This window comes from Triticum urartu, chromosome 4, assembly GCF_003073215.2.
Source record: "Triticum urartu cultivar G1812 chromosome 4, Tu2.1, whole genome shotgun sequence".
In the NCBI taxonomy this organism is placed as follows: domain Eukaryota; kingdom Viridiplantae; phylum Streptophyta; class Magnoliopsida; order Poales; family Poaceae; genus Triticum; species Triticum urartu.
The window spans coordinates 5,688,482-5,760,570 of record NC_053025.1 but is presented as its reverse complement, the minus strand read 5'-3'; positions in this window follow the sequence as shown (position 1 = coordinate 5,760,570).

The following is a 72,089-nucleotide window of genomic DNA, read 5'->3' as shown; positions in this document are numbered from 1 at the left end:
AGTGATTCGTGCATCGGAAACCTTCCTCGTTTCCCCTATGGTGATGGTATCAATAAACCCATCCACATCGTCACGATGTGGTTCTCTATTTTGCCCTCAAAAGGGATCAAACAAACCCGACAAAAATCATAAAGTGACATCTTCTTAACCACATCATATAAATGAAACTCCACTGAAGGAGGTGATTCCCTAGGATAATAGTAGAAGTTTTGCAGAAAAGTATTGGTGAGTAAGAGATACTGTTCGCGTTGGTCGCGGAGGAAACCGGTGAGGCCTGCATTCTTAGCCAACTCATAAAAATCCTCATAAATCCCGGTGGCTCTCAAGAAATCATCGGAGGGCCATTCACACGGCCTAACCTCCGCGATGTGAGGTAAATTATATTTGGGCTTCATTGCTTCTTCATTTTGCTTTTCCTTCGATCTTCGACTCGATGAGCCCCTCAAAAATCTCTTCATTATTCTCTGAAAAATTCTGAAATTTTTAGTAACTTCAAAATAAAAGTAAACCAAACTCAGTAATATTGATAGCAACTACTCATACAAGTGCCTAGAGCCTATATCATGCATCAAAACTACTTTTGACCATATAAATTTGACATGCAAGCTCAAGAACAGGGTCACCTAAGCAGCAAAAATATGCAATGAATAAAGCACTAGAACAAAAACTAATTGGACCAATGGAGGAGTCACATACCAAGGAACAATCTCCCAAGCAGTTTTGTGAGAGGTGCTTTGAGCAAGGAGATCGAAAATGGCAGCAAAATGAGCTTGGACTCGGGTTTGAGCTGGATATTCGTGTTTGTGGGAGGAAGAAGGAGTGTCTGGGAGAAAGTATAAGTGGAGGAGGGCCACCGTGGGCCCACGAGGCACGGGGCGTGCCCAGGGGGTAGGGCGCGCCCCTTACCCTCATGGCCAGGTGCCAGCTCCTCCTGTTGTGTTCTCAGTGCCAAATATTCTCAAATATTCCAGAAAGAATCATATTTAAATTTCAGGGCATTTGGAGAACTTTTATTTTCGGGGTATTTTTATATTGCACGGATAATTCAGATAACAGACAGAAAATACTATTTTTATTTTATTTAAAATAAATAACAGAAAGTAAAAGTAGGGTACAGAAGGTTGTGCCTTCACTTTCATCCATCTCATGCTCATCAAAAGGAATCCACTAACAAGGTTGATCAAGTCTTGTTAACGAACTCATTCCGAATAACATGAAACCGGAGAAATTTCGAATAACACTATGTTACCTCAACGGCGATATGCACATCCCCAATAACAAGAATATCATATTTCTTCTTGGCAGTAGGAAGAGGAAATTCAAAACCTCCAAATTTAATTGATGGAATTTTTCCAATAGAGTTGATACTATGAACTTGAGGTTGTTTCCTCGGAAAATGTACCGTATGCTCATAACCATTAACATGAAAAGTGAGATTGCCTTTAGTGCAATCAATAACAGCCCCTGCAGTATTCAAAAAGGGTCTTCCAACAATAATAGACATACTATCTTCCTCGGGAATATCAAGAATAACAAAGTCCGTTAAAATAGTAACGTTTGCATCCAGAACAGGCACATCCTCACAAATGCCGACAGGTATAGCAGTTCATTTATCAGCCATTTGCAAAGATATTTCAGTAGGTGTCAACTTATTCAAATCAAGTCTACGATATAAAGAGAAAGGCATAACACTAACACCGACTCCAAGATCACATAAAGCAGTTTTAACATAATATCTTTTAGTGGAGCATGGTATAGTGGGTACTCCTGGATCTCCAAGTTTCTTTGGTATTCCACCCTTAAAAGTATAATTAGCAAGCATGGTGGAAATTTCAGCTTCCGGTATCTTTCTTTTATTAGTAACAATATCTTTCATGTACTTAGCATAAGGATTCATTTTAAGCATATTAGTTAATCGCATACACAAAAAGATAGGTCTAATCATTTCAGCAAAGTGCTCAAAATCCTCATCATCCTTTTTCTTGGATGGTTTGGGAGGAAAAGGCATGGGTTTCTGAACCCAAGGCTCTCTTTCCTTATTGTGTTTCCTAGCAACAAAGTCTTTCTTATCATAACGTTGATTCTTTGATTGTGGGTTATCAAGATCAACAACAGGTTCAATTTCTACATCATTATCATTACTAGGTTGAGAATCATCATGAACATTATCGTTAACATTATCACTAGTTTCAGGTTCATTACCAGATTGTGTTTCAGCATCAGAAATAGAAATATCATTTGTATTCTCAGGTGTTTCAGCAATAGGTTCACTAGAAGCATGCATACTCCTATCATTTTTCTTTTTCTTCCTATTAGAAGGACTAGGTGCATCTACATTATTTCTCTGAGAATCTTGCTCAATTCTCTTAGGGTGGCCTTCAGGATACAAAGATTCCTGAGTCATTCTACCAGTTCTAGTAGCCACTCTAACAGCATAATCATTATTCTTACTATTCAATTCATTAAGCAAATCATTTTGAGATTTAAGTACTTGTTCTACTTCAGTGGTAACCATAGAAGCATGTTTACTAATAAGTTTAAGTTCACCTTTAACATTAGCCATATAATCACCCAAGTGTTCAATCATATTTGAATTGTATTTCAATTGTCTACCAAATAAGCATTAAAATCTTCTTGCTTAGCCATAAATTTATCAAACTCATCTAAGCATGGGCTAGCAAACTTAGTAAATGGGACTTCAGGTTTATCATATCTATAGATAGAATTTACCTTTACTACCTGTGTCGGGTTATCAAGACCATGAGTTTCTTCAATAGGTGAAGTATTAAGATCATATGTTTCTTCAATAGGCAGTAAATTAAGACCATGTATTTCTTCAATAGGAGGTAAATTCTTAACATCTTCAGCTTTAATACCTTTTTCTTTCATAGATTTCTTTGCCTCTTGCATATCTTCAGGACTGAGAAATAGAACACCTCTCTTCTTCGGAGTTGGTTTAGGAATAGGCTCAGGAACTGGCTCAGGAAGTGTCCAATTATTTTCATTTGTCAACATATTATTCAATAGAATTTCAGCTTCATCCGGTGTTCTCTCCCTGAAAACAGAACCATCACAACTATCCAGGTAATCTCTTGAAGCATCGGTTAGTCCATTATAAAAGATATCAAGTATTTCATTTTTATTAAGAGGATGATCAGGAAAAGCATTAAGTAACTTGAGAAGCCTCCCCCAAGCTTGTGGGAGACTCTCTTCTTCAAGTTGCACAAAATTATATATATCCCTTAAAGCAGCTTGTTTCTTATGAGCAGGGAAATATTTAGCAGAGAAGTAATAAATCATATCCTGGGGACTACGCACACAACCAGGATCAAGAGAATTAAACCATATCTTAGCGTCACCCTTTAATGAGAACGGAAATATTTTAAGGATATAAAAGTAGCGAGTTCTCTCATCATTAGTGAACAGGGTGGCTATATCATTTAATTTAGTAAGATGTGCCACAACAGTTTCAGATCCATAGCCATGAAAAGGATCATATTCAACCAAAGTAATTATATCAGGATCAACAGAGAATTCATAATCCTTATCAGTAACAAAGATAGGTGAAGTAGCAAAAGCAGGGTCAGGTTTCATCCTAGCATTTATAGATTGCTTATTCCATTTAGCAAATAACCTCTTAAGTTCATAACGATCTTTGCAAGCTAAAATAGCTAAAGAAGCTTCTTTATCAAAAACATAACCCTTAGGAATAATGGGCAAGTCTTCATCATCACTTTCATCAATATTATCAGATTCAATATTTTCATTCTCTCTAACCCTAGCAAGTTGTTCATCAAGAAATTCACCAAGTGGCACAGTAGTATCAAGCATAGAAGTAGTTTCATCATAAGTATCATGCATAGCAGAAGTGGCATCATCAATAACATGTGACATATCAGAACGAATAGCAGAAGCAGGTTTAGGTGTCGCAAGCTTACTCAAAACAGAAGGTGAATCAAGTGCAGAGCTAGATGGCAGTTCCTTACCTCCCCTCGTAGTTGAGGGATAAATCTTGGTTTTTGGATCTCTCAAGTTCTTCATAATGATAAGCAGATATAAATCCCAAGTGACTCAAAGAATAGAGCAATGCTCCTCGGCAACGGCGCCAGAAAATAGTCTTGATAACCCACAAGTATAGGGGATCGCAACAGTTTTCGAGGGTAGAGTATTCAAACCAAATATATTGATTCGACACAAGGGGAGCCAAAGAATATTCTCAAGTATTAGCAGTTGAGTTTTCAATTCAACCACACCTGGAAACTTAATATCTGCAGCAAAGTATTTAGTAGCAAAGTAATATGATAGTAGTGGTAACGGTAGCAAAAGTAATGTTTTTGGTATTTTGTAGTGATGATAGCAATAGCAACGGAAAACTAAATAAGCGAAGAACAATATATGGAAAGCTCGTAGGCAATGGATCAGTGATGGAGAATTATGCCGGATGTGGTTCATCATGTAACAGCCATAACCTAGGGTGACACAGAACTAGCTCCAATTCATCAATGTAATGTAGGCATGTATTCCGAATATAGTCATACGTGCTTATGGAAAAGAACTTGCATGACATCTTTTGTCCTACCCTCCCGTGGCAGCGGGGTCCTAGTGGAAACTAAGGGATATTAAGGCCTCCTTTTAATAGAGTACCGGACCAAAGCATTAACACATAGTGAATACATGAACACTCCTCAAACTGCGGTCATCATCGGTAAGTATCTCGATTATTGTCACTTCAGGGTTAATGGATCATAACACATAATAGGTGACTATAGACTTGCAAGATAGGATCAAGAACTCTCATATATTGATGAAAACATAATAGGTTCAGCTCTAAAATCATGGCACTCGGGCCCTAGTGACAAGCATTAAGCATAGCAAAGTCAAAGCAACATCAATCTCAGAACATAGAGGATACTAGGGATCAAACCCTAACAAAACTAACTCGATTACATGATAAATCTCATCCAACCCATCACCGTCCAGCAAGCCTACGATGGAGTTACTCACGCATGGTGGTGAGCATCATGAAATTGGTGATGGAGGAAGGTTGATGATGACGACGGCGGCGGATTCCCCTCTCCGGAGCCCCGAACAGACTCCAGATCAGCCCTCCCGAGAGGTTTTAGGGCTTGGCGGCGGCTTTGTATCGTAAAACGTGATGAATCCTTCTCTCTGATTTTTTTCACCCCGAAAGCAAATATATAGAGTTGGAGTTGAGGTCGGAGGAGCTCCAGGGGTCCCACGAGGTAGGGGGGCGCGCCCTATGGGGGCAGGCGCGCCCGCCACCCTCGTGGATAGGTGGTGGGCCCCCTGGTCATCATCCTTTGAAAGGATTTTTTATTATTTCTAAATAGATGTTCCGTGAAGTTTCAGGTCATTCCGAGAACTTTTGTTTCTGCACATAAATAACACCATATCAATTCTGCTGAAAACAGCGTCAATCCGGGTTAGTTCCATTCAAATCATGTAAGTTAGAGTGCAAAACAAGGGCAAACGTGTTTGGAAAAGTAGATATGACAGAGACGTATCAGGGAGTATAAACTTTACCATTCTGTTTGGGAACCGCCTATAATGTGTGTAGCATGGAAGATATCGAGAACTCTTGGTTGTTATGTTGACAATGAAAGTATACCGCTCAAAATATTATTCATATCTATTTCAAAACCGAGCTCTGGCACCTCTACAAATCCATGCTTCCCTCTGCGAAGGGCTTATCCATTTACTTTTATGTTGAGTCATCATCCTCTTATTAAAAAGCACCAGTTGGAAAGCACCATTGTCATTTGCATTCATTACTGTTAGTTTACATTGAGTATGACTTGTCTGGATCTCTTTTACCATGAATTACAATGTCTAGTCAGTCCTTGATCTATAAAGGTGCTCTGCATTTATGTTTTGCTGTCTCAGAAAGGGCTAGCGAGATACCATCTTGTTATATCATACCATGATTGTTTTGAGAAAGTGTTGTCATCCGAGATTTATTATTATTGCTCGCTAGTTGATTATGCCATTGATATGAGTAAACATGAGACCTAAATGTTATTGTGAATATGGTTAGTTCATAATCTTTGCTGATAACTTGAATGCTGGCTTTACATATTTATAACAACAAGAGCAAATAGAGTTTGTAAAAGTTTTTCTTTATCACTTTCAGTTTATCAACTGAATTGCTTGAGGACAAGCAAAGGTTTAAGCTTGGGGAGTTGATACGTCTCCGTCATATCTACTTTTCCAAACACTTTTTCCCTTGTATTGGACTCTAACATGCATGATTTGAATGGAATTAACCCGGACTGATGTTGTTTTTAGCAGAATTGCCATGGTGTTATTTTTGCGCAGAAATAGAAGTTCTCGGAATGACCTGAAAATCAATGGAGAATTATTTTGGAATATATAAAAAATACTGGAAGGAAGATCCCGTCAGGGGGCCTCCACCTGTCCATGAGGGTGGGGGCAAGCCCTACCCCCCTTAGCACGCCCCCTGCCTCGTGGGCCCCTTGACGCTCCGGTGACCTCAACCCTGACTCCATATATTCCCTTTCGGGGACAAAAAACCCAGAGAGAAGGATTCATTGCGTTTTATGATACGGAGCCGCCGCCAAGCCCTAAACTCTCTCGGGAGGGATGATCTAGAGTCCGTTCGAGGCTCCGGAGAGGGGAATCCACCGCGTTCGTCATCATCAACCTTCCTCCATCACCAATTTCATGATGCTCACCGCCATGCGTGAGTAATTCCATCGTAGGCTTGCTGGACGGTGATGGGTTCGATGAGATTTATCATGTAGTCGAGTTAGTTTTGTTAGGATTTGATCCCTAGTATCCACTATGTTCTGAGATTGATGTTGCTATGAATTTGTTATGCTTAATGCTTGTCACTAGGGCCCGAGTGCCATGATTTCAGATCTGAACCTATTATGTTTTCATCAATATATGAGAGTTCTTGATCCTATCTTGCAAGTCAATAGTCACCTACTATGTGTTATGATCCGACAACCAAGAAGTGACAATAATCAGGACCACTCCCGGTGATGACCGTATTTTGAGGAGTTCATGTATTCACTATGTGTTAATGCTTTGGTCTGGTACTCTATTAAAAGGAGGCCTTAATATCCCTTAGTTTCCAATAGGACCCCACTGCCATGGGAGGGTAGGACAAAAGATGTCATGCAAGTTCTTTCCATAAGCACGTATGACTATATTCGGAATACATGTCTACATTACATTGATGAACTAGAGCTAGTTCTGTGTCACCCTAGGTTATGACTGTTACATGATGAACCGCATTCGGCATAATTCTCTATCACCGATCCATTGCCTACGAGCTTTCCATATATTGTTCTTCGCTTATTTACTTTTCCGTTGCTATTGTTATCATCACTATAAAACACCAAAAATATTACTTTTGCTACCGTTACCATTAGTATCATATTACTTTGCTACTAAATACTTTGCTGTAGATATTAAGTTTTCAGGTGTGGTTGAATTGAAAACTCAGCTACTAATACTTGAGAATATTCTTTGGCTCCGCTTGTGTCGAATCAATAAATTTGGGTTGAATACTCTACCCTCGAAAATTGTTGCGATCCCCTATACTTGTGGGTTATCAAGGCAATAATAAAGTTGGTATTTATATTTACTTATATCATGATAAATGTTTATGATTCATGCTAGAATTCTATTAACCGAAACTTGATACATGTGTGAATACATAGACAAACAGAGTGTCCCTAGTATGCCTCTACTTGACTAGCTCACTAATCAAAGATTGTTAAGTTTCCTAGCCATAGACATGTGTTGTCATTTGATCAACGGGATCACATCATTAGAGAATGATGTGATGGACAAGACCCATTCGTTAGCTTAGCACTATGATCTTTTAGTTTATTGCTATTGCTTTCTTCATGACTTATACACACGTTCCTCTGACTATGAGATTATGCAACTCCCGAATACCGGAGGAACAACTTGTGTGCTATCAAACGTCACAACGTAACTGGGTGATTATAAAGATGCTCTACAAGTGTCTTCGAAGGTCTCTGTTGGGTTGGCATAGGTCGAGATTAGGATTTGTCACTCTGTGTATCGGAGAGGTATCTCTGGGCATTCTCGGTGATGCACATCACTATAAGCCTTGCAAGTAGTGTGACTAATGAGTTAGTTACGAGATGATGCATTAGGAACGAGTAAAGAGACTTGCCGGTAACGAGATTGAACTAGGTATTGAGATACTGTAATGACCAAACCTCGAAGGATTGGAGTCTCCCGCGCTTACCGTGCTAGTCCCTGGATCGAACTCGCTAGCACACACAGTATAGATGAATACTAGAATAGCAAGTGCATCATTTATTACATCGTATGATCCATAATATATAAAATAAAACAATCTGCATAGCACTTGGCTAGCTTTATTCAATCAAACAGTGGAAAGTAGCAGAAAATAACGATGAGTGCCATCATAGCCCACTGACGATGCTGAGTGCAGACTCGCGACCCTAACGGTACCTTACTATCACTAGTAGAAAACAGAGCTTTAGCGCCGGTTCGTAAGGGCCTTTAGTGCCGGTTCCATAACCGACACTAGGGGGTGGGCACTAAAGCCCCCCCCTTTAGTACCGGTTCGGCACGAACCGACGCTAAAGTGCCACCACGTGGCGTGAGCTCGCGCCCTGGTATGGGGGACCTTTAGTACCGGTTGGTGTTACCAACCGGTACTAAAGGTTTTTTTAATTTCTTTTTGAAAATTTTGGAATTTTTTTTGATTATTTTTTTCGATTTTTAATCTTTCTGAATTATTTGGTGATTTAGTCTCTAATCACCTCTCTTAACTGCTCAAGTGTGGATCACTCATTTCAAATCATCTAACTTCCCGACTGGTCACCCATCCCTCTCACTACTCCAGCCCGAGCACGCTTAACTTCCGGGTTCTATTCTTCTTCGTTTCCAAGTCTGCACTTGTTGTTTTCCTGACAATAGTAAGATGTCAATCCTATTAACCCTCAGGAGTTTAGCTTGAGCATGAAGTCACACATTTCACTATTTGAGTTTGAAACTATTATTCTAAAAAACAGTAATTATTTAGTAACACTAATATTTCTTGAATAAGTTTGCCCATAGTTTGACCATAGTTTGACCAGATTTGACCAAAATTCAAAAAATTGAAATAATTATTTAGTAACACTAATATTCTTGAATAATTATGTAGTAACATTAATACTTCTCGAATAAGTAGTTTGACCAAATTTACCAAAAACATTTAAAAAACTGAAATTTGACAATATCTTTTCTTCCTTTTGGAATTTGAGGATTCTAAAAAATTGCAAACAGGCCGTAGGCGGTCTCCATCGGATGCGGATTTTCGTGCTGAATTTTTTGTTATATTATACGTTTTTTTCCGACATCGTATGCAAAAGTTATAGCAGTTTTACATTTTCCCTACACTTTTTGCAGAGCATGTCCAAATTTAAGTTTTCAAATTTTCCTAACTAGTAGATGTAGTAATATAACTACCTCTCGAAGGATTTTATTTTTTGAAGTTTTTATCATTTTCTTTTGATTTTTCAGAACTAAAATGGCGACACACGAGGGGGGGGGGGGTTAGAGTATGAAAATTGCCCTATTGTGTCGGTTTGTGTCACAAACCGGTACTATAGGTCAGACCCCTTTAGTACCGGTTCGTGGCACAAACCGGTACTAAAGGTTAGCCCTTTAGTACCGGTTTGTGACACGAACCGTTACTAAAGGTGATCGTGGGGCCCCGGCCTGACGCCAGCCTGCCATCACCCCTTTAGTACCGGTTCGTGGCACGAACCGGTACTAAAGGTTCAACACGAACCGGCATTAATGCATAGACGTTCGAACCGGCACTAATGGTACCGGTTTGAATTTGAGCCGGCACTAATGTGCTTCACGTTTGACCCTTTTTCTACTAGTGTCTTCGTCAGAATATCCTGCAACATGAGACATTGCAGCCATATAGGTCAATGCTTTGAATGTATTGGCAAGTTACATAGGAGTAATAATAAAGCAGACTACATGTATATGCATAGTACAACAAAGGAAGGCTTGGGGGTTTATTTTGCGGAAAGAAGATTTTGTCCTCATAACTACCTAATAGTCAAATTTTTATTTAGTTCTTTTATTACTACAATTAAATGCACAAGGTTGAGTTGGAAAAATCAACTCCAACCTACCCTTTTATTATGTTGCCCAACAAATTTCTTAAGTGTCACATCTGTCAAGATCATCCAACAACTGTAATGGCATACTGGCTGAAATTTACCCATAACCGGGGGCACGGCTAATCATGATTAGTTTTAATACTCTGCAGAGTTTTGTACGCTTTACCCACTGGACCCAATCCAAAGATTGAAACGAAGTCTTTTAGAAGAGGTTCCCTTAACCACCTGACGGCCACATCCCACCTACATATGCTACATCTGTCGACACTGTCTGGGCAAGGGTTCCAACAACTGATCAACTAAGCCAGAGCCCATATAGCCAGTGGCCGCACATGGAAGCTACTAGTCACTAAGTCTATCTGATCTTTTTGAACCTGGGCGGCATTCCACTTAGGGTGCACTCTCATGAGCGCATGGCCTTAGAAAAGGTGCAAGACCCCATGATGCCTTCCCTCAACACCAAGCAATACCACTTCCGCCCAGAGGTGAGTTAAATCCTGAGTTACTACTCAATTTGTTAAATATATATAATCCTCACATAAACTCAATGAATACACGAACCACCCCCGTCTACAAAGCATAGCAACCTACCACTACCACGATTGCAAAGACGGGAAGATAGCTCATCAGCATAGCAAAAATAATATAGTATTCCTATACATGCATATATTCATAGTGTGATATAACTACATGCATAGAAAACAATAGGTAAAGGATGATCAACATGTAACTTGCCTTGGTTCTGGTTCAGAAAGTCACACTCCTGACAATAGCTCGCGTCGCACTCCGGACAATCTACACGTTTCACACAATTCAACAAATCAATCATAACACGAATGAACCAAAACAAAAAAAAAGAACCAAAACAAAACCAACAGCAAGAAAAACATTTTAAAACTCAACAACAGCAGCTTAACAGCACCTAAATTGCACTACGGTCACAACGCAAAAAGAATCACTCGATTCCGATAAACGGTTTGAGAGTATGGCCTCCGGAAGGTTTAATTCAAATTCAAACGAATTCAAATTTGAACAGAGCAAACATGTGCAAAGTTGGTACTGTGATAATGTGCTGATTTTTGTGAGTGCATAGGAAAAAGAATTACCTAAATTGGAGCTATAGATAAAAGATATAGCTAGTTGAAGTTAGAGTTGAAATCTGAAAAAAAACAAAAAAAACAGAAATCTCACAGTTTCCTGCAGTGTTACTGAGCAACTCCTGTGCGGCACTGTAGCGGAGCACGTGCGGCGTACATGAGTTGCTTGATTGGCCGGGCGCCTGTGCTCACCAGAGAAAACAGGAGGAAAACAACGCGTGTCGCGCTTGCACGCGTGGCGCTTCCTCTGAGGTCTGTGATGGACAGGATGGACGGGGTGCTGGAGCTGGTGAAGCGGGGAGCTGTGGTGGTATGCGCGCAGAAGTGGTTTGACTGTAGCCGGCGTTTTATTGAGGTTATTGTTGGTTTGAAGCCTGACCGAGACAACAAAGTCAGGCGGCGCGGTTCGGCTGTCCCAACTCGCGCTGCTGCGTTTTTCATCCAAGCAAGAATGTAGGGAAGGATTTGCGCTCGGGTGATTTTTTTTTGCGGGTTTATTAAGAGGAGGTCAGAGGGGGAATACATTGAACGGTATTTGTGTGGTGCCAGTGGTTGTCCTTTACAACGGTGGCGATCCTCCGGCGGAAGGACCGTGGACGAGAACAAGCTCGGTGCGAATCCCAAAACAGCTTATCTTTTCCACGCTTCTGTGTGGCGTTCGACTAGGAGCGACAGACAGGAGAGAAGGCTTGCCGGACAGGTTCCTAGGGGTGTTTTACTCCATAGGCGCGTGGCGGGGGGGTGGTGGGAGGTGTGGGAGGGGGGCGTCTCAGGTGCTCGGGGTGAACAATGGCATCGCGGCTCGATCGGCTCGCCTCTGCATCACGGTTTTTGTCGGTGGTGTACGGTTGGACTCAAGTCGGCTCCGATGAAGAGGACGAGCAGAGGGCGTCATTGTGGGTGCGGGTGGCGAAGCGTTGCCGGGCCGTACCGTTCGTTGAGAGGAGCGAGCAGGGGCGCGGTGCGGGTCGGGCGATGCGGTGCGGCTGTGCGTACCGCTTCGCGACTGCGAGCGAGCGGGCTGCGGGGCTGGCGAGGTTGGCTGGGCCGCGGTGCGCGACTGGGCCGATTGCTGCAGCGCTGCGGTGCTGCGCTGTTTTTTTAAAAACAACAGCAGAAAACAAAATAAATAAAATAAAATACACAGTATAAATTCTAAATAAAAATACCTAGACACACAGTAAAAATAGCTCTACAGCTATAAACTACAAGAACACTAGTTCCAACACTAATGCAATTTTTGTAAAATAATTTTAATGCACTAGGCCACTCAAATAGCAATAAAAACCACAAATAAAATATTTTGAAGATTGCAAAAATTATGAGAACATATCATATGAACTGGAAATAATATTCTGCACATTATGAACATTTTTAAAATAGGGGAGAAGTCATGTTATCTCCACTCCAAATAAATTGCCTTTTGTTGCACAATGATTTGAATATTCTGAAAAAGCAAATAATGAAATAAAAATATGATATGCATATGAATGTTCTATTAACATCCTAATTTAGGAAAATTGGGATGTTACAAACCTACCCCCCTTAAGATGAATCTCGCCCTCGAGATTCGGGCTGGCTAGCAAATAGGTGTGGGTGATCCTGCCTGAGATCTTCCTCTCGTTCCCAGGTAGCTTCCTCCGCTGTATGATGATCCCACTGAACCTCGCATAACTTGATTGTCTTGGTGCAAGTAACTCTCTCTGCTGTCTCCAGAATCTTAATAGGCTTCTCCTCATATGTCAAATCACTCTCCAACTGAATTGCCTTAAGTGGCACCATGTCCCTCAATGGAACATCCATCATCTCTGCATGGCACTTCTTCAACTGAGATACATGAAACACATTATGAACTCCTGACAAGGATCCTGGCAACTCCAGCTAATAAGCTACCTCTCCTCTACGCTCCAAGATCTTGTAAGGCCCCACAAAACGTGGTGCTAACTTACCCTTAATTCCAAACCTGTTAATCCCACGAAGTGGCGAAACTCTAAGGTATGCACGGTCTCCTACCTCATATGTCACCTCCTTACGTTTTGCATCAGCATAACTCTTTTGTCTGGACTGTGCTATCTTCAGCCTATCACGAATCAACTTGACCTTCTCCTCAGCATCTCTGATCAAGTCTGGTCCAAAGAATTGACGCTCTCCAACCTGATCCCACATCAATGCTGTTCTGCACTTCCTACCATACAATACCTCAAATGGTGCCATCTTCAGACTAGCCTGGTAACTGTTATTATATGAGAACTCTGCATAAGGTAAATTATCATCCCAACTGGACCCATAGTCCAAAGCACAAGCTCTCAACATATCCTCCAAAAAATGATTTACCCTCTTTGTCTGCCCATCTGTCTATGGATGAAAAGCTGTACTGAACTCCAGCCTGGTGCCCAAGGATTCATGCAACTGACGCCAAAATTTAGATGTGAACTGAGTACCTCTATCATACACTACATTCCTTGGAACTCCATGCAGACAAACAATCTTAGACATATAAATCTTTGCTAGCTGATCACTGGTATAAGTGGTCTTTACCGGGATGAAGTGAGCAACCTTAGTCAAACGATCAACAACTACCCAAATAGAATCATAACCTGACCGAGTCCTGGGTAAACCTGTAATGAAGTCCATACCAATCTCATCCCACTTCCAATCAGGTATAGGCAATGGCTGTAACAAACCTGCTGGTCTCTGATGTTCTGCTTTAACCGTCTGGCACACATCACATGTTGCAATATATCCAGCAATTTCCCTCTTCAGGCTAGGCCACCAAAATCTTTCCCTCAAATCCAAATACATCTTAGTATTACCTGGGTGAATAGAATAAGGTGAATCATGCGCCTCCTGAAGAATCAACTTCCTGATATCTGCATCTTGAGGTACACAAATACGCTTGTCAAACCATATGGCTCCATGTTCATCCTCATGGAAACCTTCTGCCTTACCTTTAGCCATATTCTCTTTTATCTCAGCAATCTCCTTATCACCCTTTTGAGCTTCTCTGATCCTATCAAGCAAAGTAGGCTTTACCTCAAGTGTTGACAAATATCCCTTAGGAACAATCTCCAACCTGAGATTCCCCAACTGTTCACATAACTCGGGTGGCATATTATCAACATTAATTGCATTAGCATGGCTCCTACGACTCAATGCATCAGCAATAACATTAGCCTTACCAGGATGATACTGCACATTCAAATCATAATCCTTAATAAGCTCCAACCATCTCCTCTGCCTGAGGTTCAAATCCTTCTGAGTAAAAATATACTTCAAGCTCTTATGATCAGTAAATATATCACAATGATTACCAATAAGATACGGCCTCCAAGTTTTCAATGCATGCACAACTGAGGCTAACTCCAAATCATGTGTAGGATAATTATGCTCATGATTCCTAAGCTGACGTGTAGCATATGAAACAACTTTACCTTCCTGCATCAAAACACTCCCATGTCCTTGACAAGAAGCATCACAATATACCTGGAAGTCCTTATGTATATCTGGCATAGTTAAGACTGGTGCTGTAACCAAACGCTGCTTCAATTCCTGAAAGCTGGCTTCACATTCATTAGTCCAAACAAACTTCTTCTCCTTCTTCAATAATTCAGTCATAGGCTTTGCAATCTTGGAAAAGTTCTCAATAAACCTCCTGTAATAACCTGCAAGGCCCAAAAAGCTGCGAATCTCTCCAACTGTCGTGGGTGTCTCCCACTCTGTAACTGCAGCAACCTTAGATGGATCAACTGCAACTCCATTACCTGACACAACATGTCCAAGAAATGCTACCTCATCCAGCCAAAACTCACATTTGCTGAACTTGGCATACAACTGATGTTCCCTTAGTTTCTCCATTACCAAACGCAAATGCACCTCATGCTCTTGCTTATTCTTGGAGAACACCACTATATCATCAATGAAAACAACCACAAACTTATCCAAGAACTCCATAAACACCTTGTTCATCATATTCATGAAGTATGCAGGGGCGTTAGTCAATCCAAATGACATAACAGTGTATTCATACAACCCATACCTCGTAGTAAAAGCAGTCTTTGGAATATCTTGCTCACGAATCTTCAATTGATGATAACCAGAACGAAGTTCAATCTTAGAAAACACAGTAGCTCCCTCCAACTGGTTAAATAGATCATTTATCATAGGCAAAGGATACTTATTCTTAATGGTTACCTCATTCAGAGAACGATAATCCACACACATCCTCAAGGTCCCATCCTTCTTCTCCACAAACAAAACTGGAGCTCCCCAAGGTGATGAACTTGGGCGAATAAATCCTTGTGCCTGCAATTCCCTTATCTGCTTCTTTAATTCCTCCAACTCTTGAGGAGGCATTCTATACGGTCTCTTTGCAATAGGTCCAGTGCCTGGTATTAAATCAATCAAAAACTCAATATCTCTATCTGGTGGCATACCTGGCAACTCCTCTGGAAACACATCTGGATAATCTCTCACAGCTGGCACCTCTTCCAGGCTACCCCCCTTAAGAGAGTTCACCTGCACCTGATTACGCTTATACTTACACACATATTTGATCCTCTTCCCTCCTGGTGCGCTGAGAGTAATAGATCGATTGGCACAATCAATACAACATTTATATAACTGCAACCAATCCATACCCAAAATAACATCCAGACCTTGTGACTTCAATATAATCAAATCCATAGGAAAATCATGCTTTCCAATAGACAAAGTCAACTGATGGCAACCAACACCTGCTATCATCTCAGCTCCTGGGGAACTCACTCTAATAGGCATACTAAGTGTTTTGGTTGGCAATCCATGTTTATCAACAAATACCCTCGAAATAAATGAATGCGATGCACCAGTATCAAAAAGAACAAGTGCAGGTACTGAATTAATCAAGAATTTACCAATCACTACATCTGGTTCATTGTAAACCTCCTCCACATTAACATGATTTACATGACCCTTTTGGAAGGGGTTTGGCTTGCTGGATCCTGAGTTCTTCGCCCCCGGGCAATCTGTGGCATAGTGCCCCAAAGCCTTACACCTGAAGCACTGCGCCTGACTCAAATCCCTTGGCGCATGTGTAACCTGGTGGTTCTGGTTATTGTTCCCTCCATTGCCATTACCATTACCATTACCTCTGCCATTGCCATTGTTACTCTTGTGCCCATTATGATGATGGTGGCCATTATGGTTGTGGCCATTCGCTACATGATGATTATGATCATTACCTCCATGATGATTATGTCCATTACCTCCATGATGATTATGTCCATTACCTCCATTACCATGATATGAAGTGCGTGGCTTCTGCTGTGGTCCTGAATTATACCTATTATTGTTGTTGTACTTCCTCTTGCGATTCTCTATGGCATGCTGCTTTCCCTCCAACACAATGGCCTTATCAATTAGGTCTTGACAATTCCTAAAAGTGGCCACTGTCAACTAAAGGCTCAAGTCATCATTTAGGCCCTCCAAAAATTTCTCCTGTCTAGCTGCATCAGTGTTAACATCATTAGGAGCATAGCGTGCAAGATTATTAAATTCCTCCACATAAGCATTAACAGTGCGACCTCCCTGGCGCAACTGCGAAACTCCTTCTTTTTCAGACTCATAGCACCAGCAGACACATGTGCAGCACGGAAAGCATCCTGAAACTGAGGCCATGTGATAGTAGCAATGGGATAAGTGACCAAGTAATTGTCCCACCAAGCTGCAGCAGGACCCTCCAACAAATGTGAGGCAAACCTCACCCTCTCTACATCAGTGCATCCAACCGTCTCCAGGTTCCTATTGACTGCACGGAGCCAATCATCAGCCACAGTAGGTTCAGGGGAACTGGAGAACCTCTAAGGATTCAACCTCAAGAACCTGGTAAGCATATCCACAGGTGGCGGTGGCGGCGGATTGTTGTTGTTATTGTTGTTGTTCTGGTTCTGAGTAAGCAACTGGATCAACTGGGCCTGTCCCTATATAACCTGTTGTATGTATGGTGGTACTCCATTGCCATTATTGTCTCCTCCTGCAGTATTGCGTCTAGTATCACGCCTCGGCGGCATCTGGTGGGCAAGCATAGATAAGTTACAGATATAATAGGGCCAAAAGCTATGTATATATAAATATATTCTCCCCATATGCATAATATGATCAAGCCAACAAAACACAACAACGAATAACACCAACAAACAAACAACAAACAATATGGTAATATTATATATATAGTCGAATAATTTCGACACTAAGCAATTTAACAAACAACTATCAATCAAGCAAACAATCTAGTATCTTCATACCACGAAAGTGGGCATAATCAGATACGCTAACACGATAACGTTGCAATATAAAACAAACATGAAGGGTGGTCTCAGCACTAGTTCCTACTTTACTGTTCAAGATACTTGAGGGGGTTAACTAATAAACAGTAAGAAGGATAGCTAGTTTATAAAATAACTTTCACTCCTATGGTTTTTCTAATCCATTTTCTAGGGTCATGTCCTACAGTCAACACACTGCTCTGATGCCATCTGTAACGACCAAACCTCGAAGGATTTGAGTCTCTGTGCTTACCGTGCTAGTCCCTGGATCGAACTCGCTAGCACACACAATATAGATGAATACCAGAATAGCAAGTGCATCATTTATTACATCGTATGATCCAGAATATATAAAATAAAACAATATGCATAGAACTTGGCTAGCTTTATTCAATGAAACAGCGGAAAGTAGCAGAAAATAACGATGAGTCCCATCATAGCCCACTGGCGATGCTGAGTGCAGACTCGCGACCCTAACGGTACCTTACTCTTCGTCAGAATATCCTGCAACATGAGACGTTGCAGCCATATAGGTCAATACTTTGAATGTATTGGCAAGTTACACAGGAGTAATAATAAAGCAGACCAACATGTATATGCATAGTACAACAAAGGAAGGTTTGGGGGTTTATTTTGCGGAAAGCTGATTTTGTCCTCATAACTACCTAATAGTCAAATTTTTATTTAGTTCTGTTATTACTACAATTAAATGCACAAGGTTGAGTTGGAAAAATCAACTCCAACCTACCCTTTTATTAAGTTGCCCAACAAATTTATTAAGTGTCACATCTGGCAAGATCATCCAACAACTGTAATGGCATAGTGGCTCAAATTTACCCATAACCGGGGCACGGCTAATCATGATTAGTTTTAATACTTTGCAGAGTTTTGTACGCTTTACCCACTGGACCCAATCCGAAGATTGAGACGAAGTCTTTCAGAAGAGGTTCCCTTAACCACCTGACGGCCACATCCCACCTACATATGCTACATCTGTCGACACTGTCTGGGCAAGGGTTCCAACAACTGATCAACTAAGCCAGAGCCCATATAGCCAGTGGCCGCACATGGAAGCTACTAGTCACTAAGTCTATCTGATCTTTTTGAACCTGGGCGGCATTCCACTTAGGGTGCACTCTCATGAGCGCATGGCCTTAGAAAAGGTGCAAGACCCCATGATGCCTTCCCTCAACACCAAGCAATACCACTTCCGCCCAGAGGTGAGTTAAATCCTGAGTTACTACTCAATTTGTTAAATATATATAATCCTCACATAAACTCAATGAATACACAAACCACCCCCGTCTACAAAGCATAGCAACCTACCACTACCACGATTTGCAAAGACAGGAAGATAGCTCATCAGCATAGAAAAAATAATATAGTATTCCTATACATGCATATTTTCATAGTGTGATATAACTACATGCATAGAAAACAATAGGTAAAGGATGATCAACATGTAACTTGCCTTGGTTCTGGTTCAGAAAGTCACACTCCTGACAATAGCTCGCGTCGCACTCTGGACAATCTACATGTTTCACACAATTCAACAAATCAATCACCGAAACACGAAAAGAACCAAAACAAAACCAACAGCAAGAAAAACATTTTAAAAACTCAACAACAGCAGCTTAACAACACCTAAAATGCACTACGGTCACAACGCAAAAAGAATCACTCGATTCCGAGAAACGGTTTGAGAGTTATGGCCTCCGAAAGGTTTAATTCAAATTCAAACGAATTCAAATTTAAACAGGGCAAACATGTGCAAAGTTGGTACTGTGATAATGTGCTGATTTTTGTGAGATCATAGGAAAAAGAATTACCTAAATTGGTGCTATAGACTAAAAGATATAGCTAGTTGAAGTTAGAGTTGAAATCTGAAAATAAAACAAAAGAAAACAGAAATCTCCTGCACAGTTCACGCGTTACTGCAGCAACTCATGTGCGTGTCCTGTAGCGAAGTGCCACATGGCAGTACTTGATTGGCCAGGCGCGTGTGCTCACCAGAAAAATAGAGGAAAACGACGGCGGTCTCGGGCGTTGGCGGCGGCGCTCCTCCGGTGGGTCTCCGGCGAAGGAGAGGTGACGGACGGGTGCGGAGGTGAGTGGCAGAGGCGGTGGTGGTGTCGGACGGCGGCAAGGTGGACTGTGTCGGCGGTGGTGAAGACCTGAACGCGGCAACTCCGGCGGCGGCGGTCGAGCTCGTCCCACTCGCGCTGCTGCGTTTTCGTCCAAGCAAGAATGTCAGGAAGGTGCGGCGTTGAGAGGAGGGTCGAGGGGTGTGAACGGTGTGGCCGGTGGTGTCCTTACGGCGGTGGAATCCTCCGGCGAAGACGGCAGACAGCGGAGCTCCGGTGCGAGACCCAAAATGCTCCAGCGGCTTCGTGTCGTCGAAGGAGGACGAGGGGAGGCTGCGGTCGGGTTTCCCTAGGGTTTAGCTCGCGCGTGGCGTCTCCAGGGTGCTCGGGGTGGACCAGGGCATCGGGTCCATCTGGCTCGGCCTCGGTCGTGTGTACGGTGCGCTCCAGTCCGGCTCGGGGAAGGAGACGAGCAGGGGCGCGGTGCGGGTCGGGCGAGCGGTGCGGCGGCGCGTACCGCTTCGTGAGGAAGGTGGGCCGTAGCGGTGCGGGTGCGGTTCGGGCGATGCGGTGCGGCTGTGCATACCGCTTTGCGACTGCGAGCGAGCGGGCTGCGGGGCTGTCGGTTGGCTGGGCCGCGGTGTGCGACTGGGCCGGCTGGCTGCAATGCTGCGGCGCTGCGCTGTTTTTTTTAAAACAACAGCAAAAACAAAATAAATAAAATAAAATACACAGTATAAATTCTAAATAAAAATACCTAGACACACAGTAAAAATAGCTCTACAGCTATAAACTACAAGAACACTAGTTCCAACACTAATGCAATTTTTGTAAAATAATTTTAATGCAATAGGCCACTCAAATAGCAATAAAAACGACAAATAAAGTATTTTGAAGATTGCAAAAATTACCAGAACATATCATATGAACTGGAAATAATATTCTGCACATTATGAACATTTTTAAAATAGGGGAGAAGTCATGTTATCTCCACTCCAAATAAATTGCCTTTTGTTGCACAATGATTTGAATATTCTGAAAAAGCAAATAATGAAATAAAAATGTGATATGCATATGAATGATCTATTAACATCCTAATTTAGGAAAATTGGGATGTTACAGATACCGACGATCGAATCTCGGGCAAGTAACATACCGATGACAAAGCGAACAACGTACGTTGTTATACGGTTTGACTGATAAAGATCTTCGTAGAATATGTGCGAACCAATATGAGCATCCAAGTTCCGCTATTGGTTATTGACCGAAGATGAGTCTCAGTCATGTCTACACACTGGTGTGCGTCTGTCATAAACAAACGGTTTTTAACCCCTTTCCGCGACGGCCTTCGGAACCGTCGCCAAGTGAGTGTGTGCGATAGGGGGTCCTTCCCACATGACCCAGAAACAGTCGGGGATATGGAATAGTGAACCAGAGGCCTTCGAAAATGTGTCCGTGTGCGATGCAGCACACACTAAATTCTTTTGCACATGTGGTATCGGTGATTAACAGTTTCTAATGACGCAGTGAAACCATGCCGTCTGTCGTAACGAACCGTTTGGGAAACAGTATGTAAGGCACATGGGCCAGCATATGAACTGTGTGTGATTTGTGCCCTATCGCACACGAGTTTTCTACGTAACCCGTCCGCCATGCTAGACACCATCGCACACGTTTTCCAACAATTACCGTCTGCGACAATGTTCTATCACAAACGGTTCAGGAGCCCCTTCGCACACATACAAGTGTTGCAAACCGTTTGTGATTTGTTAGGTATCACCGATGGTTGCCGCAAGAGTGACGTGTGCTTTTCGTTTGGGATCCCACACGTTTCCTGAAATAAATACGACTGGGATTGTATTTTGCATTGGGCACGGTTTACTCCCAGTTCTCGTGTGTGATAACGCGATATATCACAAACCGTTCCGGAGAACCTATGCACACATAGTAGCGTTGCGAATCGTTTGAGATCGGTTGTGTATCACCGACGGTTCCAATACGATTGACGTATGCTTTCCGATGTGGATCGCACACACTAGTTTAGTTGAACCATGTGCGGAGCAATTGCCAGGTTAAAAAAATATCCCATTTTGAATCGGCACGCAAAAAGAAAATTCACCACAATATTCAATTCAACAAATAAAAAAATATCCCATTTTGAATCAGCACGCAAAAAGCAAATTCGCCACAATATTCAATTGAACAAATATTGTCCACATGAAGAACATTCATCAGATTTTGCAACAATTGCAATTGAACATATGGTAGCTAAATTCCAATGATTTGTCCACACATATATGCATTAGATAATTAATCATACTGTACGAAATATGAATACCTCATCAGATGGAAAACAATGGATCCATGCGTTATATGTTTAGCGGCTAACTCTTACTCAATGTTTCAGGAGAACGCATGCTGAAATCTTCAATATCACCAGTGGGATTGATGTAGTGATCCAGGAAGAAGTCGCTGATAAATATCTGAACCATCAGCAATTCACTAGCCGGGAGTGGTTCAGGGGTCCTCGTTTTTAAGATGAGCTGCAGTATTTTTAAGATCAGAATGTGCCATAAGAGTGGAGTAGAAGATATTAATTAAGACATACTTACTGGTACTAATTTGCAAGGATGATCACAACTATCAGCAGATTTGCAGATGGAGATCATGTGTCTGCAAACATAGTATCCACAAAGGTTGGTCCCTGCTTCTTGCTGAGGACATTGAATTTTTTTGTACAAAATTAGTCATGCATTTGTCTTGTTAGGAACAACCTAACCGGTGTTAGATGCATTATTTTTCTTTGGACAAAATAGAAAGAGGTTTATTTCTTAGCTTGAACATTTGACTGGCGCAAGGAAAGGTATTTGCAGACTGTTGGATAAATTTTCCGAAAATAATGGATTTCGGTGTGTTACCTGAGAAACGATTTCGTGCTGCAGAGATAGTTTCCTCTTGAACAGGTTCCCTGTTTTAGTTTCCCACAATGCGAGCACACTGCAAATGATGATGAATTTTGACAACATCAATTATTGAACCAGATATGAATGTAAATTAATTTCAACATCATAGAATTCAATACATGAGCGTTTGTTGGCTCTCTGAGAGAATCGATGTACTAAACTGTGTTCTTATTTGAAACAATGAATACCAGTATCCAGTGATCGCTACATATTAACAAAGCCATGAACTTAGGAATGATGTCGAAATCTGAAAGACAATTAGTGTATGCGTGGTTGTTTAATTGACTTACCCTTCATGATATGGCCAGAGAAATGATTCTACATGGGATGTGTTTTCGAAGATACGGACGACCATGTTAATGGCCCAGTCCCGTCGGTCCTTTTCATGTAATGTTGTGCAATTTGCTAATACATGATCTATGAAATACACACTCTTACTTTGTCTTCTCTGCACGTTCAATCCCCTAAGAGGAATAAAATGCAGCTAGCTGTTTATCATTTATAGCCTTGTATGGACAAGTTGATCAAAGTTTGTTAAGTACTTACAAAATCACGCATCTAACAAGAGTGGCATCGAGCATGTTGAAGTTGAAGAAGAGATGTAAGTCCTCGAAACTTACAATGATGGAACCAGCATCGTGTCGAAAATGATCTCTGTTGTAGTGGACTAGCAAACGGTGATGACCTTCTGACATTTGATCCATGAAATATTCATGTAACTCGCGGCAACTGGAGCTGCACTCATCAAAGTATTCGCCAATAAGAAATGGCTAACCATGGACGTAATTGCATGCTTCAAGTACATCGGCTTTTCTTTTAGCAAGTCTGGGCGATGAGTGCTTTAAGTAAGAGGCAATTGTTCTCTTTCCTCTTCACTTTCCCGCTGCACTTCCTCGTGGTCGTGGGTGTAGCCATTTTGGTCACTTCCTTCTTGGTACTTGAAGCATTTCTGGCAGAACATCTGGTTGCCTGCACGGTAGACTGCCGAGCAGACAGTGAATCTTGGACGAAGTTCATAGCAGACTGTTTATCTATGCCGGACCGCTAAGCTGGCGGTGCTACAGTGAAGGACTGCTGGGCTGTAGGAGCAGAGGCATCAGACTGCTGACCATGCGTTGAAGCTATGTCGGGTTTCTGCGCAGGTGGTACCAACTTGTCGGTGTGCTGAGGAGGCCGTTCCAATGCGTTGGTTTGCCGAGCAGGAAGTGCTGACGCATTGGTATGCTGATCACGCGCCTACGGACCGACAGACTGATGAACAGTCGGTTCTGGACCTACAGACTGCTTAGCAGGCGGTTCCGAAGCGTCAGACTGCTTAGCAGTCTATTCCACTAGGTTGGTCTGCTGAGCATGTGCTGCAGCTGGGTCTCCCCCCGCTGCTTCAGCGGCCGGCATCTAAACCGGTGGTGCGTCATCAACAGTTGTAGGCCTTGCCACTGGCTGCTTTGGGGCGGAGGATGACATGGCCTGTATGCCACAAAGTCGGTCCGGCTAATCAGAAGTTGATGCATCAGCTCGCGAGTGCTGCTCTGGCAAGCAGAGCATCAATGGTTGAGGGGCGATCGTGGTTGCTCTTGGCGGGGCTTCAGGAATCTCATTGATGAACTCTATTTCCTTTTGTGGCCACTGGATGTGATGTAACAGTGTTTCTCCCAAGGTCCTTTGCTCATCGAAGTCTCCTAGGACATTCTTCATGGCAAATTCATTGAATCTAGGCTTTACTTCAGTCATGTCACACTTCACATAGTCCGGCTTCAATGGCACATTGTCCAAGAAGAGGCCATCTTCAAAGAAGGGTGGGAAAACCCAGGCTGTTGCACATTTTAATCTACCTTCATAATGTGTAAGCGCGCCCTTCAGTCTATCTTTCATTCCAGATAGATCAGATATAGCATCATCACGTGCAGCTGCAGTCTTAGTGTCGCTGGGGTCAACTGGTGCATAGATACTCTTGTGCAGTGTTGTCGCACAATAAGCAGCAGCATCCATGCCCGCCTCCCCTCCCATCTGCTAGTTATCTGTCAGTGTTAGATTCTTCTGCATCATCATTGACTCCTCAACATCATTTCGAACAGCCGGATAAATCTCCTTCTTTAACTTTTCAAACAATGCATTCTGCTTCATTTCACTCCTCGCTTTTTTTATGCTGAGCCTCTCTTCTTTGCTGAGTGTGAAAACCCTCTTGTGCGGGACATTAACACCTATACCCCTTGCACGGCTAGGGGGCTCTTTTGTGTCCAAAGCAATGGACAGAATGTCACATGGCCGTGAGTTCCTATAGAACCTTCCAGGGATCTTGGAAGCCTCTACCATCACTTCATACAGTTTGGCAACACATGCGCTTTCAAAGTAATAAGTTCTGTCATGACGCCTCTTTGCACGTGCCCGCAAGTAGTCTCTGGCGTGTTCGCCCCTGATTTCACTAAAGGCCGGATTCCCACCCGCCGCTACTACTTCTTTGTCCTCCTGTTCCCATATCAGTTTCATGTCGTAGTATCTTGCCACACCCATACGGTGGGGGTGTATGTTCTTCTTATGAAGTTTCGATTGCTTGAAACTCTTCGCAGCAAACTCTGGAGTTCCCCTAACCTTTTTGAATTCTGCCTAGTCTGCCTTTGTAATTTGGGGGTATGCGGGGATTGGGTCCTTGCCTTCACTCAAGTACTTCTTGTATAACACGTGCTTCCAGTTTCTCCAAGCATCCCTAGCCTTCTTCAGTGCAGCGTGTTCCACATGCATTCTCCACTGCTCTGGAACATTGAAGTGATCCATGATCTCCCGGACTATCCTTCGCCGTGTTTCTGTGTCAGCCTTCCGAAACCCCGGCAGATTAATGTTGAGCCTTGCCCTACCAACAAATCCACACACAGTGCTGAACCTCATGCCTGCTTTATCTGGTTTAGTTGGAGCCCAGGACTTTAAATCAATCTCGGTTACTTCATATACACCTTTAGGCTGGTGGTGGGCTTCCTTGGAGCGTTCCTCCGTGTCTTGACTGGAAGGGTAATTGTTGCAGCTCTATCCCGTTCAAGACTACTTGATCCCTCACAATCTGCTGAAGACCTAGGGTTGTCCGAATCAGATGAAGATACATGGCCTGAATGAGTGTTGTCACTGCTACTCGGCATCTACAGAGAACACATGCGAAACTCAGGAATGGAGGATAAGCATAAAACTAACAACTTGCTATCAAGCTTTCTAACCATGCCATGCAATAATTTAGAAAATGTATGGCTAATCTATAATACCTAAATAGTTGATCCCCACAAAACTAATTCTCTTGACATGCAGCCTAGCCGCGTCATCACACTTGCCACATCAGCACTCAGTTTTTTATGGTAATCACACACTAATTTATCCAAGCTCCATGCGCACCCGCAATTGGCTGAACGCTTCTACGGCTCTATGTCTCCCCAATTAACTACCCCAGTCCCCCTACCGATTGATTTCCATGGATCTTTAATCTTCTATATATGGCAGAACATCTCCATCATCGCTCCTATTAACTCCCCCACCAACTAATTTTCCATGCCTCCTTTTTCTTCTACCGTAGATTATCTCTATCTTCTCCACTAAACGAATACAAACTGGAGTTGTGGACCTTCAGGGCGTGCGCCATGGAGAGGATAGTCATCAACTCATCTACTTGACGGCATGGCTCGACAAAAGCTCGAACCTGAAGAACCTGCATAGGATGGCCAGCGCCGTATTCATCTGCAGGTACGTCGTATCCTTTCCTAGGCATAGCCGCGGCACTGCGTGTAATACCATGGACTTGAACGGCGACGCGCTGCGGAATCTGCTGTTTCGTCAATCTACCGCTGAGGTCGGAAGCTAGCGGTGTCGGGGGCCCAATTGTACTCGATCTGCCCCATGGAGTAGGACACATCATTCAACATCCGCCAACATGCATCTTGATTCATTCTAGAACACGGTTCCTTCACCTTATTAATCCATGAGCCGGTAACTAATCCCTCACCTAACTAATACATGCCTCCATGGCTCCATTCATAACCGTGCTCTACTATCTTAATAATTGTGAGGTTATCGTACATGGTTTCCTGATAGTTTTTTTGTCAGGCTCATAGATGAATGAGTCCCTGTATTATTTTCTATACCAAGTTCCCAACGATGCATGCATGGTCATTAGTTATTATTCTAGATCGTTATCTAATTTAGTAGTCATGTTGTTTTGTAGGGAGGTGCTTACTAAGTGACTCCACACAAGAATTGAAGCCCTGGATTGAGACGAGGAGCATAATAGTTTTCTCTATATATTAAGCATTTGATAGCTCAGGTGGTGCTATTTCCACTGAACTTTTTAAATTTTGACTGAGGGTGCCAATTGGCATAATGCTTCCTGATCTAAACTTATGTAACACCTACTTAGCTATAATTCATAGTACTTATGTACTAAAATGAAAAAGATTGATTTACAACATTAGTCACATGTGACGCCCTCGATTCAACCGTACACTAATCATACACGCAAATGTGTACGATCAAGATCAAGGACTCACGGGGAGATATCACAACACAACTCTAGACACAAATTAAAATAATACAAGCTTTATATTACAAGCCAGGGGCCTTGAGGGCTCGAATACATAAGCTCGAATACACAAGAGTCAGTGGAAGCAACAATATCTGAGTACAGACATAAGTTAGACAAGTTTTGCCTTAAGAAGGCTAACACAAAAGCAACAATGATCGAAAAGGCAAGGCCTCCTGCCTGGGAGCCTCCTAACTACTCCTAGTCGTCGGTGGTCTTCACGTAGTAGTAGGCATCCTCCGGGTAGTAGTAGTCATCAGTGGCGTCGTCCGGCTCCTGGGATCCGTCATCTAGTCGCAACAATCGGGTATGGGGAAAAAGAGGTAGCAAAGCAGTCGTGAGTACTCATCCAAAGTACTCGCAAGACTTACATCAGATCTAAACTAAGTATGCATCTATATCAAAGGAATTGGTTGTATCTGTGGACTAAACTACAGAATGCCAGAAGGGAAGGGGAAAACCTAGCCTATCGAAGACTAGCATCTTTTGGAACCCACCCTCTTGCAGCAACAGGACACTACTAGGGAAAAGCCTAGCAGCAACGCGGGTTTTGGGTGTATCAGTAGCGCGGGCGCCCGCGCTACTGATACGGCGCCACAGCTAACTTGTAGCAGTAGCGCGTGTTGACACATGCTACTGCTATACATGGTTAGCTGTAGCGTGCGTTGCAAACAGCGCTACTGCTAATTAGCTGTAACGGGTCTTATACCCCGCGCTACTGCTATTACTTTCAAAAACAAAAAAACTCGATCCCTTGCATGTTGGCAATGGCAGCAATGGTAAGATCTAGCGATGATTGGCATTGCCGGAGGCATGAACGGATAGCGGAAGACCAGATCCAGCAGTGGCTGTTGGAGAGGGCCCGTTTCTATGGCAGAGCCAGATAGCTCCGGGTCATCCATGGCGACGACTTGCACGGGCATGGACATGGGAGGGTGAGTCAAACCAGAGGGGGAGAGAGAAAAGGAAAACCGAGGGAGAGAGGAAGGTGATGTAGGGAGCATCGGAGCTAGTCACCGGTGGCGGGGTGCTCCGGTGTGGTGGCGCGGGGCGGCGGCCTCCTAGACGTCGGTGGAAGAGCGGCGAGCTCCTAGACGCCGGTGGTGCGAGGCGGCGGCCTCTTTCGGCGCCATGGAGGAGGATGGGTGCATGGGCAAGAGGTCCATGTGAGAGCGTATGGAAAGTGAGAGGAGAGAGTGGTGGAAGAGAGGAGGGATTTGGGGGAGGAGATGGGGATTCGGCCGAGGATATGGCGACTTCACCTACCTCGTACTTAGTAGTAGCGAGGGGTATAAAACCGCGCTACTACTATCAACTTAGTAGTAGCGCGGATTTATACCCCTAGCTACTACTATGGCACGTGTCGGGGGGCACGGTAGAGACCGCTTAGTAGTAGCGAGGGTTAAAAACCCGCGCTACTACTATCAACTTAGTAGTAGCGAGGGTTAAAAACCCGCGCTACTGCTAATTAGCAGTAGCGCTTATTTTTGTGCCGCGGTGCTGCTAAGATTCTGTGTATAAGGTTTTCCCTAGTTGTGGGTGTTGGGGAATGTAGTAATTTCAAAAAAATTCCTACGCACATGGAAGATCATGGTGATGCATAGCAACGAGAGGGGAGAGTGTTGTCTACGTACCCTCGTAGACCAGAAGCGGAAGCGTTAGCACAACGCGGTTGATGTAGTCGTACGTCTTCACGGCCCGACCGATCAAGCACCGAAACTACGGCACCTCTGAGTTCTAGCACACGTTCAGCTCGATGACGATCCCCGGACCCCGATCCAGCAAAGTGTCGGGGAAGAGTTCCGTCAGCATGACAGCGTGGTGACGATCTTGATGTTCTACCATCGCAGGGCTTCGCCTAAGCACCGCTACAATATTATCGAGGATTATGGTGGAGGGGGGCACCGCACACGGCTAAGAGAACGATCACGAAGATCAACTTGTGTGTCTAGAGGTGCCCCCCTGCCCCCGTATATAAAGGAGCAAGGGGGAGAGGCCGGCCGGCCCTTGGGGCGCGCCAAGGAGGGGGGAGTCCTCCTCCTAGTAGGAGTAGGACTCCCCTTTCCTAGTCCAACTAGGAAGAGAGAAGGGGAAGGAAAGAGAGGGAGAGGGAGAGGGAAAGAGGGGCCGCGCCCCCCCTCCCCTAGTCCAATTCGGACTCTCCATGGGAGGGGGCGCGCCACCTCCTGGGCTGCTGCCCTCTCTATCCCCTCAGGCCCACTAAGGCCCAATACTTCATCGGGGGGTTCCGGTAACCCTTCCGGCACTCCAGTTTTCTCCGAAATCACCCGAAACACTTCCGGTGTCCGAATATAGCCGTCCAATATATCGATCTTTATGTCTCGACCATTTCGAGACTCCTCGTCATGTCCGTGATCATATCCGGGACTCCGAACAACCTTCGGTACATCAAAATATATAAACTCATAATGAAACTGTCATCGTAACGTTAAGCGTGCGGACCCTACGGGTTCGAGAACAATGTAGACATGACCGAGACACGTCTCTAGTCAATAACCGATAGCGGAACCTGGATGCTCATATTGGCTCCTACATATTCTACGAAGATCTTTATCGGTCAGACCGCATAACAACATACGTTGTTCCCTTTGTCATCGGTATGTTACTTGCCCGAGATTCGATTGTCGGTATCTCAATACCTAGTTCAATCTCGTTATCGGCAAGTCTCTTTACTCGTTCCGTAATACATCATCTCGCAACTAACTCATTAGTTGCATTGCTTGCAAGGCTTTAAGTGATGTGCATTACCGAGAGGGCCCAGAGATACCTCTCCAACAATCGGAGTGACAAATCCTAATCTCGAAATACGTCAACCCAACATGTACCTTTGGAGACACCTGTAGAGCACCTTTATAATCACCCAGTTATGTTGTGACGTTTGGTAGCACACAAAGTGTTCCTCTGGCAAACGGGAGTTGCATAATCTCATAGTCACAGGAACATGTATAAGTCATGAAGAAAGCAATAGCAACATACTAAACGATCGGGTGCTAAGCTAATGGAATGGGCCATGTCAATCACATCATTCTCCTAATGATGTGATCCCGTTAATTAAATGACAACACATGTCTATGGTTAGGAAACATATACATCTTTGATTAATGAGCTTGTCAAGTAGAGGCATACTAGTGACGTTTAGTTTGTCTATGTATTCACACAAGTATTATGTTTCCGGTTAATACAATTCTAGCATGAATAATTAACATTTATCATGATATAAGGAAATAAATAATAACTTTATTATTGCCTCTAGGTCATATTTCCTTCAGTGGGAGGGAGTAGAGTAGCATAAAGTAAACTAGTAGAAGTGTTATCAACCTCGGCCAGAGATCCTTTCTCGACTCCCTGCGAGAAAGCAATCCCAGAGCCATACTATCCAATTGTCAACACATTCCAAATCTCATCACCATCCAATTCTCATCACAAGTATCCGGTTCTAGTTGTATCAATCGAGATACAACTCCAAGTGTCCATTACCGTAGGACAGGCTAACGATAGATGTTTTCTTCCCTGCAGGGGTGCACCAACTTACCCACCACGCTCGATTAACTCAGGTTGAACACACTTTCATGGGTGATGCCTGGCCTCGACCAAACAATAGGCCGCAACCCGACCAAGGCTTAATAGAGAGGTAAACACGCCGGACTAAACCTATGCCCCCAGGGGTCATGGGTCATCTCCCCGGGAACTCCTGCACGTTGCGTGGGCGGCCGGTGAGCAGACCTAGCTACCTCCTTCAGAAAGGCAGGTGCTTACGCAGTCCAACCCGGCGCGCGCCGCTCAGTCGCTGACGTCTAATAAGCTTCGGCTGATGTATACGACGCAGAACGCCCATACTATGCCTACGTGATGGTTAGTGCTATCAGGCCAGAGGCCCCTCGGGTCAAATATCCAAATCATAGTGGATTAGGAGCACGCGGTAACAAGTAGAGACTCACGAAAGATGTGACCCCATTGCCCCGTCTCGAGGACTTGTGGCAAGGGCTAGGAATGCCCGGCCACGCCTCGTAATTATCTCGCGGGCACCCTCCAGGTCAACCCGACTCCACATCACTCGCAATTAAGCTCGCAGGGGTTCCCCTCAGGGTCGACCCGTCTTTAGTAACATGGTTCAGTGTAAAGTCATAGTAACCATAGTAACTGTGTGTCCAAACATCAAGGAGAAAACCCGAGGAATCACCCCCGGTGAATTCCACTCGATGTAATCATCAAGGTGAACGTAAGAGGAACCACCCCCGAGGTTCACACTTGAGGGGTTGCACGACAGAGTCGTATCGGAAGTGGTTAAGGCGGAATCACCCTCGATGACCACGACCGATTAGCTACACTACAGAGTTAACATCAGAAGTGTTGTAGAGGTCTCACCCTCGACACTCGACAGTAACCCAGTAGTGTCGAGCAACTATGGGAAAGTGATGTGCGGTGTCGGGGCCTGGTCTTCGATCCCGTTGATCGGGTCTTCAATGATGAAGCAGGGGCAACAAGGACAAGGTGGGGGTCACTGATGGATCACTAACCAACCTATGCTAAGCAGTTTAGGATAAGCAGGTAAGGTACAACAGCAGATACAAAAGCAGGTTATGCATCAGAATGGGAGCAAACAATAACAGTAGCAAAACCTAATGCAAGCATGAGAGAATGGAATGGGCGATATCGGGATGATCAAAGGGGGGGCTTGCCTGGTTGGTCTGGCAAGGAGGGGTTGTCGTCGACGTAGTCAATCACAGGGGCATCAACAGCGGTCTCGAGGTCTACCGGAGAAGAAGAGGGGGGACAAACAGTAAATACACGCAAACATAAGCATAACAAGACAATAAGCAGTGCTAGAGGTGTTCTAACGCAACGCTAGGCGATACTGGCGAAGGAGGGTAACATCCGGGAAAGTTTTCCTGGTTCCGGACGTCCGTCAGACAGATGAACCGGAGGAGAAAAATTCAATGCTTGCTATGCTAGGGACGTGTGATAGACGAACAGATGGCGTATTCGGATTCGTCTCGTCGTTCTGAGCAACTTTCATGTACAAAGTATTTTCATCTGATAAACGGTTTATTTTTTATGATTTTTCAAAGTTTTAACAAACTTCTCGAATTGTTTTTAAAAAAACGAGTTTGACCAAGTCAAAAGACAAACCAAAAAGAGAGGGGGTGGCCCACATGTCATAGGCTATACCTAAACAAATAAATAAAGGACTAACTTAATTAAATGGGGTCCACATGTCATAGTTACTAGACTAATTTAGCACGAAGTAATATTAGCTAAACCTAAACCTAGTACTACTAATTTAAACAAGGGCCGGCTATTAGTGGGCACTGGGTAGAACCCAACCGGCCACACGCATGGCACACTCATACACCTCGTGCACACACACAGAGCACGCATACACGCTGCACACACATCACAAACCCACGGCCGCCATGGCAAGCAGCAGCAGTATTAGCTATGTAGGCCGCAAGCAGCAGTGGTGGCGTCGGCGCAAGCAGCAGGCCGGAACACGGGCGTGCACGCACTACGCAGGGACGCCGGCGGCTGTAACCAGCAGCCCCAGCAGCATGCAGCAGCGTAGCACCAGGGACACAGGCGTCCGATGCTGGAGGTGAGGCGCATGCAGGGCAAGGCCGACGGGGCCGCACGCGCACAAGGGCGCGGCGAGCAAGCAGCAGCACAGCAACTAAGCCGGAGCAGCAGTAGCGGCTGCAAGGCATCAGCGGCAGTTGCGACGGACGGCAACCGGTAGCAGAGGCAGCAAGCAGAGGACGCGGGCGACAGCGACGGCGAGCACGGCCGGCAGCGGCGAGGCCGCGCAGAGGCGCGGGACTACGCGGGCAGGGGAGCCCGGGGGCGTGGCTGGCGCAGGGCAGGACGCATGCGGGCGCGCGCGGGAGGCAGTCGGCCGTGACCGGGAGGCGAGGCGCGGCCTGGGCGCGGCCGGGGTTGTTGACGTATAATGTGCTGTCTAGTCTCTTCCATCAGATCGGTTTTTTGATTGCATTGGCTAGAGCGTGCACTTCTACATGATATCAGAGTCAAGAGGTCTTGAGTTCAAGACCCGGCTGGCGCAATTAAATTGCAGCCCACTTTCGGCCCACGTTTAGGCCTGAGGGAGCCACACGTGAGAGGGAGTGTTGACGTATAATGTGCTGTCTAATCTCTTCCATCAGATCAGTCTTTTGGTTGCATTGGCTAGAGCGTGCACTTCTACAGGGGTGAGGTGCGGGCAAACGCGAGCGGAGCTAAGCTTCGGGCGTGGATTCGTGAGGGAGAGAGAGGGGGAAAGATGAGAGGACTCACGGGGCCCTGTAGTCAAGAGAGGCGGAGACGGGGGCGTCGGGGCGGGGCGATTTCGTCGAGGGGGAGCGAGGGAGAGGAGATGGGGGCGCGAGGGAGGGGATTAGGGTTCGAGAGGAGGGGCGCCGGGGCCTTATAGAGAAGGAGAAGCGCGGGATGGCCGCCACGCTCGGCCTCGGCCGGCGGATGGCCGCCACGACCACCCCTGCCTCCTGTAGCGAGGGGAGGAGGACGTGGGGGCTGGCTGGGCCGGCTTTGCTAAATGGGGCCAAGCGGCCCAGTAGATTTGGTCCCACTTTTCTTTAAGCGTTTTTTTTATTGTTTGACATTGTACAGTACCTCTTTGCATTAAGTTGGGACACCAATGGTTTTTGCTCTGAACAAAACTTGGCACATAATTCTAGCACGATATCTTGAGATGGAGCAAAAAGTTTGGACTCAAAAGGAGTTGTCTAACCATTTTTAGAAATTTAAAAGGCCAATTGAATTGCTGCTGGAGCACTAAATTAATTCCCAGGGGATTTTGTGAATTCAAATGAGGCTGGTTTCAACATGACCATGGTCTGGGGAATTTATAGGGAAGTGTGAACATTTTTGTTTTACTCCTTGAAGAAATAAATATTAGACTTGCATTTTAAATTTAAATTTGACTTTGATTTTTTGGACAAGTGGCAAGTTGCATAGTAATCATGATGACATGGCCACCATTAGGAGGAGATCACTGTAGCAAGATTCTTGGGGTGTTACATCACACACAATACACAATAATTATCTCAAAACAACAATTTGTACATAACCTTTCATATCGTCTCCATTTTAGATCTCGGTACTTAAATGTGTATATATACATTGGTTTTTATATAAATAATGTGAGGTTAATTATGCCATACCACTATATTTAATAAAAATATCAGATGATACACATTTTGCTAGCTTTATAATACTCTAAGAATTGTGTCTATTCCAGGCTTTTCATCTTAAGATCATATATCTTCTATGCAAACAAACGTATTCAATTTATGTATTGACATATGTGTAGGACTAAGAGTTCCGCAGCAATGCGTGGGGCGTCATCTAGTTTGTTAAGTTTGTGTGACTCGGGCGCCCGCAATCTGTAAATAGGCATTAACTTATTGGAACAAATACAGCTTATCACTACTAGGAAAAAGCATAGCGGCGCTACAGCTAACTCGTAGTAGTAGCGCGGGTGCCAACCACGCTACTAGTACGTGTGTTAGTAGTAGCACGATTCCACACGTGCTACTACTAACTATCCGTAGCGCCTGTCTGTGACCCGCGCTACTACTATTAATTTCAAAGACAAAAAAATCTCGTCCCCGTGCATGTTGTCAATGGTGTCAATGATTCGATCCAGCGACGACAGGCGTCACCGGAGGTGTGGACGGGTAGTGGCAGACCAGATCCGGCGCCGACTTTTGGAGAGGGCCGGATCCAGTGTAGAGCAAGACGACGGTGTGAGGATCCTCTTCATGGTCAAGGCGGAGAACTCCTGGTTGGCCATGTCGACGACATGTGCAAGCATGGGCATGGGAGATGAGTAAAACCAAATGGAGAGGGAGAGGGAGAGGGAGAGGGAAAAAGAGAAACAAGGGAGAAAGGAAGGAGATGGAGGGCGCATCAGAGCTGCTCACCGGTGGTGAGGTTCTCCGCCATGGTTTCATGGAGGCGAGGGGGAAGAGGGGCGACTTCCTGGACGCCAGCGATGCGAGGAGGAAGATGTTGGGTGCCATGGAGGAGGAGATGTTCTTGGGAAGGAGCACCATGGAGAGAAGGGGAAAGTGAGGGAGGGAGGAGGAAAGTGAGAGAGGGGGAAAGTGAGGGAGAGAGGAGGGATTCGGCCGAGGATATGGCAATTTCACCTACCTCGCACTTAGTAGTAGCGAGGGGTATAAAACCGCGCTACTACTATCAACTTAGTAGTAGCGCGGGTTTGTACCCCTCTCTACTACTATGGCATGTCCTCGAGGGCATGGTAGAGACCTCTTAGTAGTAACGAGAGTTAAAAACCCGCGCTACTAGTATCGACTTAGTAGTAGCAAGGGGTAAAAACCCGCGCTACTAGTAAGTAGAAGTAGCGAGGGTGATAAACCCGTGCTACTAGTAAGCGTCTACCTATAAGCTTTTCTATATTAGTGTATATGTAGTAAGGAAGGTAGATAATGAACATATATACGCTCTCCGTTATTTTATAGCCAATTGGGGAACATACAGAACCAAATTGGAAGAGGGATCCCAAGGAAATATGCCTCACCGCGACGGAGAGCAGTAACTAACAGGCTTCTTAATGCAAATCCGGCCAGACCACGGGAGAGGCGAGGGTTACTGCATCGATATGCTTGAGGGTGGCTGGCGAGCAAACGAAGACGGTGAGGCGCGGGTCGCCGCGTGTTGGGAACGAAAGTGGAGGTAGGCTTGACGCCGAAGAGCGGGCACGCGGACAGGGTGAGCACGGCGGCGCCGGAGAGGGTTCTGCTGTGGATCTGGGGGAGGGGGGAGCTGGCGAAGGAGATTGGGTGGACTAGTTGAGTGAAACGTGGGCGGACGGTGGGGGGTGTTGGCGGCCTAGGCGAAAAGGGTGAAAAATATTCCCGGTCACCGCGCGCGCGGAAAGACTTATGCAAACGGGTGCCTCTAAGTGCTCGTGTGCACAAACAGAATAATTTGGTTTGAAATGAAGACGTACTAATTTTGAAATGAAGACGTGAGTTCATCGTTTTTCATCTAAATTTTTCGCATGTAAACCAATCACAATTTTATCACGGGTTTGATTTGCTGGCGCATTTCAGGTCTCGTTTGCTATATGTAAGACATTTTTTGGCATTTACCATGCATGTTGGCATATAAATCAATTTCTAGCCGGATTGCATTTCCTATCGAAAGGGATGAGGATTGCCGTTCAATGTGGGAGCATCCAACGGTGCAGACGTACGATCCGTGGGGTTTGGGTTCTGGCCAATCAGAATGCACGACTCAGATCGCGCGTGCAGGGGGGGGGCATCGGCAATGGTTTGGTAGGCACACGGCTTTTTTGTGTAAACCGTGTGCTATTTGAAAATATTTTTTGGGAGGGGCTATTTGAAAACATGTACATGTGTTGTCGAAAGGGATGAGGATAGCCGTTCGATCAAGGAGAATCCAACGATGCAGACATATGATCCGTGGGGTTTGGGTTCTGGCGAATCAGAACGCACGACTCAGATCGCACGCGTGGCAGCGGGGTGTGGGTGGGGGGTGCATCGGCCACGGCTTAGTGGACACACGACCTTCGTGAGTAAACCATGTGCTCTTTGATAACATTTACATTACCTAACAACATATTTTTGTTTGAATGAAAACACGAGTTCATCGTTTCGCTTCTAATTTTTTTTCACGGTAAGAAATCATGAGTATATTGGAGAGTGTCATATACTAGTATCATGAATATACAGTACATATGATACTACCTTTAATTAATTATAGCGCATAGTATAATACATAGAGTATAGATCATATATTGATTATATTTATTGCCATGCATGACACAAATTAGCATGGCATTTAACATGATACGGTATCTACCTACTATATCACTAGTGCAGAACCGGGCAATAGCGCCGGTTCGTAAGGCCCTTTAGTGCCGGTTCGGTAACCGGCACTAAAGTGTGGGCACTAAAGCCTCCCCCTTTAGTACCGGTTCAGCACGAACCGGTGCTAAAGGGCAACCACGTGGCACGAGCCAGCTCCGGGGGCAGGGAGCCCTTTAGTACCGGTTGGTGACACCAACCGGTATTAAAAGGTTGGAGGGTTTTGGGTTTATAATTTCTTTTTCATTTAATTTTGTGTTTTCCATTTAATTCTTTTTCGTTTGCTGGTATTTTACGATACTACATATTGTACACGTTATGCATATATATAAATAGAATTTCTAGTAGAACCAATCATATATTAGCTAGTAGAATTTCTAGTAGAACCGCCGACAAAGAAAATGAATAAAGGGGTTATTAAATAGTTCATATCAGGAAATGACGAACTAAATAGGCCGAGATATAGTTAATAATGATTGAAATTACCTGTTGACTATCCCAAACAAGATGGTGTAGTCACTTGCTTTTTTAAGTAGTGAGTCCAGTATTTCAACTGTTCCTTCATCAACTTTAATGATTAACAAGTTCCAGTGAAATCTGCATGCACACACGTTTGCATGTCTAAATGAAGCGAGCATATGTAAGCAAAAAGATGTAGCTAGCTAGTAGGCAAAACAGAATTTGTAGTACAAGACAGTGTGACTCACTCTAAGTTGTGAGGAAGTAGTATATCTTCATTGATATTGAGGCACTTGAAGAACTCTAGCATGCTTTCCTCTACACTTTTTTCATAATATGCATCTAATTTCCATGTGTATTCATTAATGGTATTTGGGTCAATGAACCCAATGCCATAGCGTCCACCTTTTTTCATTTCATACATCTTCATCCTGCATAATACCACAGAAAAGAATATAGTGAGGATAATTACAGGTAATGATTGATCAAAATGATCACTACAGCTAGCTTGAGACTTAAATTACAGAAAGAAATCACTTACAGACAATAGCAACTGACGATAGATTTGTCGAGTGCGTCTTGATTGTATAACTGAAATAGTTCTGAATACTCAACGGACACAGCTTTCTCATGGAAGTAATGATACTTCTTGACATTCACCATGAGGGACTCTCGATTGGAAATCTTGGTAATGTCCATGTACCATTGATGCAATTCATACATTCTCGTTGGGAGCTTCTTGACCTCGTCTGGCTCGACCAAAGGTTGGCCCCGGACATATTTCTGTTTTATTTCCTCCTCTCTAATCAGAGACATGGGCTCGATATCGAGGAGTTGTCCAACAGTGATCATGAGCCTTTCAGCCTGCTCAATATGCCCTCGGTTATTACCACATCGCCCAGCCCGAGAACGTTAACGGTTTGCCCACAATAATATTGGGCACGCGTACTCTCATGTGTTGTTGGCACAACAAGCGGGGGGATCGATTGCGCCGCCTGTTCTCCCGGCTAGGGAACAGTTTTACCGCTCCTTTTGCCAGCTGATTTGCTCGAGCTCGAGCTCACCTCTTTCTGTAGACGTGCTCGATTTAACTTCCTGAGGTGGCGCTCATAGTCTGTGTCAATAGGCTTGGGAGCTGGTGGTCTAGCCATACGAATGAAGTGGTCAATCTTTTCCTCAGGCACTTTCTCCCTTGGCGGCGGTGGCGGTTTCGGTGCAAAATGGGCTTCCACCTGGCCTTCGATATGGCTGCGTTTTCCTCATTGGACTTGTCATAAGGCCTCTGCGGAAGAGGCGCGAGGCTGCTTGGACCATATTGAAATCGCTTGCCTCCACCTGTACCTCCAGTACTACCTCGACTTGTATCGCTATGCACCATAGCTGAGGCGGCTCTCTTCCATGATTGCTGAAGCGGCGGAGATGGCTGACGTGGCTGAGTTGGAGGAGGAGGAGTGGCCTGAAGCTGTGCCGAACTTGGAGGAGGAGTGGCCTGACGCTTTGCCGGACTTGGAGGAGGAGGAGTGGCCTGAAGCTGTGCCGGACTTGGAGGAGGAGTGGCCTGACGCTTTGCCAGACTTGGAGGAGGAGGAGTAGCCTGACGCGTTGGTGGACTTGGAGGAGCGGGAGTCTGCTGACTCGGTGGCGGACTTCGACGAGGAGTCGGCAGATGCGGTGTCGGTGACCTTCGAAAGATAATGCAATCCTTTCTCCATAGGATGATACGATGGTTGGCCTCTCCCAGTGTGTGCTCCTCGTCACCTCCAGGAATGTCAAGCTCTAGCCCCGAATATTGGTACACCACCTCATCAACCAAGACACGAGCATAGCCCGCTGGAATCGGGTTGCAATGGAAGGTTGCCTCGGGGGGATTTGTAAAAGCAACGGCGTCCGCCACCTTCATAGATATGTTCTTCATTTTGATGTGTAGCTCACGGTTAGTGTTCTCCATGATGTTATCCACTGGGTAGCTATCCAGCAATGCGTTGGCCGGGGCAGAACCCACACTGCTTCTCGGCATGGATGGGACGGTGCTATCCAATGCTGGATCATCCGCTAGCTGCTGCAGCTGCTGAGACCTCCTTTGCTGGCTAAGTGAGTCGATCTGCTCCTGCTGCCGCTAGAATTTGACTGCCAAGTCCGCGTGCGCTGATTCTAGGCCTTGAAGGCATTCATAGTGCAGCTTCCTCTGCTCCTCCTCCATCTTCCTCTTCTTCTCCTCCGCAATCTTCTTTCTCGCACGGGTTCTGTAGTCGGCGTTCCAGTCTGAAAACCCCTCATACCACGGAATAGTGCCCTTGCCTCGTGTTCTTCCCGGGTCTTCAGGATTTCCCAGTGTAGCGACCTGACCCGAATGGATCACGTCTACTATGCTACGGTGTCATCCCTGGATCAGTAATGCTGACAACACACAGTACATCGAGGTTTTATAGCAGAGTTGCAATCACACACTTCTTACATCGATGGCTCAAAAAGAACTTATTACAATAAATATGGGTGAAGGCCATCTAATATCGATAACAGCGGAAGACTCGGAAGATAAATGGGTCCATCAACTCCAGCGGCATCACTGAGTATAGAACCACGACCTAAAACACCTCAATCGTCGTCTGAAAAGTCTGCAACATGAGAAGTTGTAGCCTGAAAACGGGTCATCACATGGAATATGCTGGCAATGTAACACATAGAGAGTAATGGAATGAAACAGCTATAGTATATGCATATATGGCTGGTGGAAAGCTCTATGGTTACAGTTTTGCGTAAAGCCAGTTTTTCCCTACTGCAAAGGAATAAATTTTATTTAACTATCATGGTGGTTGTGAAACATTGAGAATGGTTGACAGCATTCTCAATCCCAATTAAAAATAATTAAAGCCCAATAACATTAATTAGAGGTAACATGTTGAGATTCACTCGATATTCAAGTACTAGATACTCAAGTTGTCCATAACCGGGGACACGGCTAATCATGATTAGTTTGTACACTCTGCAGAGGGTTGCGCACTTTTCCCCACATGACTCGATCGCCTCCGTTTGTTTTCTCGCACTACATGGTGTTTGAGAAACAGATGACCGATACATAGTCTTTCAGAAGCACTAGCACCTTACATGTGGGGTAGACCATACCACCTACAACCCCTACATCTGCTAGTCCACCCCGTAAGAGTTCGCACAACTTAGTCAACTACGCCAGAGCCCATAATGGCATGTGGCTGCACACGGAAGTTTCTAGCATTGAAAGATCTTATGATCCCTTTGAGCCTGGATGGCGGTCCGAAAAAAAACAGGCAAGTCCTGATAGACATCAGGTGCCTCAATCCACCCAGATGTGTGTTTAAGTTGCCACCTTAGATAAACCATTAAAATTATCAACTCACATCTGTCATGGATATCACTCACCCAATCCACGTCTACTAGCATAGCATGGCATAATATAAGCAAACGTAGAAGTAACTCCGAAAGGTTTCATAATAATACAGGTAATAGGTACTACCTCATCTACTTCCCATCCCACAATTTAATTAGATCCTAATCATGCAGTGTGAGAGGATTGATCTAATGCAGTAAAACATGGGTTGTAGAAAAGGTATGATCAAAGTGTTACTTGCCTTGCTGATGATCCGCGAGTCCTAGGGTTTCGAAGTAACAAGCGGCGCAATCCGGGTAATCTATCGCAGACAAACAACAAGCATACAATAAGTACTCATCTAATGCACAGGTAAAACTCGAACAAGAGAACGAACCAGGTAGTTCAACTTAAGAATTCCGGTTGCAAAGAAAGAACGAAAAACAAACGGCGGAAGAAAACAACTCGGTTCTAGCAAGTTGAAACTAGCTCAAAATTTTACTGTAGCAAAAGCTTGTTTAAGTTGATTAGAAGGAACGGCGGTTTCGAGACGAAACTCCAGGCGCTTGAATCACCTGATTCCGATAAACGAGCGAAAAGAAAGACTAGAAAGAAGATCGGATCTGAGATCGTGATCGCGGAATAAATCCGACGGAAAAAAAATAAAAAGAAGAACAGTTAAACGAACGGATGTCGTTAACCTAGAAGAATCCGGTGATCACGTTCGTTAGGACGAACGGTCCAAAGCAACTAAATCGGAGAAGAAAACGAATCCGATCTAGGGTTTCGGAGAAGAAAACCGATCGAAAAACCGATCTAGAAAACCGGAACGGTTTAGAGAAGAAAAGAATCGAAACGATTAGAAGAAAACGATCCGATGGAAAGAATAGATGTAGCGCGGGGCAACCTTGGCGAGGTCTCCGGTGAGGGGCTCCGGCGGCGGCGGCGTTGGGCGGCGGCGGCGGTGGCGTGGGTGAGGGACGGCGGCGGCGCGGTGGTGTATGGCGGCGGCGCGGCACGGGTGACGCAGGGTGCGGGGTGAAGCTGCATGCTGCTGCTTGTTGCGGCTTTGATTTGATGTGTTTAGAGGGGGGGGGTGCTTGGGTATTTATATTGGGGAGGGGAGGGGTTTACTTGGGGTAGAGGGAAAGGAATTAGAATAGGAGTAGGAAAGATCTAGAAAATAAACGGAATAAGGAAAGGGGAGGTGCTAAAGCCTAGAATCCAAAAAGGATTCGGCTAAGAGGCAGAGGCGGCGGCGGCCTCCTGCGCCTACGCCTGGCGCGTGGCTAGCGATGGCCTTGGCCGTGGCCTTGGCCGGCTGGGCCTTTGGCCCAAGGCGCTGGACTTTGATTTTTTTTAACTGGTTCTCGCGCAGGGAAAGAAAACAAAAAGAGATCTAAACGAACTCCAAAAAATCTAAAGTAAATTTTCCCCGACTCCTAAAAATGAGCCTAACAAAATGAACTTTTCTCCGGACCTAAAATGCAATTTTCGAAAACGCGCATTTTTCCCTATCCAAATAAAATGCAAATAAAACTCCGGCAAACAAAAATTGATCTATTTATTATATCTTCATTTTTCCTAAATTTGGGAAAGTCATATTATTCCCTGTCTCATATATTTCGACACCGAAAAAATTATTGAAGATAAAATAAATAATCAAATGATCCTATTTTCAAAATTCGAGAAAACTCTCAAATATGAAAATAACGAAATCTCCAACACTCTCCGAGGGTCCTTGAGTTGTGTGAAATTTCTAGGATCAACCGAAATGCAAGAAAATATGATATGCATGTGATCTAATGTATAACATTCCAAATTGAAAATATGGGATGTTACACCCAGGGCACGCGTAAGCTCGTCGTTCTCTCTGTTGGGCTCGAACACCCCCGATCTAGCCTCTTCTATTGCAACAAATAGCTTATCTTCGGCTCCTTTCAGACATGCCTTCTTCGAAACTTTGCCTGTCTTCGGGTCCAACTCCCCCCCATGTGCATAGAATCAAGTCCTGCACCTGGGGGCCAGCTCAATGTTTCTGGAGTGACACCTGCATCCTCTATCTCTTTCTCAGACTTATCCCGGTACTAGTGTATGATACTACGTACATAGAGTATCATGCATATGCATATGATACTACACACACACATATATATATAGTATCATGCATATGATACTAGTGTATGATACTATGTACGTACCCTCATAGTGCATATATAGTATCATAGAATAGTACTACACTAGTAGAAAAGGGGGCTTTGGTCCAGGCCGGGTAACCCCATTAGTCCCGGTTCAGTCCAGAACCGGGACCAATGGGGGCATTGGTCCCGGTTCGTGAGCCCAGGGGGCCGGCCGGGCCACGTGGGCCATTGGTCCCGATTCATCTAGACCTTTTGGTCCCGGTTGGTGGGATGAACCGGGACCAATGGGCCTCGCTCCTGGCCCACAACCATTGGTCCCGGTTCGTGCACAAACCGGGACTAAAGATTAGACCTTTAGTCCCGGTTTGAGGCACGAACCGGGACTAATGGGGATGAGACCTTTAGTCCCGGTTCCTGCCACGAACCGGTACTAAAGGTCCCATTTTCAAACTATACCCCCCCCTCGTGGATCGCCTTTTCAGTTTTAAAAAAAATAAAAGAAAATGAAGGAAATGTCAAAAAAAATAAGTTTCCCATGTGATATGTGGTCTAGTTGTTGGGAAAATTTGCAAATGTGAATTTTGACTTTATTTGCAAAATCCCTCTGAAATTTGTAAAAATGAGCATAACTTTTGCATACTAACTCGGATGAAAAAGTTTTTTATATGAAAAATCATCTACTCGAAAAGTTACATCCAAATTTAACATATCATGCCATGTTTTGCATCATGTTGCTTGCGCATTGCACCGTGATTGATTGTGGTTTCATTTGCTTGTGTTCTTGTCTTGGGTAGATCCATGAGATGAGTTCGTGTTCGAGGAACCTATTGAGTACGCTTACGAGGATCAAGCTTTCGTCAACTCGGAGAACTTTGCAGGCAAGATGACCATACCCTCGAAATCACTTCTATCTTTGCTTGCTAGTTGCTCGTTCTATTGCTATGCCGCGATACCTACCACTTGCTATATCATGCCTCCCATATTGCCATGTCAAGCCTCTAACCCACCTTTCCTAGCAAACCATTGTTTGGCTATGTTACCGCTTTGCTCAACCCCTCTTATGGCGTTGCTAGTTGTAGGTGAAGATGGAGTTTGTTCCTTGTTGGAACATGGATATTGTTGGGATATCACAATATATCTTGTTTACTTTAATGCACCTATATACTTGGTAAAGGGTGGAAGGCTCGGCCTTATGCCTGGTGTTTTGTTCCACTCTTGCCGCCCTAGTTTCCGTCATACCCGGTGTTATATTCCTTGATTTTGCGTTCCTTACGCGGTTGTGTTATAATGGGAACCCCTTGACAGTTCGCCTTGAATAAAACTCCTCCAGCAAGGCCCAACCTTGGTTTTACCATTTGCCACCTAAGCCTTTTTCCCTTGGGTTCTGCAGACTCAAGGGTCATCTTTATTTTAACCCCCCGGGCCAGTGCTCCTCTAAGTGTTCGTCCAAACTAGAGTCCTTTGTAGCGCCCCCTCGGGGAAAATCGAGGTTTGGTTTTAGCTGTACGGAGCGCTCATCCGGTGTGCCCTGAGAACGAGATACGTGCGACTCCTATCAGGATTTGTCGGCACATCGGGCGGCTTTGCTGGTCTTGTTTTACCATTGTCGAGATGTCTTGTAACCGGGATTCCGAGTCTGATCGGGTCTTCCTGGGAGAAGGAATATCCTTCGTTGACCGTGAGAGCTTGTGATGGGCTAAGTTGGGACACCCCTGCAGGGTTTTCAACTTTCAAAAGCCGTGACTGTGGTTATGGGCAGATGGGAATTTGTTAGTATCCGGTTGTAGAAAACTTGAAACTTAACTTAATTAAAATGCATCAACCGCGTGTGTTACCCTGATGGTCTCTTTTCGGCGGAGTCCGGGAAGAGAACACAGTTCTTGTGTTATGCTTGAACGTAAGTAGTTTCAGGATCACTTCTTGATCACTTCTAGTTCACGACTGTGCTTTGCTTCTCTTCTCGCTCTCATTTGCGTAAGTTAGCCACCATATATGCTAGTGCTTGTGCAGCTCCACCTCACTACCCCTTTTTCCTACCCATAAGCGTAAATACTCTTGATCGCGAGGGTGTGAGATTGCTGAGTCCCCGTGACTCACATGTTACTTCCAAAACCAGTTGCAGGTGCTGATGATGTCAGTGCAGGTGACGCAACCAAGCTCAAGGAGGAGCTCGATGAAGATCGTGTTCATTGTGTTGTTTCGTTTCCAGTTGATCAGTAGTGGAGCCCAGTCGGGGCGATCGGGGATCTTTTGCATTAGGGGTTGTCTTTCTTTATTTGGTTCCGTAGTCGGACCTTGATTGTATTCTGGATGATGTAATGCTATATTTATGTATTGTGTGAAGTGGCGATTGTAAGCCAACTCTTTATCCCTATCTTATTCAGTACATGGGATGTGTAAAGATTACCACATGCCTACAATGCGGTTATGCCTCTAAGTCGTGCTCCGACACATGGGAGATATAGCCGCATCGTGAGTGTTACAGTTTAGTTGGAAAAGGCATGGGTTTCTGAACCTATGGTTCCCTTTCTTTACCGTGCTTCCTAGCAACAAAGTCTCTCTTATCATAACGTTGATTCTTTGATTGTGGGTTATCAAGATCAACAACAGGTTCAATCTCTACATCATTGTCATTGCTAGGTTGAACATTGACAAGAACATCATCATTAACATTATCACTAAGTTCTCGTTCATTACCAGATTGTGTTTCAGCATCAGAAATAGAAATATCATTGGGATTCTCAGATGTGTCAACAACAAGTTCATTAGAAGCATGCAAAGTCCTATCATTTTTCTTTTTCTTCCTCTTAGAAGGACTAGGTGCATCAATATGAGCTCTCTGAGAGTCTTTCTCGATTCTTTTAGGGTGGCCCTCAGGATACAAAGGTTCCTAAGTTATTTTACCCCCTCTAGTCATAACTCTTACAACATTATCATTTTTCTTATTATTTAATTCATTGAGCAAATCATTCTGAGCCTGAAGTACTTGTTCTACTTGAGTGGTAACCATAGAAGCATGTTTACTAATAAGTTTAAGTTCACCTTTAACTCTAGACATATAATCACTCAAGTGTTCAAGCATATCAGCATTGTGTTTCAATTGTCTATCAACATAAGCATTGAAATTTTCTTGTTTAACAATAAAGTCATCAAACTCATCCAAGCATTGTCTAGCAAACTTAGTAAATGGAATTTCACATTTATCAAATCTATAGAGAGAATTTACCATTACTACCTGTGTCGGGTTATCAAGACCATATATTTCTTCAATAGGTGGTAAATTCTTAACATCGTCAGCTTTAATACCTTTTTCTTTCATAGATTTCTTTGCCTCTTGCATATCTTCTGGACTGAGAAATAGAATACCCCTTTTCTTCGGAGTTGGCTTAGGAGTTGGTTCAGGAAGTGTCCAATTATTTTCATTAGTCAACATATTATTCAATAGTAATTCAGCTTGAGCAACAGTTCTTTCCCTGAAAATACAACCAACACAACTATCCAGGTAGTCTGTGGAAGCATTAGTTAGTCCATTATAAAAGATATCAAGTATTTCATTTTTCTTGAGAGGATGATCAGGCAAAGCATTCAGTAATCGGAGAAGCCTCCCCCAAGCTTGTGGGAGACTCTCTTCTTCAATTTGCACAAAATTATATATTTCCATTAAAGCAGGTTGTTTCTTATGAGCGGGGAAATATTTAGTAGATAAGTAATAAATCATATCCTGGGGACTACGCACACAACTAGGATCAAGAGAATTAAACCATGTTTTAGCATCGCCCTTTAATGAGAACGGAAACAACTTAAGGATAAAGTAATAGCGAGTTTTCTCATCATTAGTCAACAAGGTGGCTATATCATTTAATTTAGTGAGATGTGCCACAACAGTTTCAGATTCATAGCCATAAAAAGGATTAGATTCAACCAAAGTAATTAACTAAGGATCGATAGAGGAATCATAATCCTTATCAGAAATAAAGATAGGTGAAGTAGCAAAAGCAGGGTCATATTTCATTTTAGCATTCGAAGACTTCATCATCACTTTCATCAATATAGGTGAAGTAGCTAATAATTTTTTAAGATCAGATCTCTCATTGCAAGCTAAAAAGTCTCTAGCAGTTTCTTCATCCATAACATAACCCTTAGGCACAACAGGCAATTCGTATCTAGGGGGGAATCTTCATCATCACTTTCATCAATATTATTAGTTTCAATAATTTCATTCTCTCTAGCCCTAGCAAGTTGTTCATCAAGAAATTCACCTAGTGGCACAGTATTATCAAGCATAGAAGTAGTTTCATCATAAGTATCATGCAAAGCAGAAGTGGCATCATCAATAACATGCTACCTATCAGAATCAATAGCATGTGTAGGTGTCGCAAGTTTACTCAAAATAAAAGGTGAATCAAGTGCATAGCTAGATGGCTGTTCCTTACCTCCCCTTGTAGTTGAGGGAAGAATCTTGGTTCTTTGATCTTTCAAGTTCTTCATAGTGATAAGCAGATATAAATCCCAAGTGACTCAAAGAATAGAGCTATGCTCCCCGGCAATGGCGCCAGAAAATAGTCTTGATAACCCACAAGTATAGGGGATCACAACAGTTTTCCAGGGTAGAGTATTCAACCCAAATTTATTGATTCGACACAAGGGGAGCCAAAGAATATTCTCAAGTATTAGCAATAGAGTTGTCAATTCAACCACATCTGGAAACGTAATATCTGCAGCAAAGTGTTTAGTAGCAAAGTAATATGATAATAGTGGTAACGGTAGCAAAAGTAATATTTTTGGTTTTATAGTGATTGTAACAGTAGCAACGGAAAAGTAAATAAGAGAAGAACAATATATGAAAAGCTCGTAGGCAATGGATCAATGATGGATAATTACGTCGGATGAGATCAATCATGCAACAGTTATAACATAGGGTGACACAGAACTAGCTCTAGTTCATCAATTTAATGTAGACATGTATTCCGAATATAGTCATACATGCTTATGGAAAAAAACTTGCATGATATCTTTTGTCCTTCCCTCCCATGGTAGCGGGGTCCTATTGGAAACTAAGGGATATTAAGGCCCCCTTTTAATAGAGTACCGAACCAAAGCATTAACACTTAGTGAATACATGAAGTCCTCAAACTACGGTCATCACCGGTAAGTATCCTGATTATTGTCACTGCAGGGTTAACGGATCATAACACATAATAGGTGACTATAGACTTGCAAGATAGGATCACGAACTCACATATATTCATTAAAACATAATAGGTTCGGATCTGAAATCATGGCACTCAGGCCCTAGTGACAAGCATTAAGCATAGAAAAGTCATAGCAACATCAATCTCAGAACATAGTGGATACTAGGGATCAAACCCTAACAATACTAACTCGATTACATGATAAATCTCATCCAACCCATCACCGTCCAGCAAGCCTACGATGGAATTACTCACGTACAGCGGTGAGCATCATGAAATTGGTGATGGAGGAAGGTTGATGATGACGATGCGCTACAAAAAAAGACACATCCGTGACATTTTGGGCCGAATGATTTTTTTTCTGTCATACATATGACACTTCTATGACGATAATTGTGACAAAACCCGGTATCATCATAAATGTTGTGGGCTCCTACTTCTATGACAAAAAATCATGACATAAAATGGGCTTTTCGTCCTGGGCGGGCCGGAGATGGAGCTGCATGACATTCTTTGGGCCGTCCATGACCGAAAAAACCGTGGTAGAAGCGAGGGGGAGGAAAATTTCGGGGAGTTCCCATTTACGGTGGGAGGTCGGGGGCCGAGCGATGCGCGTTTCTCTCGTACATGTACGCATGTGTGTGCGAGGCGTTGGCTCTAACTGAACCCGAGCGAGGCGTTGGGCTCTAACCGAACCCGAGCGATTGCACTACAGGCTACGCGTTACTGAACCCAAGCGATCGATCGATGGCTGTTAACTGAACCCGATAGAGCGATTCCTACGCTACTTCTGCTAACTGATGCCGATCGATGATGCCTCTGGGATGAAAGTGAGCGTTGCGGGGGGTTTGGATGAACAGGGAGCGGTGGCGTTGCCTTTGGATGAACAAGACCCCGTGGTGTGGTGGAGGGCTGGATGAACAGTAGACGGTGGAGGGGTGCCCGTGGAGGGGTGGTTGAATAGGACCTCGTGGTGTGGAGGGCTGGATGAACAGTAGATGGTGGAGGGGTGCCCGTGGAGGGGTGGTTGAACAATAGCCGGTGGAGTAGCGCACGGTGGAGGCTGGATGAATAGGAGCCCGTTGAGGCTGGAGGAGGTCGACGGTAGCCCGTGGAGGCTAGAGGAGGTCGATGGTGGAGATGAACAGTATCCCGTGTAGTCCCGTTTTGCGGCACGCCACACCCCTCCCGATGAACAGGACCCCCGTTTCGACCGTAGCGCTCCAACACAAGTCCGTTTCTTCCGTTTTGCGGTACGCCACACCCCTCCCGATCAACAGGACCCCCATTTCGACCGTAGGAGGTCCGTTTCCTCCGTTTTGTGGTACGCCAGACCCCTCCCAATCAACAGGACCCTGTTCCAAATGTAGGAGGTCTGTTTCCTTCGTTGTGCGCTACGCCAGGCCTCGTTTCCATCGCCTTTTCCGTCCAAGCCCTCCCGATGAACACGACCACGCATTCCGTTCCGACCCAGCCGGTTGGCTCCCACGCGTTCCGTTGCCTCCCGATGAACACGACGCGTTCCATTGCCTCCCCGTGAACACGACGCATTCCGTTGCCTCCCCATGAACATGATGACGATGCTGTTTCTCCGTTCCGACCCAGCCATGTACACGAGCCCTGGCCGTACGTATGCGCGAGTAGGCGTTCGAGAGCCCGCCCGTATGTACACATACGTGGCCGTATTTTCTTTCTTGCACCATGGCCGCTGTACGTACGTGTACATTCTACGTGCGCGCCTCTACTACGACACGTACGCGCCTCTACTATGACACGTGCGCGCATCTACATCCACCAGTATATATGTACGTAAACATTCGAGACAACGCTACATACGCTTCGACCAGGTGGGTCCCGACTGTCAGGCACTTCCTTGCCTGCGAAGATGTAGGTGGTGGGTCCCAGCAGTCAGGGGGGCGAATCATTTTTTTTTGCCCCGACGCACTTCCTTGCGTGCGAAGATGTAGCTGGTGGGTCCCAGCAGTCAGGTGGAAACGTTTTTTTTGCAAAATACAGTGGCCCGTCCGGTGGGTCCCATTTGTCAGGTGGAGGAATCATTATTTTCCGCATAATAAGGAGGCACTTCCTTGCTGCGGCTGTGGACCCAGCTGTCAGCCTCTCCATGTATAGTCCACGTCCGACGGAAGTCATTCCTTGACCACGTTGACCACGCTGCGCCGAGAGCACTTGGGCGGTGGACGACGGCGAGGCCTAGGAAGGGGACGACGGGGAGCCGGGGAAGACGCGACAGTGGAATCCCGCGCGGAGAAGAGTACGAGGGTTCACTGGTTCGGCTGCGGTGTGAGGCTGTCGTCGCGTAGGGCCTGCCAGCGATGGGAATAGTAGGGGGTGGTGAGGCCTCCGCGACAGCACATCCGGCCACGGGAGGCAGGAGCATACGGCACGACCGGTGCTGCTTTGGGCGGCTGGAGCAAGAAGACCAGAGGTTGAAGAAGCACTACGGCCGTTGGATGGACATCGTACGGTCACTGGAGCTAGAATCGTTCATATTGACTAAAGTTGACAAAGGCCCCCATCCCAGTCAACTTAGTAGGCCCACAAGTCAGCCTCCCACCATGGTGGGTCCCAGCTAGCAGGGGGAGTATTCATTTTTTTGTGCGTAATAAGGAGGAACTTCCGGTCGGTCCGAGCTGACGGCGGGGGGAACATTTGTTTCATGAAATACGCTGGCCCGTCCGGTGGTTCCCAGCAGTTAGGGGGGAAACATTTTTTTTGCGAAATAAGGTGGCCCGTCCGGTGGGTCCCTGCTATCAGGTGGAGGAATAATTATTTTGCGCGCAATAAGGAGGCACTTCCTTGCGGCTGCCTGGACCCAGCTGTCAGCCTCTCCACGTATAGTACTCTTTCGATGGAAGTCGGTCATTGACCACATTGACCACGCTACGCCGAGAGCACCAGGGCGGTGGTCTGGACGATGGCGAGGCCTAGGAAGGGGACGATGCGGAGCCGGGGAAGACACAGCAGTGGAAGCCCGCGCGGAGAGGACTACGAGGGTTTACTGGTTTGGCTGCGGTGTGATGCTGCCATCGCCGCAGAATAACAGGGGGTGTGGGTGAGTAGAGGGATGGCCTGGCCAGCGGTGGGAGTACTATGGGGCGGTGAGGCCTCCGCGGCATCATAGCCGGCCACGGGAGGCAGGAGCACACGACACGACCGGCACTGCTTTGGGCGGCTGGAGCAAGAAGACCAGAGGTTGAAGAAGCACTACGGTCGTTGGATGGACATCGTACGATCACTGCAGCTAGAATCGTTTATATTGACTAAGTTGACAAAGCCCTTGGTACGTGTCAACTTATTAGGCCCACGGCTCGGATTTAGCACAGAACATGTAGCCCATTTGCGATTTGTAAGAATGTACATCCCATTTTTTAATTCTAGTGGAATTTACTACAGCCCATTTACAGTTCGTGAAAAGTACAGCCCAACTTCTAGCTAGGACAACGATTAATAATTTCAAACAACCGCTCAAAACAGAATTCAAAAAAAATTCCCACATTTTGATGGGATCCGAAATATTTTTGTTCGAAATTTCTAGTCAGGTCAAATATAATTTCAAAATAAAGTTGTATTACGCTAACATCCAACAAAATATTGCACGCGCAACAAGTAATGAAATTAAAATTTTCAAATTCCAAAACTAATATATTTTTCAAACTAATTACGTGTTTGGTGCATAGTAACTGTCCAGTTATTATAATTACATCCCATTTATTATTTCTTAAAGTCCATTTTCTTGTTAAGCCTAATGCATACCTCCTAGGAAAGTTTCCAGCCCAGCGGGGCGGAGAATAACAAGTTGACCCGGATATTGTGTACAACTGTCGGCCCAGTTGCATTGCTGATGTTGAAAAAAAGGCCTGTGTAGTACAGTACAACCTAACATGGTTACTCAGCCAACATTCAGCGACACCAGAAAGGCCCAAACAAGGCTTCTGTAGAACTTTTTGAAGTCACTGAGCTCAATTAATAACTTAAGAAAAAAGTTAGATTATAGTGGAACCTAATTAAAAGCTGTCACAAGCAAATAAATAATTCAACGGGTCCCACTTGTGCGTCTGCGCGTGTGTGTGTGCGTGTGTGTGTGTGTGTGTGAGAGAGAGAGAGAGACCCATCGGCCGATGCTCGTAAATACATCTTTCAGCCATATGCATTGCTAATGCTTAGTAAAAATTATATAGTTGACACAATCATATAGAACATCATAGCACACTGAACTTGCATATAAAAATTTCACGCAGGCGGCACAATCAGGATGGAAGCAGTGGATCGCTACGGGAAGGGCTATGTTGAAACCAACGAAGTCGTACATAACGGTTCATCGTCTTTATCAATGATGGGGAAATATCTTGAATGTTTTGCAAAGAAAACAGACAGACAACACAATAAGTTCTGCTAGCACATTAAGTTGACGTACAACCCTTTCTAAAAAAAGTTCAGGTACAAAATTAGAATAGGTCACAATCAAATGTACTGGCATATCAGTGCTTTACACCCGTAGCTCGAATTAACTAGTACTCCCTCCGTTTGGGAAAAGTTGTCCACAGGGCAGTGTATTTGTTTTTTTGCAAAAAAAACCCCACAAAGTTTTAAACACGTCACAAAGAAGTCCATCTCCTTCCTTCCTCCTCCCCCGTCACCCGCGCCTTGTAGTCATCGCCGGCTACCCACCTGCGCCGCCGCCCGCCTGGATCTGTGCCGCGACCAACACCAGAACCGTGGCCCAGCCCGCGGCCAACAACAGCCCCGCCGCCCGCTTGCACCTGTGCCGCGGCTTACCACTTGCACCACCTGCGGTGAAGGCCACCTGCGCTGGCGCCCTCCTCGAGCTACGCCGCCGGCCCCGTTGAAGGTCACCGCCCATGTTCGCCCACCTTCGCCGCCCACCTGCGCCTCCGATATTGTCCACTTCGGCCGCCGACTGATACGTCCATTTTGCATCATGCTTTTATATCGATATTTATTGCATTATGGGCTGTTATTTCACATTATGTCACGATACTTATGGCTATTCTCTCTTATTTTACAAGGTTTACATAAGGAGGGAGAATGCCGGCAGCTGGAATTCTGGGCTGGAAAAGGAGCAAATATTAGAGACCTATTCTGCACAACTCCAAAAGTCATGAAACTCCACGGAATACCTTATAATAAATAATGAAAAATCCTCACCAAAGATGAAGACCAGGGGGCCCACACCCTGTCCACGAGGGTGGGGGCGCACCCCCTACCTCGTGGGCCCCCTGGTGGCTCTCCGATGACCATCTTCTGCTATATGAAGTCTTTCATCGAGAAAAAAAATAAGAAGCAACCTTTCGGGACGAAACTCCGACGCCACGAGGCGGAACCTTGGCGGATCCAATCTAGAGCTCCGGTAGAGCTGTTCTGTCGGGGAAACTTCTCTCCCGGAGGGGGAAATCATCGCCATCATCATCACCAACGCTCCTCTCATCGGGAGAGGGCAATCTCCATCAACATCTTCATCAGCACCATCTCATCTCAAAACCCTAGTTCATCTCTTGTATCCAATTCTTGTCTCCAAGTCCGAGATTGGTGCTAGTAGGTTGCTAGTAGTGTTAATTACTCCTTGTAGTTGATGCTAGTTGGTTTAATTGGTGGAAGATCATATGTTCAGATCCTTTATGCATATTATTACCCCTCTGATTATGAACATCAATATGCTTTTTGAGAAGTTACGTTTGTTCCTGAGGACAAGGGAGAAGTCTTGCTATTAGTAGTCATGTGAATTTGGTATTCGTTCGATATTTTGATGAGATGTATGTTGTCTAGCCTCTAGTGGTGTTATGTGAATGTTGACTACATAACGCTTCACCATTATTTGGGCCTAGAGGAAGGCGTTGGGAAGTAATACGTAGATGATGGGTTGCTAGAGTGACAGAAGCTTAAACCCTAGTATATGCGTTGCTTCGTAAGGGGCTGATTTGGATCCATATGTTTCATGCTATGGTTAGGTTTACCTTAATACTTTTTTTGTAGTTGAAGATGCTTGCAATAGAGGTTAATCATAAGTGGGATGCTTGTTCAAGTAAGAACAGCACCCAAGCACCGGTCCACCCACATGTCAAATTATCAAAGTACCGAACGCGAATCATATGAACGTGCTGAAAACTAACTTGACGATATTCTCATGTGTCCTCGGGAGCGCTTTTCCTTATAGAAGTGTTTGTCCAGGCTTGTACTTTGCTACAAAAAGGATTGGGCCACCTTGCTGCACTTTATTTACTTTTTTTACTTGTTTCTTATTACAAATTATCTTATCACAAAACTATCTGTTACCACTTATTTCAGTACTTGCAGAGAATACCTTGCTGAAAACCGCTTATCATTTCCTTCTGCTCCTCGTTGGGTTCCACACTCTTACTTATCGAAAGGACTATGATAGATCCCCGATACTTGTGGGTCATCAAGACTCTTTTCTAGCGCCATTGCCGGGGAGTGAAGTGCCTTTGGTAGGTGGAATTTGGTAAGGAAAAATTTATATAGTATGCTGAAATTTACTGTCACTTGTTACTATGGAAAGTAATCCTCTGAGGGGCTTGTTCGGGGTATCTTCACCCCGACCAGTAGAGCAAAGAGTTGATCCTCAACCTACTGAACCTATTGAAAATGAGATTCCTTATGAGTATCCTTCGGGTATGGTAGAAAAACTGCTAGCTAATCCTTTTACAGGATATGGAACAAAGCATCCTGATGAACACCTAATATATGTGGATGAAGTTTGTGGATTATTTAAGCTTGCAGGTATACCCAATGATGTTGCTAAGAAGAAGGTCTTCCCTTTATCTTTGAAGGGATACGCATTGGCATGGTATAGGTTATGTGATGATACGAGATCATGGAACTATAGAAGATTGAAATTGGAATTTCATCAAAAGTATTACCCTATGCATCTTGTTCATCGTGACCGCAATTATATATATAATTTTTGGCCTTGCAAAGGAGAAAGCATCGCTCAAGCTTGGGGCAGGCTTAAATCAATGTTATATTCATGCCCCAATCATGAGCTCCCAAGAGAAACAGTCCATCAAAATTTTTATGTTCGGCTTTCTGAAAATAATCGCACCATGCTCGATACTTCTTGTGTTGGATCTTTTATGATGAAGACTATTGGATTTAGATGGGATTTATTGGATAGAATTAAACGCAACTCTGAAGATTGGGATCTCGACAAAGGTAAGGAGTCAGGTATGACACCTAAGTTTGATTGTGTTAAATCTTTTATGGATACCGATATTTTTCGTAAGTTTAGCACTAAATATGGACTTGATTCTGAGATAGTAGCTTCTTTCTATGAATCTTTTGATACTTATGTTGATTTCCCTAAGGAGAAGTGGTTTAAATATCATCCTCCCATAGAAGTAAAAGTAGCTGCACCAATTAAAGTTGAAGAAAAGACTGTCACTTATAATGATCCTATTGTTCCTACTTGTTATGTTGAGAAACCACCTTTCCCTGTTAGGATAAAGCATCATGCTAAAGCTTCAACTGTGGTTCGTAAAAGCAATATTAAAACATATACACCTCCTTAGCAAGTTAAAGTTGAACCTAATATTGCCATTGTTAAAGATCTCTTGGCTGATAATATAGATGGGCATGTTATTTACTTCTGTAATGAAACTGCTAGAATTGATAAACCCTGTGATACAGATAAACCTAGACCTATGGTGGGCATGCCTGTTATTTCTGTTAAAATAGGAGATCATTGTTATCATGGCTTATGTGATATGGGTGCTAGTGCTAGTGCAATACCTATTGAATTATACAAAGAAATTATGCATGACATTGCACCTGTTGAGTTAGAAGAAATTGATGTCACTATTAAACTTGCTAATAGAGATACTATTTCACCAATGGGAATTGTTAGAGATGTTGAAGTCTTGTGTGCGAAAACTAAATATCCTGCTGATTTTCTTGTTCTTGGTTCCCCACAAGATAGCTTTTGTCCCATTGTATTTGGTAGACCCTTCTTGAATACTGTCGGCTTAGATGATATGACTCATGAGTTTAATTTCTCTAAATTTAGTAAACAACACCGTGAAGAAGAATTGCCTAGTAAAGATGAAATTATTGGTCATGCTTCTATTGTCGTACCTCCTAGTGATCCTTTAGAAAAATATTTGCTAGACCATGAGAATGATATGTTTATGACTGAAAGAAGGGAAATAGATGAAGTATTCTTTAAATAGGAACCTATTCTGAAACACAATTTGCCTGTTGAAATCCTAGGGGATCCCCCTCCACCTAAGGGTGATCCCGTGTTTGAGTTTAAACCGTTGCCTGATAATCTTAAATATGCTTATCTTGTTGAAAAGAAGATATATCCTGTTATTATTAGTGCTAACCTTTCAGAGCATGAGGAAGAAAGATTATTGAAAACTCTGAAGAAGCACCGTGCTACTATTGGATATACTCTTGATGATCTTAAGGGCATTAGTCCCACTCTATGTCAACATAAAATAAATTTGGAAGCAGATGCCAAACCAGTTCGTGATCCTCAACGACGTCTGAATCCTAAAATGAAAGAAGAGGTAAGAAAAGAAATACTAAAGCTTCTGGAGGCAGGTATAATTTATCCCATTGCTGATAGTCAGTGGGTAAGTCCTGTTCATAGTGTCCCCAAGAAGGGAGGTATTATTGTTGTTCCTAATGATAAAGATGAATTGGTTCCACAAAGGATTATTACATGTTATAGGATGGTAATTTATTTCTGCAAATTAAATAAGGCTACTAAGAAAGATCATTACCCCTTACCTTTTATCGATCAAATGCTAGAAAGATTATGCAAACATACACATTACTGCTTTCTAGATGGTTATTCTGGTTTATCTCAAATACCTGTGTCGGCTAAAGATCAATCAAAGACTACTTTTACATGCCCTTTTGGTACTTTTGCTTATAGACGTATGCCTTTTGGGTTATGTAATGCACCTGCTACCTTTCAAAGATGCATGATGGCTATATTGTCTGACTTTTGTGAAAAGATTTGTGAGGTTTTCATGGACGGCTTTTTCATCTATGGATCTTCTTTTGATGATTGCTTGAGCAATCTTGATCGAGTTTTGCAGAGATGTGAAGAAACTAATCTTGTCTTGAATTGGGAAAAGTGCCACTTTATGGTTAATTAAGGTATTGTCTTGGGGCATAAAGTTTCTGAAAGAGGTATTGAAGTTGATAAAGCCAAGGTTGATGCTATTGAAAAGATGCCATGTCCCAAGGACATCAAAGGTATAAGAAGTTTCCTTGGTCATGCTGGATTTTATAGGAGGTTCATTAAGGACTTCTCAAAAGTTTCTCGGCCTCTCACGAATTTATTACAAAAAGTTATACCATTTGTCTTTGATGATGATTGTGTAGAAGCATTTGAAATACTTAAGAAACCATTAGTCTCTGCACCTATTGTTCAGCCACCTGATTGGAGTTTACCCTTTGAAATTATGTGCGATGCTAGCGATTATGTTGTAGGTGTTGTTCTACACTACTAGGGAAAACCTTTTACACAGAAATTTAGCAACAGCGCAGGTTAAAAAAGGGCTCTAGTGCTAGATAGTTGTAGCGGTTCAGAATAAACCGCGTTGCAGATACGATCCTAGCAGTAGCGCGTGTGCCCGTAAAAGCGCTACTACTAATATTCCCATTGCTGGAGCGATGGGCTACGCATAGCAGTAGCGGCCTTGCAGGAAGCGCGCTACCGCTAGGGCATGAGTAGCAGTGCGTTTCCCTGTAACAGCGCTACTGCTAATGGAAATAAAATGAAATGAAAAACAAATAGAAAAGTAAATGAAAATGAAAGAAACAGAAAAAGGAGAAAGAAAATAAAATAAAATGTAAAGCAAAATAAATGAAAAAGCGCAAAAACAGAGAGAGGCTTAGCTGTAGCGTGTGTTAGTAAGAGGCGCTGTAGCTTTCCAGGACCCCCGCTATAGAAACAGAAAAGGAAATAAAAAAGAGGGAAAATTACAAATGTATAGCAGTAGTGCGTTTTGGAAAAAGCGCTATAGCTACCTTAGCTATAGCGCGTTCTGCGAAACCTGCCGCCGTCTCCCTGATTCGCCGTCGCCCCACTTCGCCGCCGTCTCCTGCCGACGTCGATGCCCCCGGAGCCACCAGAGCCGTGCGCCGTCGACGCCACCGGAGCCGCCCCCAACGCCACGGAGCCGCACGGCCTCATCAACGCCACCGGAGCCGCCGTCGACGCCACCGGATCCTCCCTCGCCACAAGTGCCTCCCTCACCATCACCGGAGACGCCCCTGCCTCCCTCGCCACCACTGCCTCCCTCGCCACCACCAGAGCCATCCTCTGTAAGCCCCCACCCCTCCTCTCTCTCTCTCTCTCATGCATAGGTTAGCTAGTTTAATTATGTTAATTATCTAGTTTAGGGAAAAAAATTAGTTAGGGCTTTGACAGAGAACTAGTTAGGTTAACTAGTTTAATTAGATTAATTACCTAGGTTAGTGCAAATATTTAGTTAGGGCTTTGAGAGAGAACTAGTCAGGTTAACTAGTTTAATTAGGTTAATTATCTAGGTTATTTAGGCAAGTTTTATTTTGAAGATGATCCCTTCCTAGACTTTTATTATTGATTATATCTTTTCATTGAAGTGGTCATGTTGTTTGTGCCCAAGTGGCTTTGTTGTTTGAATGAAGCTGAGTGGCCTATATATGTTTTGCCAGAATGTTGATTCATTTCCGTTCTGGCAAATTTCAGGTCCTCGATTTGTCCACTTTTTAGCAAAGGTCATGCCAAAATTTTCCATGAATTTCGGCATGACTTGTGCTACAAACTAGGACATATCGAGTGCTCGGGATTTGCAGCACCAGGAAGGAGTCAACGTTCCTACAAAACATAGGCCTTTTGTATGTCATTATTCATTTTATTAGGTCTAGAATTAATTTACTAGATTTAATCATAGGAAACATGGCTAGAAACAATGCAGGACAGGGTTCTGGTGATTGCGACGATGTCTACTGGGCGGCAGACGATTTTTTTAGCCTTGCCGACGATCAACCGGTGGCATCGGGGACTGAGACCGACACGCAGACCGGTGCTGAGACTGAGACTAGCGCTGAGACTCAGACCGGCATCGAGACCGGTGCTGAGACTGAGACCGGTGCTGAGACTGAGACCGGCGCTGAGACTCAGACCGGCAACGAGACCAACGCTGAGACTGAGACCGGCACTGCCTCGGGGAGCGGAGCCAGTGTAGAACAAGCAAAGAGGCAACGGCTTCCTAAAAAACTCAAGACTACTAGACTGGTGGTCACGGAGGTGGACGACGGCAATTTTGAGCCAAAGGCGCTCAAGGAAGCTCATCGATGCCACGTCAATCAAATAGGCTGCATCGTACGGACAACCGCCACCATCAACAATGAGAAACTACCGAAGATAGAAAATATGAGGAGCTCCCTCCTAAAGAAGTTTCACCAGATATTCTTGTTGCCGGGCCGGAATGAGAAGGATTATGAAGATCCAGATGAGGACCCGACAATGAACAAGATAAACAAACACACCATGACCAAGTTTAGCAACGCGTTGGCCGCCTGGAAAAATCGAGTGAAAGCAAAGATATCGACAAGAAGGAACCCTACTCCGAGATTGTAAAGGATAATCCGACAATCACGGAAGAGCAGTTTCAAATATTCAAGGAGGCTTGCGAGGCTGAAGCTGCCAAAAAAAGTCTCATTACATGAAGGGGCTTCAAGAGAAGAACATTGGGAGCCACCACCTCGGAAGCCGTGGTTACGGCGGAAAGAGGTCCAAATGGGCCAAGGAGGATGCGGAAGCCGCGAGTCTTGGCATCCCAGACCCCTTGGCGGATTTCACCGTCCCGCAGGAGCGTGACGTCCTCACGGCCCGGCGCCATTGGGACCCAGTGAACAAGGTTTACGAGACAACACTGGTCATTACGAGGTTCATTAGACTGCTGGTAATTTTAGTTTCTGATCAATTCGACTGCACATGTTAGTCATATTTGTAAACGATCCTTGTACCTTTTGCAGAGAGAGCAGCACCGGATTGCGGCCGAATGCGACTCGCCGTCTGAGGCATTGGTGAGGCCCAAGTGGGACACTCCATTCAACCGGGCGTTGAACATATTGAAACGACAACCGGTGGATACTCGACCGTCATATGGACGCGTGCATGGTGTCGAAGACGGCGCCACGTGGAAGAAGTACTACCGTGAGACCATGGAGGAGAGAAAGGACAGACGTAGGTTAACTGAAGAAAACATCGACAAGAAGGTTGAGATTGCGGTTGAGAAGAAATCATCTCAAACAGTCGCAACAGCGGTAGCTGCCGCAAAACAGGTGGTTGCTGATTTGTCTACTTCCTTGGTGACGGGCGTTATCACTTGGACAAGGCAAAATCCAGAAAAAAATGCAGTGGACTTTCCCCTTGCCGACTTCTTGGGGAGCAGCTCGACTAGCGTTGCACCAGCACCTGCTCCCGCACCGGCTGTCGCACCGGCTCCCGCACCGGACGTGCTCGGTGGTGCTTCATCTTTGGCTGAGCTCGACGCCCTCATGGTATCTGTCACACCGGCCCCCTTCAATATAAATGTATAATCTCCCATTTTCGTTGCCTTTCGGATGTCTCACGTCGCAGAATTTTCTTTTTAGGACGACGAAACCCCGTGCACCATATTGTACACCATTGGCAACCAGAAGGTGGACGTGGGGAAGGCGACGATAATGATGCCGAAGGAACCATTGTTCCATAGCCGGCCGATCCCCACGAACGTCTTCAAGGTTTCCGTGGCCAGTGTCAAACCGGGCCACGAGAATTTGCCTCCACCAATACTAGCAGGGGATGACGACGAGACACCGCAGCGGCTTGGTGATTGTTGCAATGGGTGGGTGCTGTTGTGGCCAAAGAGTCTGCTTCGTCTGGAGGCGGCCGGGAGCACACCCACGAGCATGCAGCCTTAGCAAGGTATGAACATCAAGACCCGACCTACCCAATTAGCACCGGGTGTCGGGTTGGGTGATAGCGGACGGGGTAATGAGGAGGCTCCATTAGTCGCTGATAACGTTGCCATGGATGAGGATGAGGACGACGATGGCGCTGAACAGTATGTCTATACTGGCGCCTCCTCAGGGTTTGAGCGTCATGAGTTGGTGCCTGAATTTCCGTCTCATCGTATTATGGACGACCTTCCGGTAGTAAAGAAGTCTAGGAAGAGAGGGAGGAAAGGCAAAAAAAAGCTGATTTTATGATCCAGCCGCCTCAGCAGCCTCGGCTTCAGGACCGTATAGATATCCCCGATGTGGATAAATGGCATATCCCTGGTCAACCAATCCTACCAGCAACAGCGCTACGGGCCAGATTCGGCGATCTAAGGAGACTTCATGACGATGTGCTGCGGGTAGAGAAAGGCCTCATCGCCTCGAAAGATCCAGGATACCCACTCTACGTGGTTAACGTTCCGCGGAAAATGTCGTACATCGACAGCTTCCCCGTGGATAAGTTCTTCCTCCGATTCGATTACATATTCGACATGTTTCGCGTGAAGAAGCTGGATTTTACGTTTATCCGCCTTTATGCCTTGCACATGAACTACATCATCGGGATTGAGCAGATATCTAATATCTGTGTCGCTGACCTGTACTACATGCACGACGGCTTCTTGGGAGTCTGCGCAAAGCACCGTGAATACGCGAGGGATTACGTCGTCACTTTCATGCTCGCTAATAAGGACAAGGAGGATATTCTCGTGCCTTATCATCCCGTGTAAGTCATCCGTGCTGCTATCCTTCCTTCGATTTCAATCATTCATTTGCACGGTGGAAGCTAATTAATTTGAGGTGTACTTATTTTGTGCAGCGGCGGGCGCGCCGTCCTCATCATCCTCTACCCCCGATTCTCCCACGCTCTTTACTTGGACTCGTCGAAGAACATTCACAAAAAGGATTACACCCACATCAAGGATGTTCTCGATAATGCTATGTTTTACTACCAAGCAAGGGGTGGAGAGGTCAAGGACAAGAAGACAAGAGGCGGCAGGGCCGCCTTCGGCCATAAGACCGACTTCTGCTACATCCAGCAACCGAACGATTCTCTTAATGATGGATTCTATGTCCTACACCACATGCTGGAGTACAGAAGGGATCACCAAAACCTTCGCATGTCACATAGATCCGGCGATGCCCATATTCTGCAATGGGCAAAGGACATAGGAGATATCGAGGATCATCGAGTTCGAGCTGAGTTCTATAACATCCAACGCAAACTTGCCCAAATCATCATGAAGGAGGTCGTCGGAAAAACACAGATGTTCTACGGAGAAGGACAAATGTCGCGGGAAGACGTCTGAACATGGATAGCCACTCAGAGTCTCGACATGAAGCCTTTCACTAAGCTCAAGGACTATCTCCCTGACTTGGATGGATGGAACGACATGTTGGAGTGATTGTCGATATATGACAATGTGTCCGTTTAGTCCATACTTTCTGTATGACAAAACTTTGAGTTATGCACGGTGAAACTTTATTTGTGATGTAATTAAACCGTCCTCCTCCTCGACTAGCGAAAATCACTCTAGTTAGGGCATTTTGGGGTACGATGAACTTTGTTATTTATGCTTATGATATGTTGTTTCTATTTTTACCAAGTCTGTCTCTTTCTGTTGCTCAACTATATATGTTGCATATCATCGACTCATGTGACGATGCAGGTGCATAGATCATAGATGGAGAAGAAGTGCTATTCCAGGAGTATATATACGACAAGTGGCCGGAGTGTCAGGCCCAGGTGTACCGGTTTCCGGTTTCCGAGCGACAGGCAGTAGTTAGTTTAAGATCACGCTAATGCGAGAGAGGGATACGAACTCATGTACTCAAAGTGATAGCTCTTCTCGCATATATCATTGTTTATATGGATGACGATGTATTTGCAAGTAATCAATACTTTTATCGCTATTTTCGAGATGATGACGAGAGACCACTGTGTGTTGGATGATGATTATGATGAGACTATTTGTATGTATATGCTATGATCACATCTGTGGTCTCGTAGGCATTTGTATGTGTATCATGATGACATTTGTATGTGCTAAAGATTCTTCTATAAAGCCTGTTCAAATACAAAACAAATATGCCGAAAAAAACAAAAAACTACTAAAATTAGCAGTAGCGAGTGGAGAAAAGTTAGCAGCAACGCGGTAGTAGCAGTAGAGCGCACGGAAGAGGCGCGCTATAGCTATTAGCAGTAGCGAGCTTCCACTAAGAGCGCTGCTGCTACACTTGTGTAGCAGTAGCGCTGGTGAGCACGCGCTACTGCTATGTGTTAGCTGTAGCGCCTTATTAGTAGCGCCGGTCCGCGCGCTACTGATACACCTAAAACCCGCGCTGCTGCTAGCCTTTTCCCTAGTAGTGCTAGGGCAAAGAGTTGATAAGAAATTAAATGTTATCCATTATGCTAGTAAGCCCCTAGACAATGCTAAAATAAATTATGCTACTACTGAAAAAGAACTTTTAGCAGTCGTATTGGCTTGTGATAAGTTCAGACCTTATATTGTTGATTCTAAAGTAACTATCCACACTGATCATGCTGCTATTAAATATCTTATGGAGAAGAAAGATGCTAAACCTAGACTTATTAGATGGGTTCTCTTGCTACAAGAATTTGATTTGCATATTGTTGATAGAAAAGGAGCTGAGAACCCCGTTGCAGACAACTTTTCTAGGTTAGAGATTGTTCTTGATGACCCACTACCTATTGATGATATCTTTCCTGATGGACAATTAAATGTCATAAGTACTTCTCGTAGTACCCCTTGGTATGCTGATTATGCTAATTACATAGTTGCTGAATTTATACCACCTAGCTTCACATACCAACAAAAGAAAAAGTTCTTCTATGATTTGAGACATTACTTTTGGGATGACCCACATCTTTATAAAGAAGGAGTAGATGGTGTTATTAGACGTTGTGTACTTGAGCATGAATAGGAACAGATCCTACGCTAGTGCCACTCCGAAACTTATGGAGGACACCACGTGGGAGATAGAACTGCACATAAGGTATTGCAATCAGGTTTTTATTGGCCTACTCTCTTCAAGGATGCCCGTAAGTTTGTCCTATCTTGCGATGAATGTCAAAGAATTGGTAATATTAGTAGACGTCAAGAAATGCCTATGAATTATTCACTTGTTATTGAACCATTTGATGTTTGGGGCTTTGATTATATGGGACCTTTTCCTGCCTCTAATGGATATACACATATTTTAGTTGCTATTGATTACGTTACTAAGTGGGTAGAAGCTATTCCAACTAGTAGTGTTGATCGTAACACTTCTATTAAAATGCTTAAAGAAGTTATTTTTCCGAGGTTTGGAGTACCTAGATATTTAATGACTAATGGTGGTTCACATTTCATTCATGGTGCTTTCCATAAAATGCTTGCTAAATATGACGTCAATCATAGAATTGCATCTCCGTATCACCCACAGTCTAGTGGTCAAGTAGAATTGAGTAATAGATAACTCAAATTAATTTTGCAAAAGACTGTCAATAGGTCTAGAAAGAACTGGTCCAAGAAACATGATGATGCATTGTGGGCCTATAGAACTGCATATAAAAATCCTATGGGTATTTCTCTGTATAAAATGGTATATGGTAAAGCATGTCACTTACCTCTCGAACTAGAACATAAGGCATATTGGGCTATTAAAGAGCTCAACTATGATTTCAAACTTGCCGGTGAAAAGAGGTTATTTGATATTAGCTCACTTGATGAATGGAGAACCCAGGCTTATGAAAATGCAAAGTTGTTTAAAGAAAAGGTTAAAAGATGGCATGAGAAAAGGATACAAAAGCATGAGTTTAATGTAGGTGATTATGTATTGCTATACAACTCTCGTTTAAGATTTTTTGCAGGTAAACTTCTCTCTAAATGGGAAGGTCTATCGAGGAGGTCTATCATTCCGGTGCCATAAAAATCAACAACTTCGAAGGCACAAATCCGAAGGTGGTAAATGGTCAAAGAATCAAACATTATATATCAGGTAATCCCATAAATGTTGAAACCAATATTATTGAAACCGTAACCCCGGAGGAATACATAAGGGACACTTTCCAGAACTTTTCAGACTCCAAAAAGGAATAGGTATGTGGTACGGTAAGTAAACCGATTCCAAAACAGTTTTTAAGGCAATATTTCTCTGTTTTGGAATATTTAGAAAAATAGAAAATTAAGTAGCAGTCCGGGAAGGACACAAGGGCCCCATGAGGGTGGAGGGCGCGCCCTACCCCCCTGGGCGCGCCCCCTAGCTCGTGAGCACCTCATGTGCCTTCCGGACTCCGTTTTCTTGCACGATACGTATTTTGGTCGGTAAAAATTCATATATTCTCCCGAAGATTTTGACTCCCGTATCACGCAATTATCCTCTGTTTTTGTTTCGAGTTGTCCCGCTGCAGATTAGATCAACATGTCTTCCCAGGATTCGGAAGGAGGAAGCTATGTGGATGATTACTTAGCTAATCCTAAGGTCTATGAAGATGTGGAGCACGATGGTTGGACCACGGAGGAAGAAGAGGACTATGGACCCAATGGGAAGGAGGAGACGAGCTCAGATGAAGATGAAGCCCCATTACCTCAACCTGGGGATATGCACGTGGAGTTCAAAAAGTCAAGTCTCCCTGATAGGGTAAAGAAACCAAAATTCGAGTTTATCAATTTTTGTCTCTTGCAGGAAAATAAGAAGGACCTATGCAAAAAGATATTAACCCTGGAGTGGGGGATTGATGATCTGAGGGATCAAAATGCCGTCCTCAAGCGTAAATTAAGGGAGAAGTCTATGCCATCAACTAAGTCAACATCTCCTCCATATTCACCAACCAAGGAGATATAATAACATGGGTATGGGCACTCCCCTTGGCAACCGCCAAGCTTGGGGGAGGTGGCCCGGTATCGTATCACAATCACAACTCTTATCTTTACCGTTTTCCTTTGTTCGATCCTATTAGTAGTATTTTGATCTAGTAGAATAAAGTTTATGGCATGATCTAGTTTTGAGTTTTGCCTTATGATCTTTCTATGTAATCAAGTCCGTGAGCTATATAATAAAGACTAGTGTTGAATCAAGGGCTTGATTTTCTTGTTATGATCTTGGGTGAATAAAAGAAAAGAGAAAAAGAATAAGAAGAAACAAAAGTTCATATTGATCTTATTGATAGTAATGACTTCACATAGAAAGAGTGTGACGATTAAAAGTCGTTGGGAGTTGGCAGACGTAGCTTTGGTCATCGTTGCAATTAATAGGAAGTAATAAGGAAAGAGAGGTTTCACATATAAATATACTATTATTGACATCTTTTATGATTGAGAGCACTCATCAAAATATGACATGCTAAAGAGTTGATGTTGGACAAGGAAGACAACGTAATGGGTTATGTTATCTTATATCTGAGATAAAGTATGTTGTCATGGATCATCCAACATGTTGTGCTTTCCTTTCCCCCTCATGCTAGCCAAATTCTCAGCACCAAGTAGAGATACTACTTGTGCTTCCAAATACCCTTAAACCAGTTTTGCCATGAGAGTCCACCATTTCTACCTATGGATTAAGTAAGATCCTTCAAGTAAGTTGTGATCGGTGCAAAGCAATAAGAATTGCTCTAAATATGTATGATTAGTGTGGGAGAAATAAGCTTTATACGATCTTGTTATGTGAAAATAATAAAAGTGACGGACTGCATAATAAAGGTTCATATCACAAGGGGCAATATAAAGTGATGCTCTTTCACATTAATATTTTGTGCATCCAACCATAAAAGCGCATGGCAACCTCTGCTTCCCTCTGCGGAGGGCCTATCTTTTATTACTATCTTCTACCTTATGCAAGAGTCATGGTGATCTTCACCTTTCCTTTTTACATTTTATCATTTGCCAAGCACAGTGTGTTGGAAAGATCCCGATAGATATATCTAATTGGATGTAGGGGGGCATGAGTTACTATTGTTGACATTACCCTCGAGGTAAAAGGTTGTGGGGCGAAACTATAAGTCCCTATCTTTCTCTGTGTCCGATTAAAACTCCGTAACCACAAGTATTGTGTGAGTGTTAGCAATTATGAAGGACTAGATGATAGTTGAGTATGTGGACTTGCTTTTTAGCTCTGACATAGACTCTTTCTGATGTTATGATAAATTGCAATTACTTCAATGACTGAGGTTATAGTTTGTTGGTTCTCAATAAGGTTTCTGATTCATACTTTTTTATTGTGAATAGATCATCACTTGAATATAAGTAATCATATGACAATATCTATATATGTTGCTGTTATGAGAATAATCAAGATGCTTTCATGTCGCCTCTACCTCTAAACATGGGGACATATTTATTGTTATCGGCTTTCGCTTGAGGACAAGCGAGGTCTAAGCTTGGGGGAGTTGATACGTCCATTTTCCATCATGCTTTTATATCGATATTTATTGCATTATGCGCTGTTATTTCACATTATGTCACAATACTTATGGCTATTCTCTCTTATTTTACAAGGTTTACATAAGGAGGGAGAATGCCGGCAGCTAGAATTCTGGGCTGGAAAAGGAGCAAATATTAGAGACCTATTCTGCACAACTCGAAAAGTCTTGAAACTCCACGGAATACCTTATAATAAATAATTAAAAATCCTCGACAAAGATGAAGACGAGGGGGCCCACACCCTGTCCATGAGGGTGGGGGTGCCCCCCCCCTAGGGCGCGCCCCCTACCTTGTGGGCCCCTGGTGGCTCTCCGATGACCATCTTCTGCTATATGAAGTCTTTCATCGAGAAAAAAAGAAGAAGCAACCTTTCGGGACGAAACTTCACCGCCACAAGGCGGAACCTTGGCGGATCCAATCTAGAGCTCCGACATAGCTGTTCTGCCGGGGAAACTTCTCTCCCGGAGGGGGAAATCATCGCCATCGTTATCACCAACGCTCCTCTCATCGGGAGAGGGCAATCTCCATCAACATCTTCATCATCACCATCTCATCTCAAAACCCTAGTTCATCTCTTGTATCCAATTCTTGTCTCCAAGTCCGGGATTGGTGCTAGTAGGTTGCTAGTAGTGTTAATTACTCCTTGTAGTTGATGCTAGTTGGTTTAATTGGTGGAAGATCATATGTTCAGATCCTTTATGCATATTATTACCCCTCTGATTACGAACATCAATATGCTTTATGAGTAGTTACGTTCGTTCCTGAGGACAAGGGAGAAGTCTTGCTATGAGTAGTCATGTGAATTTGGTATTCGTTTGATATTTTGATAAGATGTATGTTGTCTAGCCTCTAGTGGTGTTATGTGAAAGTCGACTACATAACACTTCACCATTATTTGGGCCTAGAGGAAGGCATTGGGAAGTAATAAGTAGATGATGGGTTGCTAGAGTGACAGAAGCTTAAACCCTAGTTTATGCGTTGCTTCGTAAGGGGCTGATTTGGATTCATATGTTTCATGCTATGGTTAGGTTTACCTTAATACTTTTGTTGTAGTTCCGGATGCTTGCAATAGAGGTTAACCATAAGTGGGATGCTTGTTCAAGTAAGAACAGCACCCAAGCACCGGTCCACCCACATGTCAAATTATCAAAGTACCGAACGCGAATCATATGAACGTGATGAAAACTAGCTTGACGATATTCCCAGGTGTCCTCGGGAGCGCTTTTCCTTGTATAAGAGTTTGTCCAGGCTTGTCCTTTGCTACAAAAAGGATTGGGCCACCTTGCAGCACTTTATTTACTTTTGTTACTTGTTGCTTATTACAAATTATCTTATCACAAAACTATCTGTTACCACTTATTTCAGTACTTGCAGAGAATACCTTGCTGAAAACCGCTTATCATTTCCTTCTGCTCCTCGTTGGGTTTGACACTCTTACTTATCGAAAGGACTACGATAGATCCCCTATACTTGTGGGTCATCACCGGCGCCGTGGACAATTCTGGCCACTCCCGCCTCTCATGCTGCTATTCCGGCTACTGGTGGATGACGCCAGCGCCGTGGACCTCTGATGCTGCTTTTGCCTTTTCCCCTGCCTTGCATCTGCTGCCACTCCCGCCTGTGCTGGTAAGTCTGCCCCGCCCGCCTCTGCTACTGCTGCTGTTCAATTTGTTGTTGTGAGTCTGAATTTTCTATTTTCTGTACAGGCGGAGAAAATTCAGTCAAGGGATACAAAGCTAGAGAAATAATCCAGGACAAAGGTTGTACACTGCTGCTAAATGATGAACAGATTATAGTGAAAATTTAATTTGATGCCATCAAATTCATTGAGTAATACTCTTGGCATTCTTGGAAATCTGCTAGTTTTTGGAAGTTTTTCTTGCCACAGTTAGCTGAAAATGTTCAGTGTTCCAATACTGTAGAGAAACTACAATGCCTGTAATTCAGTTATGACTCCTTTACTGAAACTGTAGTGTTTGCTAAAACTGAGATGTAAAGTAAAGGAGTTTGTGATTTGCAGAAGCTATAGCATACTCCAACAAGTGATAAATGCACTCAAAAGTTCACTGAGAAAATGCAGAGGCTGCTCACTTGTTACTAAAAGTTTTCTGGAGTGATAAATGCACGCAAAAGAAGTTCAGTTAACTGTTACTATTGTTGTACGAATTCCAACCAGGTCAATTTGTTGTCAATTAATCCGTAATACTCAACCAGGTTTATGCAAAATGAAGATCAACCATGTTTATTTGGATTTATTTGAATCATTTGAATTTATTTGCTTTATTTGGATTTATACACCATTTTTCCAATTGCAAACATACCTAAAGTTTCCAATTGTCCAATTTCAGTCATTCATTTTACAGAGAGCTAAGCATAGCCATGACTCTTCCCTAAATATTCATGTAGAATCAATTCAAACAGCACAAAACTGAAAACTGAAAACTGCCACAACCCCTTAACTAAGAGTTGATAAAAACATGTCCCTAAAATTGGAATTATTTGAATTAGCTAGGTTTATTCTTCTTCATATACAGAAAAAGATGAATATTGTTCGTCTACTAGTTACTTCAAATTTAGAACTGAATAAACACTTGTCATCTTCGGTAAACACTTGTAAATCTAGAGTGGTTTTAAACTTAGAATGCACCAAGTACTAATATCCTTTGCCAGGCTACACACCATCTACTTGGAGTAGACAGCAAGATTCACAGAGACATGCGCGCTTCAATATACTTGTGAATGCTAACAAAGTGATAAGTAAAAACTTGGTTGTTCTCAGAAATATAGCACCAGAGGACATTAAGTGAACTGGCCTGTATGCTAAAGGCAAAGAAATGCCACCTTCTTTTCTTCTTCGAGAAGTTGATGAACTGGCCTGTATGCTGCAGCTACACATAGGTTCTGCAGAAAATGCACCAAAAGAGTTACACACAGGTGAAGTAAGTGGAAAGAAACATTTAATCTCGAATTCTTTTCTTTTGGTAGTGAAATTCAATCTAAATTTTGTAAGCACAGAAAATGCACCAATACTGAACATTTATTCCCACCTCCACCACCATCTTTCCAGTTTCGACAATGTGTGTATGGAGTAGTTTTGACGGCAGTATAATTGTGCATCATATAAACATTATGAGAATGATTAAGGGTTCAGCAATCAGATTATAATTATGACCAGAATAGAGGAACAAATATCATGGTTAGTTTTATGTAAAAAAATCAGAAATGGAGTTACTCACTTGAATTTACTATAGTTACTCACTTGAACTTACTGTAGTAGTGGCCAAAATTCCGAAAAGTTACTAAATAGCAGAAGTAGTGCCCAAAATTCAAAGTACTAAAAAGATTCTACACTAAATATACAGTGTTATCCATGTTCTGTATCTAGGACATTTTTTTATCTGTTTGCATGCATAGGTCCCACCTATCAGGAAGGATGGGCACGTACACGAACAGGTACGACTCATCAGTCTACCCGCATAGCCTTTCTGTTTAGTCTACCTAGCCGTCTAATCAACTGCCTGCACGCCACTTCTCCCATTTACTTCTCCATCGGGAACCGATTCTCCTCGGCTTCTTCACCTCCCCTTTGTCTTCATTTGCATCCAAACCCCACTATGTTCACATTGTTTTAACCTCTTTAAATAATCATTTACTACTTCAGTTAGACTAGCCATCTAATCCTAATTCTCCAAACCATAGCCCTCTGTTCCAGCGGTTCCAAATGGCGGAAGAGATCGAGATGCAGGTTTTTAGCGTCCAACATGTCCTCGTCGAAGGCTCGATGCGCATAGTTGCCACCGTCACCGTCCACCCAAGGGTTGTTCGGCAGTGGATCAACAATGTATCCAACTCCTTCAAAAAGGTAGAGACGAGGGTCATCGGTCTCAATGCAGAGTACACGGGAAGTGCCCCTGGGAAGATCCAGTGCGCCGCCGTCCTTCAGCTGTGCCACGAAGATGATGTTTTGGTGTACCACATCATACACTCACCCTCCATACCACGTGAGCTTCACGATTTCTTGTCTCGGGAGGACGTATACTTCTATGGGGCAGCCATCGAAGGGGACAAACAGAAGCTAAAGTCGTACAACCTTGATTTGAAAAGCATCGCTCACCTACAAACCAGAATCAAAATTCATGTAGAAGATTGTGGTAAACAGACACCATCCCTATTTGACGTAGCAAATTTTTTGCTCGGTACAAATCTTTAGAAGGGTGACGAGACGGTGGCATTAAGGTCGTCTGGATGGGAGAATTATCCCTTGACGTACGAGCGGATACAATATGCTGCCCTCGATGCCCGTGTGAGTTTCGAGATAGCTACAAGGTCCAAAGAGCTTGTTGCGAAGCTGTCTCCCACAAAGAATGAGAAGAAGAAGAAGAAGAAGAAGCCGAAGAAGAAGAAGAAGAAGAGCGTGGGTCTGCTTGACTA